Genomic DNA, 56,266 nt, shown 5'->3' on the forward strand with positions numbered 1-56,266 from the left:
TTACAAGAAAAAATCAAGTATTTAATGACAATAATAATCACTACCCTGCACATCCTGCTTAAAGGCAGGATACCCACTACACCTTATGCCTTTAACTGCTACCTTCAAATGTCAGCAATACTCCTAATGTCTAAAATATTCCAGTAACTCGACAGCTGAAATACCTTTAATTAGGGAAGTCTCGATGGGCCTGACCTCAATCCAAGTCTTTTAATTTTGGGTATATCTGGTCTCAAGTCTTGTCTGATACCTATTTCTACCTAAATCTTGACTGCAGAGACCACAGAAACAGAACAACAGGCAAGTTTTACAGTGTGACTCATGGAATTAAGGTTAACCTGCCACCGGTGACATTTGTCATTTTGAAGAAGTGACTATCAGTGCTGACTCAAATGAGAAGCTTGCTGAATGTTCTGTACACTGATCTTTTCCAATCGGAAAGACAGAGAAAGGGAGAGAGAGAGTGAAATAACACTAAGCCGCTTAGCAAATTCCGCCAACCCGGGTGTCAGAACACACTCACTCTCCGGTGTGACCAAGTAGTTTTTCATTTACACGCTGTAATTTCCAATGTCCTATGCAGTCAGATGATGGTAGTGCAAAGCCTGTATGTTATTAAGATGAGCCGCACAGCAACACCAGCAGAGGTGGACTACACACAGTACAGTGCAGTAAAGAAAGGCCTCGAGTTTGATCTGATTTAATTTAGCCAGTATTAATTAAAACACGCCTGGATCCTTGGGATTGACTCTGGACATCTCTATGCTTAATATTCAAAATTCTCAAATATCTCAGAACTCAGATCAATCAAAGATATTCCAAATACCTCAGAAGAGGTTAATATACTGTAAACCTGCACCAGTGAATGCATTTTAACCACATGCGCATTTACTCATCTGAACTCACAAAAGAAATAGATTACACTTGATTAAACTAAATCAAAAAGCAGACAATTCAGATGACAGAAAACCTCCTTGTGGTTGCGATCACGTCTAGAGTATGCGGATCATAAGTATGACGGAGAACACAGGAGAGCCAGTAAACAAAACCGAGTTACTCACCCACCAGAAGTCTGACTTCTCACAGTCGTGGTGCCTGATTGGCTGGCAAGTCCGGATTGTCACCTTCGGGCCTAATTACTGAAGCCTTACAGATTTCACTGACGCCACCCGGTAAGTGATTAAGCGCAAGATGCAGCAAGGGCTTGAAATGATATAAATAGCAAAGGGGCATTTTATTTTTATGTTATTTACTTTCTTCACATCAAGGGCACTCAAGGAAAAGTCTATTTAGAATTCATCATCATGTCACCATAGGACAAATGATCTGGCTATGAATCACCAGTAAGCTATGTTTTTATACATGTAAACCTCTTTCTTCTTGCACAGCGTGGTATCATAGAAAGGCATATGAATGACAGCTTTGTGTGTTGTCAGAACACATATATGATGTGTCACTGCACAGCATGTAATGGTGACAGGTGACTCCGACCCCCTGACCTTAACACTAATCTTTACCATGCTGTGACCATTTCATAACCCTGTGTGTGACATTACAATGCTCCGAATTGTGGGTAATTCCCTTAGGTTAAGTCTGCAGAAATACAGACTTAGGTAATGTGTGCATAAATGTCTGATTTGACAGGGGAGAGTCTTAAATTCTCACTTAGCGGAAACGCACCTCTAAGTCTGTAAGGTTTGTGATAGTGGACGTGAAGATTGGGCATTTGCATACTCCCTACCACAGCTAGCACTGTCAAATGAGTCCAGCTTCAGACACAAGCTAATTTGGTGGTAGCAGCTTAGCTGCTAAACCCATTACAAAAGTCAAAGCAGGCTGAAAACACTGGCATTCAAATTTAAAACAGCAGTGTCTACAACTCACTGTACTGTCAATTCTTTAACCCTTCTACCCAGTGTTTGTCTTTGTCCTCCACCTGTTGTGAAGACCAGCAGCCAAGTAGCCTACATAACTTGATGTGTGTATAAAAATATCTACAAAGTCAAGTTTCATGCACATAGCTAATTAGACTCAACTATAACATATGAGCCACATAGCCCATTTTCTGCAGTTTCCTCATGGAAACATTATCTTTGACAGAGAGCAAGGGAGCCACATCCAAAATCCCAAACTCATCTCTCAGAACTGTATTTTAAGTGTCATTATTATTTTGCAGCATGTTTCATGTGACTTTATTTCACATTCACTTGTTTATTATACGACATTCTCATGACAAATATGTATCAGCTTGCTCATATAGATGTAGTTATACAAAGTCATGTAAATGCATAAAACAAAAACGTTATACGGTTTCAGCTTGCGACTGCTGTTCCTCTTTGTCACTGCAGTTTGTCCATGTTGCCATATGCCATCACAATTTTTTGATACTTTTTCACTGGATATATAAAATATTTAGTTCTTTTAACCGATCCTCTTGCAGTTAGAGTACAAATGAAATGACTTCTTCAGAGCTCTGTTAAAGTAGTTGTTTCATGCTGCTTTGATAAGACATCAAACTGTTGATTACCAGGCCTCATCTAGCTGACAAAGGCTACTAATTGGCATTCCGTCTAATACAGCCCACCTCCATAGCAGTGTTTGAAGTTGTGATTAAGTTATTCCAGAGACCAATGTAATGGAGCAATTACAATATTTTGACTGCCTGGAGTTTGCATGCGCAATGAGTTTTGTAATGTCAACATATCAACACATACATGGACATATTGTATTTTTAACAAAATAAAATGGTAATTTTAAGGAATTATACTTGCAGTGTGGACTGTGATGTGTAATTATGGGTGCTTGTGTAAAGCACTTGTGGTCTTTGTTTGGTATTATAATGTAAATAACGATATAAATACTGAGTCACTGTACATACACAGCACAGCAGCAAAATGGACTTCAACCATGAAAAGTAATCCATGAAGGAAGGTGGAGTGGTTGCAGTATTGTGGAGTTGGAGTCCAACTCAGTGCCGAAGGTTCCTGTTTGCTGGTTCCATCTCCATTATATAGAGAAGAAGGTCATGCAGGATTGATCTAGTCCTTGTAGTCATTCTTCCTCCAGACAATCACTCCTACAACAGGGCTTGCTTTCTTACATCACTTACTGATCCATTTAGCTTCACCAGTCATGATGATGCCTCTTCAGCACCCTGTAAGTAAAAGTACACAAGCTCCTGAATGTAGAGCTTCGTACCTACTTCATATTGTTCCATCTGTGCTCTTTTGAGACTGCGGAGGATTATAAAATGTTGCAATCACGTGCAGAAATGGATATTTTGTTCTGCATGTAACTATTTCACAATAAATATATGTATAGCCATTAGGTTTACTCTGACTTTAACTGACAGCATTGATAAAACGTCCCATTGTCGTGGTGCTCTGTCCAAAACCGTCTTCTAAAAACGTGGCTAGAATTTAGAAATTCAAAGTATGTAGCCACAGTTCAAGGCATCTCCCATTCCTTATTGCATGTTTCCTCACTTAGAATTCTGCCTAAGCACAACCACTCCATTTTCTAATCCTGCTCCTGTAACCCCCTTTTATGTTCTTCCTTGGATGAAATATTGCTGTAAGACTGACTGCTCCTTCTATATTTTTGCAAAAAATTGCTTTCCATGTCCTCTTTTGGTTTCACAGTCATACCACACAGGCAGAAACGGTTAGGAGGGCTCAGTAATTCTGTGTAGAAGTAAACCAGTGATTTTTTTTCACGATTCGTATTTCCTCCACTCGGTCAAGAAGTACATTCTCCACCTGGCCTTTTGTAAAATTGAAGTATTCAGAGTTAACAGGAATTCAGAGGTTGTTACACCCATCACAGTTTTGAGTCTAGTGGGCATGCAGAGTTGCAAAGCTGCTTCTTGATTCGGAGAATGTTTTGCTCCACGTTGTTGAGGTTGCAAAAGCTGTTAAACTTTGCAGTATGCAAACCTCCCAGATGAGACTGCTAAAGGTTGAGTTACATTCAAGAAGTCATTAGTCCTCACGTTAATGGAACATTCTGCAGCTTCATGTTGTGGCGCCTACCAGTCAGAAAGCTGCAGATCTTGTGATAGGTGCAGGCAGGTGTAGTGACACAGGACAGCTTGGCGTGAAGCAGTTCATGGTTCAAATCTGTGAATGCTGGGCTAAGGTTCACTAGCAAACTCATCCATATACTGTTGGGCTTGTAGCTTCTGTTCTGCGTAGAAGGTGGACTGCAGTGTGTCAAGTAGATGGTGAGGGTGGGCGATACGATTCAGGTGAGTCAACGCAATACTGTTCAATGGATTTATTACCCACCAAGGTCATGGTGACAGGCTTGCAGCCACTCTGGCCTTTGCTGTGGAGTTTCCCAAGGATAGGATTACTGTGGTTGAAAGCATTGCTAAAACAACCAAATGTGTCACTGCAGTTAGTGTTGTGTTACTAAAAGGCACACCAAATCCTGGACAGAAATCCATGTTTGTGGCTCAACCAAAACATAAAGGGAGTGTGATTAATGAACAGCTAGCAAATACCACTTTATGGTGCTGTAAAAAGAAAAGGTGAAAAAATGGAAGATGTAGTGAACTTTGTACAAGCTACACCAAGGCTCTGTAGAGAATTCTGGATTGCATCAATATTGAAATAATACTGAAATCTGAGGGGAGTGGATTATAAATTGGAGTCTTTCGCTTATTCCACAACAGCCTATTTATATATTTGTCTGCAGGATACCACAAAAACATGATCCATGACACCTCACTTGAAATATTAGTTGTTGCCAAATGGTATCAAAAGCATTCCTCAAGATTCTCTTCTTTTTCCTCTGCAGTTTTTCTTGCAGACCGCGGGGACATGTGGCTTGCTTTGAGTTTGAGGTGGCACAAACAGTAGATTAGGCTTTTAGGCGGGATGTCAACACAGGCTGCGTTCCTCCAAAGAATATCCTGTCTTTAACCAGAACACACATGAGCACAGTGCGCACGCAGACAACACACTTTTCATTCAATATGCAAATTGAAACTGCAGTTCATTTGCTGATGAAAGAGGATTCATGCTCAATTATATCTTAATGGGTTGGATATAACAGCATGCTCTGGCCAGCAGATTTTTATTAGATGATTTCTATTATTATGAGGACAAATCTGACTGAAATTTTCTAAATCAATCCAAGCAAAAGTGGCCGGACTTGACCCAGAGAGCAGAACGATGCACAACAACGCGCAGGCGTCTTTTTGTTCCTCTCTCCAACTTTCTTTCTCTCCTCTCTTTTGCAGTGTGCATGCCAGTACACGCACGAAGCAGAGGGCGATTTCCGCGATTGATTTCGAGGGAAATAAAGGGGAAAAAAGCGCACGTGGGTCGAACAATAGAGGGCGTGAGTGCGCTTGGAGCGGACGCGTGCCGATGCCTCTGAAATGTTAAGGCCCATAAATACTTACACTCTCATCCGGGTGCAGTTGAGATGCAGAGAAGAGAGAGATGGAGATGGAGGGAGGGAAGGATGGTGGTGGCGGGAAGTGTGTGTGTGTGTGTGTGTGGGGTGTGTGTGTGTGTGTGGGGGGGGATCTGTGACCTCTCTCTGCAGTTTGTCAGTCTTTGTTTACTCTCTGCCAGCCATAAAGCGTTCACTAATGGCTGGAGCACAGTGCGCTCTCCGTCAATAACATTATGTTAGAGTTGGAGGGGTGAGGTGGAGGGGAGGAGACGGGGGTGTGGGTGGGGGAGATTCCCTGCTTCTTGGGGCCGGTGCTAAAGCGCTGGTTGGCTGCTCCTACCGCGGCCTAGCATGGAAATTAGAATTGCAGAGGCGGTTTTTCAAGTGAGCGCACAGCGTGGAAACCCCGGCAGTGTTCAATAGCAGCAAACCGATGCTGCATTGCGCTCCTCAACCGAGCAGGTTGGTCCGCCGAGAGACAACATCCCTCACAGCAGTGTGTGTGTGCAGGGGGGAGGATAGTGCTGACACAGAAATGGGCGAATATTCCAAAAAAAAGTCTAGAAATAGATAGTTGAACCCCAAAAAGTAGCACATTCACTACTTTTTGGTGCGTCAGAGCTATTTATATGACATGTGCAGCCTATAAATTGCTATAATGCAAGTGAGTATGACAATCCCTGCCTCTCAGAAAAAGAATGAATGAAGCCTTCAACACGCAAAAAAAGAGCTGCAGCAGCAAAAAAATATATAAATAAATAAAATAACATGACTGACTTAGAGGCAGATCACGCTCTCTCTTCCCTCTCTCTTTGTCCTCTGTATGAATATATGAATAAAGACATTTTCCCCCAGCAGGAGCTGTCAGCAACCGGGACACCGAACCCATTTAATCTTCCCTATATGACAGGAGAGGGGTCTGTCCCCGCTAACCGACAAACACACACACACAGCGACCCAACACCGCCTCTGCTGCCTCTCTAGTTACAGCTCAGCGGATCGAGTTACGCGGCCGGGGGAAAATGTTGCAGTAGAGGAGAGAGAGAGAGAGAGAGAGGACGGGAGAGAGAGAAAGAGAGAGAGAGACTGCAGCATCGCCGGAGACCGGAGGCAGCAGCAGCAGTCCCGAGCAGTGCAGGTGAGAGGGGGAAAAAAAGAAGCCAGAGGAGGAGGCGCATGTGGAGGAGAGAGAGAGAGAATGCGGGACTCTCGGAAAAAGACGCATCTCCACTCGGTCCATCAACGAGACATCCATCCCGAACACGGGCTCCGCTGGACTATGCTAAACTGATGCCGGGATCCCCAATTTAGCCCACCAAGAGAGGCTCAATTTGAGGAGGGAATTTTTTTTTTTTTAAATACGAGAAACTCTTCTCCCTCCTCATAACTTGCGTAAAGGAATCCGAGTGCTTGGCACGTTGCTCCACTGCGGGAAAAACAAGAGGGGGAAACGCAGCTGGATCTTAAAGGTAAGAAAGAAAAAAGATCCTGTAGCAGCATCCTAAAAGACTTATTTTTTTCAATTCTTCTTTGGGAGATGCGAGTTAATTTTTGTCGGGAGTCCGGAGAGCTGAGCAGTGTGTGTGTTTTTTTCTTTCTTTTGTGTAGTGGTGCTGCATTGCAGTTTTCTAACTGTGAAAAACGCGAGAAAAAGCGGCTGTCCCAAATGTGACTGGAATAAAAAAGAAGTTCCAAATGGCATTATATGAACTGATAAGAGTCCTCGTGTGACAACGGGATAGCTCTCCGGTTTAACGGGAAGAAAAGGAGTGAAGAAGAGTGGAGTGGATTTATCAAAAGGCTGAAGAATTAGGGGGTTTTGTATTTTTACGCAGCATGATGGATTTCCTAATATCTTTGCGGTTTAAACAGCCCAGCGAGACAGAAGAATTATTATCATAGAAGTTGAAAAAAACATAACCCACCGCTGAGTACAGGAGGAGAAGAAAAGAGAGGAGCCTGCAGCGCTGAAGTGAACTACAGTGAGCGCAGCTAAGCTTTTCCCCGGACCTCAGGCGGCAGTCCGCAGAGAGCGATAGCGAGAAGGAAAGAAAGAATAAATCAAACACCCACGCTGCGAGGTACACCACACCGCAAAACACCAATAAAGACGAGGCGGCTGGGAGGCAGACGGAGCTGGGAGGAGAGACGCGAGAGAGCAGGAGCCATGCAGAGGCTTGGTGCAGTGCACTCCTCCGCGGCGCAGGCTCTCAGCCTCGTGGTCTTAGTGCTGCAGCTGCTGACTCAGCTACCGGGTGCCGACTCAGCTCTCCGCTACCGGGTGGCGGAGGAGGGCCCGCCTGACGTCAAGATTGGCAACGTCGCCGCCGACCTGGGCCTGACAGCGGGCACCGGCAGCGGGGACGTCACCTTCGCCCTGGAGAGCGGCTCCGAGTACTTCAAGATTGACAACGTGACAGGTGAGCTGACAACAGGCCCGAGACGCATCGACAGGGAGAAGCTCCCACAGTGCCAGATGATCTTTGATGAGAATGAGTGCTTCTTGGACTTTGAGGTGTCAGTGATCGGGCCGCTGCAGAGCTGGGTGGACCTGTTTGAAGGCCGCGTTGTCATCACAGACATCAATGACAACACACCTTCCTTCCCCTCACCTGTGCTGCAGCTCTCAGTGGAGGAGAACCGTCCAATAGGAACCCTCTACCTGCTCCCCACAGCCACAGACAGGGATTTTGGGAGGAATGGCATCGACAGGTATGAGCTCATCCAAGATGGCGGGACTGGGTCAAGTTCAACAAGGCGCACAGCAGGAGGAAACCCCATCACTGGACTGGGGGACCGGAGGGGGAGAAGTGGAGATAGTGGTGTTGGAGCCAGGAGCAGTGTGTTTGAACTGCAAGTGGCAGACATACCAGACGGTGAAAAGCAACCACAGCTCATTGTGAAAGGCACATTAGACCGTGAGCAAAAAGACTCATATGAGCTTGTCCTCAGGGTTCGGGACGGAGGGAACCCACCACGTTCCTCCCAAGCTCTGCTTCGAGTTTCCATCACCGATGTGAATGACAACAGCCCACAGTTTGAGAGGTCAACATATGAGGCAGAAATGGCAGAAAACGCTCCCCCAGGAACACCTGTCCTCCAGGTGAGAGCCTCAGACCGCGACATTGGTGTCAATGGGCAGGTGGAGTACGTCTTTGGAGCTGCCACTGAATCTGTCAGACGACTCCTGCGGCTGGATGAGGCAACTGGGTGGCTGAGCGTTCTCCACAGAATCGATAGAGAAGAAGTGGCACAGCTGAGGTTCACAGTAACGGCCAGAGACAGGGGTCAACCTCCCCGCAGCGACAGAACCACAGTGGTTTTGGCTGTCCGGGATGAAAATGACAATGTCCCAGTCGTGGAGATCCGAAAGATTGGACGGATCCCTGTTCGAGATGGAGCAGCGTTAGTGCCAGAGAACGTCCTGGTGGACACGCCGGTAGCTCTGGTTCAGGTGTCAGACCGAGACCAGGGAGAGAATGGAGCTGTGACCTGCACAGTTGTAGGAGACGTCCCATTCACACTGAAGCCAGCTGGTGAAACAGCTCTCCCACCCCTGCCTGCAGATGAAGCCTTTGATAGGTAAGACAAACCAACTGTAACCATTCAGAGTAAGTTACACCAAAACCCCTGAGTAGTTAGAAGGAGTGTAGATGTTACTGCCTGTGAGAAGTCACTCCTGAGCAACTCTGAATCAAGGAATAACACATCATAAGGCATTTGGGCACACGCTGTTAGATTCTATAGTAATGAAGCTTTATCTAATAATCTACTTGTCGTGGGAGGGTGCAGGATGTTTCTTGAGAGAACACATAACAGTAAGTAATGTTAGGTAATTATAAAGTAATGATGCATTTCAAATAACGTTCAATGTGACGCACCGCCTAACCTGAGTGGGGACAAAACATTAACTAACAGATATTAAGCAGAAAACTATTTGGATGTGTGCCATTAAGCACCTGATGCAAAGTCACAACCAACAAATAACTCACAAAAGCTCATTATTCGTTTAGAAAATGGCCATAATTTCCATAAACTCATTCATTAACATTCCACTGTCTGTTCACAAGTAACTTAGAATGATCAACCAGTGTTTACAGGAACAGATTCAGAGTTATTCAGGAACTGTCTGTAAACTACGCATTCATTTGAATATGCATCCTGACTCATCCCTCCAGGTATGTACTGTATATACAGTTCTGTAAAGTGTGAACATTAGTCACAGATAAACAGTACAGATGAGACAAACATACTGCATGATCATTAATGTCTTCTCATCTTGAACAGCTACACATTCAGCAAGAAGATGCCATTTACCTATTTCAATGATTTCTGTTTCTCAGTGACTCAATTTCATTTAAGCTTGGAGCAAGTGGTGTCACTCATTCAAGTATTTAGACTGACAATCTTTAAACTTTCAAGCATGAATATTCATCACAGCCAAGGGTTTTGTACTTTGAAATATTATTACTGGAGCAGTGCAAATGGCATATGTCAGTGCCCTTCAGTCAGTTGTGAGAACACCTCCTGAAGCTGTTGAATGGACGGAGTGAGGGAAATAGGCATTCTTTGGATTTTACTGCTATTACATATGGCATCTGTACAATCAGGCTGGCTCTTACGTTCAGTGTAGGGCTGTCCTTGATGAAAGAAATATGTCAAATCAATAATCATGAGAGGTTTTCATGAAATCGATAAGTTGACTTCATTAAAATGTCACAGTCACAGTTTCTTGAGTATTATTGTCCCTGTGGGAAAATCTCTTCAAATCAGATGTGTTTTAAAATAAAGCATATTAGAGCTGAAGTGATTAGTTGATTAATCCAGTAATTGTTTACCAGAAAAGCAATTGCCTTGCCATTTTGACAGTCGATTAATCATTTCATTCAATTTTCATGCTGCAGCACAATTCATTCTGTGTTCCTTGCCTTTCAAACATGAACACTTGCTGCTTTTATGGATTCAAACCATTTTAATCTATGGGTTTTTAGGCTTTGTGCTGTTTTTTTGACAACACAAGACATTTGAGAATGCTGCCTTGAGATTTGTGAATTTAAAAGTGGATTTTTTCACTATTTTCTATCAATTTTTAATATGGTGGACCATTCCACATAAAAACGACATACACAGTCACTATATACTGAAGAACTTTTATTCAGTAAACATCTTGTGACTGATCAGTCAGCAAATTCGCCAGATGCTTCACTATTAGTTAGTTTGACACCATTTAACTCCACACCTTTAAAAGTTCTAGACAAGAAAGTTACTACAGTCATTCATTTTTTTCAATTGTTTTCACAGGAACAAGAAAAAGTTCTTCTTGCATACTTCTGCCTTGCTGGACTATGAGGCCACAAAAGAATACAGTGTAACAATTGTGGCAGTCGACTCTGGCAGCCCCAGTCTGTCCAGTAATAGCTCCCTGATGGTGCGAGTGGTAGATATCAATGATCATGCCCCAACCTTTGCCCAGAGTGTTGTTGAGGTCCACTTTGCTGAGAACAACTCACCTGGTGAAAGGGTAGTCACTGTTGTAGCTACTGACGCAGACAGTGGCAAGAATGCAGAAATCGCATACTCCCTGGACTCTGCTGCAAATGGGCCATTTTACATAGATGCAGACAATGGAGATATCCGGGCTACTGGGGTTCTGGACCGTGAGCAGCGAGAGAGATATGAACTACGGGTCGTTGCAAAAGACAAGGGCACCCCGTGTCTGCAGGGCTCGGCAACTGTTGTTGTTCAGGTGACTGACCGCAATGACAATGCACCAAAGTTTGTTCAGGAAATCTTTACTTTCTATGTCAAGGAGAACCTGCTCGCCAACAGCCCAGTTGGCATGGTCACTGTGACTGATGCCGACGAAGGTGAGAATGCAGAACTTAGTCTGTTTGTGGAGATGGATGGAGCTGATGAGAAGAAAACAGGAGAGAAGACGGAGGGAGAAGATGGTGAGAAAGAGCGAGAAGAGGTATTCTCCATTGAGAACAACACTGGAACTATCTTCTCTTCGGCGTCGTTCGACCGCGAAAAGCTTTCCACCTACACCTTCCGTGTCCGGGCTGTGGATGGAGGAGAACCCCGCAAAACTGCCACTGCAACGGTGTCCCTTTTTGTGACAGATGAAAACGACAACGCCCCCTCAATTACGTCTCCAGCCAACGAGTCCTACACCCTCCTGCCGCCTGCCAGCAGCGCCCGCACCATTGTCAGGACTGTAACAGCCATAGACTCAGACTCAGGCCCCAATGCAGACCTTCGCTATGCTCTAGTTGGGGGAAATCCTTTCAGACTGTTTGAGATTGGCCACACCAATGGAGTGATCACCCTGGCAGAGCCTCTGGAGCGGCGCCACAGAGGTCTGCATCGCCTGGTGGTCCGAGTCAATGACAGTGGCATCCCTTCCCTCTGTGCCACTGCGCTGGTTCACGTCTTCATTAATGAGAGCTTGGCTAATGCCACACTTGTGGATGCACAGGTAATGTATTCATATGTTTTTCTAACTGATTTGAGCTGCCAGTAAAGTACATTGAAATGCATGTCATGTAACTGAAAACAATCTTTAGTAGAAGTTGTAATGAAACTCTCCTTCCCATTTTGACGTGTGCAGACCTCTATTGTTCCACACAGCTGGTAATGATAACCAGTAATGACAGTGATGATACTGTCCAGTGATCTATTCAAATAATGGCCCCCATGATAACACATTACAGGGTGGAGGAGGGGGGTAATGACTGATTGTAGCAGTTTAAACTAAACTAAAGATTATTTTCTTGATAGAATGAGATAAATGCGCAATTTCTACAGCTGGCATGGTGTTGCAATTTTCTGACCATTTTTGGGGGAAATAATTGTGTCTATATTTGTCCCAGATAAAGAACCCCGTTTCCTGTTTGAAGACTATCAGCAATGCCAGCTTCTTTGTAGTTTGGATTATACTGGAGTGTGTTCTTTGTCCAGCATGCATTGTTATAATGACTGTGTGGTTAAAATAGCTGTTATTACTGAAGTGATTCTGCTTTTATGGTACATTGAACTCAGAGTTGAGAGCATTAGGTGTGTGTGTGTGTGAGTGTGTGTGTGTGTGTGTGAGAGAGAGACAGAGAGAGACAGAGAACATAGAGAACATTAGGGGTAAGTGTGTTAGAGAGGCAAAGAGAGAGGAAGAGAGAGGGAGAGAGAGAGGGAGATGGGCCTGTCCCAGTTTTGGCCTTGCAATACAGAGCAGGTTGAAGTATGTTTGAACATTTGAATAGAAGTTGTACTTGAGCAGTGTCTGTTCAGTACAGGCCTGAATATTGATGAGGTTCAGGAGTTTGCATTGTGTTATGCAGCACATTCTGCGCCGAACAGAAGTGGTAAGAGTTTGGGGAAAGGCAACTTAAAACCACTCTAAATGAATAATGTTTACAGGGGGAATGAAGGGAAATGTGAACATATAATAACTGATGCATCTGCTATTATTGAATAAATCTGTGTGGTCTTCTGGAACACAGGATGTCACAGCAAGATTAGAGCTGGCTTGAAAGATTCACGCTGAGCTGCAGAGGTAATTGACTCGGCTCAAAGACATTACTGAGATACCAGAAATAACTACAACAGTATGAGTTCAAATTTAGCTTATGCTATGCTGGTGGAAATCTTTCTTTCTTTTCTGCTCCACCCCTATTAATCAAATGAACTTTCCATTATGCTTCAAAAATGTTCAGTTAAGCTGTAAATGCGGGCTGATCATAATTACTAAAACTTAATCTCTGGTGTGAAGAACGTAATTTGTATTGACTAGTAATTAAATCGGCTCAGTGGCCTTGTGGTTGCAATGTTTGTTCTGAGACTAACAGCTTGTGGTTTCAACTCATTGCTTGGAACTTGGTTTGGAACATTTTTGCATACTTTCTCGGAGGAGATGGTCTCCACTTGTCAGGTCTGAGCATGTAAAGTGATGTACAAAGTTGAACCCTAACACAACTCTGAGACATTAAAGAGGAACAAAACACACAAATGAGAGGCACTCAAACTATTTGAAAAGCACTGATGGCATCCTTTAATATCTTGATAGAGTCACTTTATTGTACACTTAGAAAAAGATTTTATTTTGTAAGGCAACACCTCAGATGACCCTCTCTCAAACTCTACTGCCAACTATGCATGTTATCTTTTTCTGTTGTCTCCCTGGATTAGAAGAGGATAAAATAGAGGTACTTGGGGAATATGAGAGTGTCCAAGTGGGTAATGCAAACTTTAGCTATTTTCTCTTTTTCAGTTATATCAGTATAGCTATTCTAGACAGTCGCATAGCAACCACAGTAACATTTTGCATTTTGTGCCCTCTGAGTAGTCTGTACCCTTGTTATAAATGACACTTAAAGCTAAATGTTGTGTTTCAGCAGGAAAAAGAAACATCCTGTATAATCACAGCCTGAGAGTTTTGACTCACTTCATGTGGAGACAAGTTGGCATCTAAAAATGCTGTGTGTCATGGCACCGTTATTTTTGAACAAAGACAAACAGCTGAGTACAGGTGGAAGGTGTCAGATTTGACCACTAGCCAGTAAGTAGAACACCTCATGAATGAGGCACTGAAAAATACAAATTGAAAAATCAAGGAGGTGAGGATTAGAACAGAAGACTTTGTAAGTAATGAAACAATAGTGTTGACAGGTAGAATAAACTGCAGTGTGCCTAAACGACCAGGGCTATTCTATCAAACAATGGGGTGTAATATGTCCAAGCTGGTATAAAAGCCGTCCTTGATTACAATATGCATAGTTTAGTTTGATTGTTGGGAGGAACTTGGCGGGGTAATTGAGTAGAAGTCATTGAAGAGAGAATACCTCCAACTCATAATGAAGTCAAACTGAGTGGTGGATGGGTGCCAGATGCAATTAGGGAATGAAAACGGCTGCTACTGCTGCAGCACCGCGGCAGAAAATTACTCCAGTCTTTTCTATCCAACAGTACTGGGTGAACCACATGTTGGGTAATTATCTGTAATAATATGCTGCGGAGTTTGAGCTCAAGGAAGAAGAAATTTAGCTGTGGCGTCTTAGACACGGTTGTCATTTGAGAATCTTTAAGGTACATCAGAAGTACACTGTTTTGTGAGGCTGATTAAAGCTTTTAGTGATACCAATTTTAGTGATTACCATTTGTATTTTATCTCAGATTAGAAGTTTCTTATCTTAAAATGTAGTACTTTCTCATTCACACTCAGCCTTCTGTTCATATAATAGCTTGATTAATGTAACAACCAACAATCACCAAACTGCAGCTCTCTGTTGTTATACTGAACTGTGACTGCACTAAGCCGCAGTTAAGGTCAAGTACTTTGTAAGCTTGGGCCAATAATAGGGTGGTGAGGGGAGGACTTCTTCGATTGGTCACATCAGCAGCATCTGAAGTGACTTGCTGTTAACTGAATCCTTGGAGAGTGGAACAGATAGATGGCGAGGTTACGTCCAGCCAGGACAAAGCTTATGCAGCAGAATGGAAGATTCCATGGGGATTCTGGGATGCGTCAGAGGGATGTACGCAAATGCAGTGGTAGAACTGACTGCTTATCCTGCAGGACATTTGGGCCGTCCCACGTGTGCCCATACAACATGCATGCCTGCACTGAGATGACAATACAAGGGCTTCTCACATGCACGCTCACATAGGAGTTGACTCCTAACTATACACCCTTGACACTGTTCTCTGCCACATAAGCCTGCACAGACACTCAAGCACACACAAAGTTGCCCGTTGCACTGTCACACAGTATGCGTACTTAAGACACTGCATCGCTATTTTCTCTGTTTTGCACACACAACACAACAGACAGTGCAGGGATGCGCTATGCCAGAGCTTCCCAGCAGAATGAGAATGGAAAGGAATACTGCAGGCAAAAGAACAGTGGTGCTGATGGGAGAGCAGAGCCTGGCAGAGAGGCCCTCTGCAGTGGAAGCAGAACAATGGAACAGAACCAACACAACTCGCTGAAAAACAATGAAAGTTAACCCAAAGATAGATGGTGATGAAACAATGAAATATAACACACTCTCATTCTTAGCTTGGGGGTAACAAGAGGGAGAGTGAATAATGTGGCTCTATATGAGTAAGCCTAATATGCCTTGGATAATGTAATAAGCAAGTTACACAGTGCAGTTGTATGAGCAGAATTCTCTGCAGTATTACCAATACTGGCGGTTGTACTGTAGTTATTTTGTTTGGCTATTTCAAACCATGGGGACTCAAATTTAACTTCTCTGTCTCATTTATTCCTGCAAGCCTTATTACCTGCCGTTCTTAAGGCACCGGGGATTACAGGAGTCTGTAATTTGTAGCCTTGACAGGGCAAAGAAATTGTCGTATGAGCTCTGAGACAAGGTGTCCAGGCTGCAGAATGAGCTGTCTCACTAACAGACAGCCTACACTTGGTGTGGGCTTGTGTTGGTGCTTGTGCTTGTCTCTGTCTGATTTTGTGTTGCGCCTGCATAATGATTCCCCCAACAAAGTTGCTATGTATTGATTAGCTATATTCAGATTCATGACCCTACCCCGTATTACCAGCAGGGCCCTGCAGACCAGAACACCACAGCCTCATTGTCTCCTGTCGAGCAAAGCTTTACAACCAGTAATGGCTGTGTTTGTGTTTCAGCACAACCCACTTTCTTATAATGATTCTTTTATTAGTGTACAAGCTCAGAGCATATGTGTGTGTGGTTGTGTGTATGAGATCCCCTTAGTCCTTTATACAGTTAAGGCCAAAAGTATTCGTACCCAATTGCATTTGACCACTAGGTTTCTTCTTGTTGCAAATTACATTATCAAATGACAACAGATGTTAAGACATTATAAATAAAGGAATAAAGGTGGAGCCTGTGAGTGCGGCAGCCTGCTTGAATCTTGAATCTTGAATAATGTTATAGATTCCAGCGGTATATTTTAACAATTTATAAGTTTTTAATATAGATTTCTACAAAAAAAATACAATGTCTAAACTCATTTACACCTCAGTAATCAACAGCTAAACATTTTTTGCCACCATGTCAGTCAAACAGTTCTTATAATAGGCTTTTAGCATGTCTCCACTGGGATTCTGGATTACTCCACTTTTGCAAAAATTTTCAGGTTTATGAGATTGGAATGCTTCCTTGCCATCACTCTGGTCTTCAGTTCCCTCCTCAGATACTCTGGGGGATTCAGGTCTTGGACTCTGGCTGGATCGCTCCAAATTAACAGATAATTGTCTCGTTGGACAATCCAATGCTGCCCAAGGCCGAGTTTTTCTACAGGCTGCTTGATGTTTTCCTGCAGAATCTTAATGCAGCTCTCTTTTCTCACGATGCTGATTACTTTGAAGAGGTTGCCTGGCTCATTGGCTGAAAAACAGCCCCAAAGCATTACATTACCAATGCCACATTTAACTGTGGGGAATGGTGTTCTTGGAGCAGAAGCCACGTCCCTGTTTGCTCATCCTGACACAGAATTGGGAACCAGGTGAGCTTTTACAAAGGCTAGGACAGCTTTTGTGTGCCCATCTGTGTCCATGGAGACAAGATTTTTGCAGTGTCTGTTCAAGTGTCCTCTTCAAGATGTCACCATAACTGCTCAGATTCATCAGGATGACGTTGGTGGTGATCCTAGGATTCTTCTTAGCCTCCCACTTACAGTTTTACCAGTGCAGTGCTCACTTTTTGGCTTCTTATCATGCTCTTTGAGATTTTCGACAGTGTGAAACCCATGTACTTTTAATTATGCTTTGCATTTTGGCCACTGCGCTTGAAAAAACTTGAATATGGCTTTATAGACTTTTTTTGTCTTGTGAGCACCTACAATGAGCACCTGGAGGTCCTCATTAAGCTCTTTGGTTTTAGCCATCACTTGTAATTGGCTAGTAACTGACCAGAGAAATAGTGTACTGTATGAGCTATTCTCAATTCAAACTGTAACAGAATGCTTTGGAATGTAGTAGGAATGAGGACTAATGTAGAAGCTTGCATTTTCTAAAAACAGTTGTGACGATTTTAAAGGATATGGACAGTGTTGGACATGGCATTTTTAGTAATCATTCAAAAAGAAAAAAAACACAAAAATAGTTCAGATTTATAGTTAACATCTTCAACTCAATGTGTTTTGCCAATTCAAGCGAGCAGAAACCTATTGGTCAAATAAGAATTTGCTACAAATCAGAATTTGGGCTTAGCTCTATGTGCTTGTGAAGGGAGATCCTGGTTAGTTCTACCTTAAACCCAAATGCATAGCATTTTAATATTAAGTATAATATAAATATATGATATATCGAAATGGATATATATGTATATATATCAATACATATATATAAACTATTATGCTTAACAGAATAAACTCAAAAGGATTGCAAAGAGCACCCATGTTTACAGTAGTCCTCTATTTGACTATCCATCCAATTCTCTGTGCAGAAATTGGGATAGCAAATCCTTAACAAATCCACGCCTACACTATCATTCACAATAGATACATTGTGCACTGATGAGACAGTAGATGTGTTTGTGTTCTGAAGATGTAGTCATAGTATGTCTCTTGCCTTTATTTTCACATTTATTGACTGTTTTTCTTCTTCTCCTCTTCTAACTGACCTCAGTGTCTGAAGTTTCTTTTCATTCTTCTAATCAGCTTTATGCAGCCTAATCTCAGGTATTTCCTGTAACACTGCAAATGATGCGAGATCACAAGTGGAGAATTACAGGCACAACTTGAAATGCTGCAACTGGGAAGCAAGAGCAATTATATATTTAGTGACACTCTATGTGTCTGGGAATAATGGTGAAGCTCCCACACTAAAACATAGTGTTGAGTGTAATTAAGATGAAGATGCTGTTTGATGTTTCTCCATGGCTCATGCCCACTGTGTCTTCCTTTACAGTAGTTGTTGTGGACTATTTTCTCATTGATGGTTTGTCTCTTTTTGTTCCTTTTCCTCTTTCACTCTGTATCTTCTCTCTCTTATCTTTCTTCTCTCTTCCTCCCATCCCAGGTGGCCCGAAGCCTGATGGCTCCACTGTCACTGGACATTGCAGGGGATCCAGACAGTGAACGTGCCTTAGGGAAGCAGCGTCTCAGTGTTGCTATCGGTGTCCTGGCAGGAGCCGCAGCGGTGATTCTAGTTATTCTCCTTGTAGTCACAGCTCGACAGTGTGGCGCTCAGGGTAAGAATGGCTATGAGGCCGGCAAGAAGGAGCCAGAGGAAGACTTCTTCAGTCCTTCAGGAGCTCAACCACAGGCCGGCCGTGGTGGAGGATCAGACCGTGGACGGAAACCTCGACGGGACAAGCGCAATGGAAGTGGCGGCAGTGCAGTTGGAGGAGGAGGGAAGTCAGACAGATCGCTCTACAGCGGTATTGTCACAGTCAACGGGCTGCGTCGCCATGCCAATGATGATGATGAGGAGGATCTGAGCAGTGCTAGTGAGCGCCTAGCAGCCCGTTACTGTGCCATGGACGGCGACCCTGGCAGCCCACGGATGGGCGGCGGCAGGCGGCACCAATCGAGCCCAGATCTGGCCAGGCACTACAAATCCAGCTCCCCTCTCCCTGCCGTGAACCTACAGCCCCATTCCCCCCCAGCAGAAGGAAAGAAACATCAGGCGGTCCAGGAGCTGCCTCCCTCCAACACCTTTGTGGGCAGTGGTGGATGTGTGGGGAGTGCCGGTTCCAGCAGCAGCAGTAGTGGGGGCAGTGGCAATGCAGATGCCATGTCCCTGGGATCTGACCAGTGCTCAGAGTATGGCTGCCAGACTGGGAACAAGTACAACAAACAGGTAGGTGCCCTAGAAATGAACTGGGAAGCTATTAGGCCCTTTAGTATTGGTTTGCCTCTGTTATCTCTTTATTTAAATCTATCCTAAAAGACTCATCTCTTTCTGTTTCTCTGTCTCTTTGTCCGCTCTGTGGTTTCTGATCTCTTTCTAGTCCTCCGCCTCCTTGACTTCATCACTTCTTCTTCACGCATCTCCTGACATACTGTACTGCACACTCTGTCGCTAATGTCTAAACACTATTTTATCTCCACAAAATAGCTGTCAGTATCTGTGCATGCATGCACACCCAGTTGTGCGTCTGTGTCAGCATCCTAAGCCTATCAGCAGTGTGACTGTACCCTGCTGTCACTGTGTGTGTGTGTGTGTGTGTGTGTGTGTGTGTGTGTGTGTGTGTGTGTGTGTGTGTGTGTGTGTGTGTGTGTGTGTGTGTGTGTGTGTGTGTGTGCGCGTGTGTGCGTGCGTGTGCGTGCGTGTGTGTTTGTGCAACCCTCTGCAGGGCACATAAGTCAAGCTCATACTGTAGCTCAACAACATGTAAATTTGCATTTCTGTGTGCATGCATGACTGCTTGTGTGTCTGTGTGAGACCACGTGCATGAACCCCTGATGAGTAAAGATAGAAAAGAAAGAGAAGGCGAGCAGTTGCTTCCAACAGGGTAATTGGTCATTTTGTGTTTCTGTTTCCCTTATCAAGCTGTTATCTTTTTTCCATTTAGCATATATGTTTATTCGATAAACAGTGTCAGTTGCATAGATAATGGATACGCTGGCTTTGGTATTGATTTAGAAAGCTGCAGTTAAAAGCTGAAGTCCTGCTGACAAAAACTACTGCATAGAGACGGTCACTCACCCCGCTACCCACACACACACACTAACACACAGACACGAGCAGCATCTATCACCGTAGACACACTGACACAGCAGGGTCTCCGTAGTCCAGGGGGAGTGCTCCCAAGAGTGATATTTGAGTGACAGCGAACCCTTCTTAAAGGGGAGGCGACTCATTTCCTTGACAGACAGCTCAACATTTATCCTCCCCGTGGTGAAAAAGTGCTGATGTGGTCATTAAAAGGGAAAGAGAGGAGCTTCTTAGGCTAATCAATTCATACACGCACTCTCTGATCCTGCTCAACGCACACGGAGGAACACGCACGCATACAAACTCCAGAGGTTAATCCATTACAGAGTCAATCCTCTTAATCTGCCATTCCCAGGGAAAGAAAATGCTTACTGGGAGAGTTTTGGTGTTCATGCTTACGTGCACTCAAAACATGCCAGCACACATAGAGTCATGCAGACATATAAACTGACACTGTAATGAATTATTGATTGTACGGGGTAATTAGCTGCTCTGCTGCAGTGGGGTGTGCCCCCTCCCAATCTGAGTCCACCCTCAAAATATCCAACCGCCCGTGGTTTCATGCACAGCCGTGTCTTAGTGTGTGTGTGTGTGCTGGCGTCTAAGACTGTGGGTACTCATGCGTGACTGCGTTCGCGTACATGTCAGAATTTGTTAAGTTGAACAGTTTGGCGACATGAGCAGGTTTGTGTTGGTGGCTGCCTGTCACTGTGCTTGAGGGACGGCTTTTTTCATGAAGGCATATGCATTTTATAAGTGAGTGCAAGTGAGAGATAGACTCAGGGAGTAATAGGTGGTTTGTATGTGCCAAATGTAGGAATTGGGACGCCAACAGAAATTGGAATAGCATTAGATCAGGAGTGGGAGAGAATTACGGAGGGTTAGGAGGGAAGAAAGATGGAGTAAATGAGATGGGGTGGGGGGGAAGAACTTCTGAATTTCAAAGCTACTTTACTGGGTCAGTGCAAACATTAAAACTGTTCATCTGAAGTCAGCACATCATCAGACCAACTAGGGTAACTCCAAGTTGCGGGGAAAAAAATGGGCGTCACAGAAGAAGTAAAAGATTGCATCAGAGAGGCAACAAGAAGACAAGACAGCTCAGTTAATGGTTTTGATCTGTTTTGCAAAGTAAACTCTTCACTGTGGAGAAGGAAAGGAAATCTGCATCAGTGGGAGTTTTTCTTAACCTTTATTTAACCAAGTGAGTCCCATTGAGATTACATGATCTCTTTTTCAAGGCAGCCCTGGCCCAAATGGCAGCAGTTACATACAGAAAACACATACAGTACATTATAAAACATACAGCAAGAACTCGTAAGAAGTAAACAAGTACTAAAAAGTTAACATTAGAAAAGGGGAAAAGAGTGTGATAGTCTATTTAATGGGTATATATGGAATTAATGAAGGAGAAAACAAGATAAAGCCAGACATTCTGGACCAGCCTCGCCACAGACACGTCAGTCAGTGGCAGGAAAGTTCGATAGCAAGCTCTAATGGAGAGAGTGTTAGGAAGAAGGTTAGAGTACGTGCTCCCAAGTAGGGGAGAGGCAGGGAGAGAGAATGAGTGAGTGAGAGAGAGGTCTGGTTTGGGTGCCAGCCAGAGAGTGAGAGTGGACTGCTGAGATGTGGGTCATCAGGATACCCGTTGGCATCAGGACACATTAATGATCACAGCAGTCACATGGCTCTGCAGTCAATATGGGCAAAGTGGCCTCGTTCTACCCTCTTAACTACCACCACACATACACACACACAACACACACTCAACCACAAAACAGTTTTTCCTGTCTGCCGTCCTCTTTCAACTACAGCAAAGGTCATAGAGCTTAACATTTATGGTCCAGTTTCATTAGATTTCTATCTTTTACTCTTTTTTTTAGAAGTAAACTGCATCCAATTGAGCACTTTTCACCTTCCTTTTCTCTCCTTACACCTTTGACTTAAACCCTTTTGTTCCTTTCCATCCATCTCCAGTTTCTTTGCCATATTCCCAGCCATAAATCTAAAAATCCCACCGCTGTTACCTTTGCGTCTTCCATGCGCCACACTGACCTCTCAGAATGGATCGACTCAGCGTTTTCACTAGTGCGACTTCTTTCCCTGTAGTGTGCACTTTCTCTCTCTCTGGACCCAGCGGGTGTGTGGGGGCGGTCGAGAGCGAGGTGCCACAAAGGCTGAATCGAACCAGACACACACACACCCACTTCAACACACACACACACACACACACACATTCAGTCCAATCAATGCCCTGTTAACAAGGCCAAGACTGCAGTGGAAACAGGTGGGTTGACGGCGCAGTTTTTGGCGCATTGCACAGTTCTGCAACACTTGGTGAAGGTCAGCGCTGGGCTCTCATGACACGGGGGCACCTCGGTGTTTTGACACAGCACAGACAGACTGTGGAGAGTTTTGCGGTGGACACATCCGGCCAGCCCTTGTTCGTCTAATTGGACTGTGTGGACGAGTGCGGGTAGAGAGATTAGGTCTACTGGATTATAAAATTGAAAAGCAGCTTTTCATTTCAACAAAATCCCTCCAGGATTAAATATGATGAGCGTCTGTCATTGACTCGCATTCACCCCTCAACGCGCTCCGGCCCACTGCATGAATGCGTCCACACATACGCCTTCTATGATGACATGTGGTGTCCATTTAGGTCAAAGAGGTGAAGGCACTGTCAACCAGAAGCAAACGCAAGCACACGAATGCACACTCCCCCCTCCCCCTTTCTCTCCGTTGCACGCTGTAACCAACCCATGACCCCTTTCGTGATGATACCGGCGCACTGATGTATTTATTAAAGCCACGACGAGTTCAGGCCACGCAGCCAGCCATATGGTCGAGGGGTGAGGAGGTGGGGGTAAGTGAGAAGGACGAGGTAACCAAAGCGGGGATCACCCATCGAGCCAGACTGAAAACTGATCTACTGACCCGGCGACAAAGAGCGAGGGGAGGGGACAGGGACAAAGTGAGAGTCGGTGGACATCAGAGAGGGAACATGAGACAGACGGAACGAAGTGAGACAGAGTCAGAGAGAGAGAGGTATTAATGATAAGAGGATGATAAGAGGAGATGAAGAAGGCTCAAACATTACAGGGAAATGGAGACAGATGTTTTGTTTTCGTTAGATGCTCGGTTGTGGAGGTGGAATACACGCTTACCCTGTAAACATTGATTTTTCACTTGACCGGGATCATATGGATACAAATACGTTGTGTTTCAAGGGGCTTTTACATCTGCAGTGCAGCTCCATCAGTTCAGACCAAAGGAAAACAATGAACATTTGTGCCTTTCAGTTCAAACAACAAACCAAGATTTTTGAGTGTTAAGTCACACAGATTGACTCTTTATTGACAGATTTAAGATTAATGTCATCAGTCAGAGCTATTAAACAACTTTTATTCTGGACCACAAGTCATGTTGCTTTGTTAGGAAAAGTTATTCCTCCACTCATGTGGTCACAAAGAGCTCTTTAAAGTAATAGCTGGTTGTGTGTTATTGTGCCACTAGTCCTCACCTGTCATAAACCATCATTTCAGTAAATCAAGTTTTCAATTAAAAGCATTCATTTTTGTTACTGTGGTTACTTTGATAGCTGTGTAGGAGGAGAATCATTTGTGAACTTCACCAGACAAATGAATCCTGTAATTTTTTTTATTATGCTTTATAATTTTCTACTAGTGCATACAGTTAAGTATATAGTAGATATATCCGCAGGCACAGAAGTGATGACTAAACCGTGTGTCATTTCATCTGTGGTTAAAATTCACTTCAAAGCTGCTCTAGAATTTGATTGGCAGCAATTATGGATACAAAACAAACTTAATACACAAACTTAGGAAGGCTTGACAAAAGAAGAAATCTTAACTCAAGGTCTCCCCAGAAGTTTTGTTCAGCTGCATTGTTTATTCCTCATACTGACTTTGTTTAGCTGTAATGGAGATCAGTTGTCACCATCAGACCTACAGTAATATGGAACTTTAGCTAAGTGATAAGCAGTGGTCATTTCACAAGAAAGGACCATGCCATGATGTGAGTTTTAATGAGAATAGCTAGTGTAGGAAGACGGTGGATGTTGGGGTCATCTGGTTGGCTGATCTGGGATCCTGTGATGTTGGAGGGATGAGCAAAGGACTCTCAGGTTCCATCTGAGGTGGTGATTTTTGCCCTGCAATGGACCCAGATGGTGTCTGAAAGAGGAAAAAATGGATAATTGTGGGAGGGTGGAGTCAAGAGAATGAGACAAACAGTGCCGGATGAGTTAACCGGGTATTAATAAGCCTGCCAGATAATTAGACAAATACATCCAATGTGGTAGACATGAAAGCACTCTACTATCTGCTCCAGAGCCAGTTTACTCCTGAAGCAGCCACTTTAGACCTTTTTTCTCTTGACGTAGTGTAGTGTTAAACTATAGTGTTTATGTGTTTGGCTCTGAAAGCTGTCGAAACATTTCAGATTGCACAGCAGTGCTGTGGCTGGAAAAACCAAATGACGTAGGACTGCAGCTCCTGCAGCTGTGCTGACGTGCTGCTTTCACAATGTAGCCAAAGTAGACAAGGTGTAAGTTCAAATGTCCTCAGAGGAATGAAGATGACACCTCAAAAGCGACGTTTTGGTCATCATTACTCCTCGGAAGGTTTTGGATCAAGGTGAAAGCAAAGATAAACGGAGGCATGTAGCGGTTGAGACTGAGGTTTGTTGCAGAAGTCGGGAAATGAAAGTCAGTTGAACATCCTCACAGATTTATCAAATAGAAGATGTATGTGTGTGTTTCAGTGTGTGGGAGCCGAGCACAGCGAGACAAAGCCAGCGAGACAAAGCGAGGAGACAATCGGAGGGAGATTGCGGGAGGCAAAAGGAGAGAAATTGTCTGTTTCCGTACACATCAAGGTCACCGAGAGCCACAATGTGATTGGAAGTCCCCTGTCTGTCTTGGCTGTTTACCACACGAGATAATACCGACAGGCTGTTCAGCTGATAATGTTACTGTGTTAACAACTCCTCCCTTCAGCATTTGTTTCAACTTCTCTGCGAAATGGCAGGAATGTGAGAATGTCATTCCCACTCACTCACTCACTCACACACAGGCAAGCCGAGGCAGGGACACACGCAGCAGACGCCGTCAGACTTATGACTTTAACTCACACAGACGTGCCCACTGAAACACACTCATGTGTGTACATAATAGCACATAATTACACACCCTCCCAGATCCTTATGCATATACACTTTCCACTGCAAGCAAACGAAGTCTGATAAGAATATGATGACACACAAGCGGATAGGAAAGTTTTCCATCTCTTACATCAGTTTCTTCTTCCATTCCCTCTGGATCGAATCACATGCACAAGCCCCGGCACGCTCTGTCTCCTAGAATCACACACACATCCGTGGAGGCTCGCAAACACACTCTCTTCTTAACTCTGACACAGACACACACTCGAGCACACACAAAGACCTACATAGCAAGCCCCTCACTGCGATGCTTCCTTTTATTTGCTTCTTGAAGACTCCACTCTGTATTATACAGCTCTGCATTCAGCTCATCTGCCTTCCAGCATTACCTTAATGGCTGTCTGTGAGTTGCGCAATTTTACCCAATATTGCTAAACAAAAGCGCTCTTTCTCACACTAGACAGGGATTGTAGACAGCTTAGTAGCCCTGTGACTGGTTTTATCCACCTACACAAAAGGATGTTCAGTGCAATAAGTGGTACTGAGTGGGGCTGAATTAAATTGGCTTGAATGGATTTTTGAATTGAACTGAATTGGACTCAGCTAAATTGAATAATTCAGCCTATATGGAATAAAGTTGGGTGAAGTCAACTCAAACTGAAGTGAGCTGATGTGATTTCAATTTTGTTTACCTCCCTGGTGGATGTTGCAGGTGACAGCTCAGTGTGCAGTTGGTGAATCGGTGATTTTAATATATCAAGTAGACTGATATGATCTCAGCATCATTTTGCTAAAATATAATGGAAATAGTTCCAGAAACTTACATTTAAGTTTCTGGCTATAAGCTGTGGGGCCCTATGATATCTTTAGAACAAATCATAGCAACCTCAGCTGCTTTTAAATCTATCAGAAGTCTGTGAGCACACGTGCAGACATGTTTTTTTTTTTAGCTCACAGCTTGTAAAATTAAGCTCAAAGCAATGGAAGTGAAAACAGAGACAGACAATACAGACAGAATGCAAGTGGTTAGACTTCAAAAAATTAAACCCACTAACAAAGACGTGCACATACAGACTCTGTAAACAGAATTTACAGATGCAAACTGAAATGTGCAAACTTCCAAAACAAAGGTGACAAGTATAAATCTATTCTTGAGTATGCCATTATGAGTGATTATTATTACAGAGTGATTGCCTGCGCTGTCTGCTTTGGAACTCAGTGCTGGGTAACTCATCCAATAAAATAGCGTTTCTTTCCATCCCCAATGTCTGACTACCCCCCTACACACACACACACACACACACACACACACACACACACACACACACACACACACACACACACACACACACACACACACACACACACACACACACAATCACATCCTCCTCCGTCTGTCTTCTCCTGATTGATCTCTCTGTTCTCCCTAAGTGGTTTCATCTCTTTTCATCACTCTCCATCTGGATCCATCTTTTCAAAACGTGCTTTTAATGGCTCCAAACTTTTTCTCTTTTTTTTTTATAACGCTTAATAGTTTCTTTAAATTTTACAAATGGCTCTTAACAACCCTCTCCATATCCCTCTCCCGCCTATTTCTTCGATTTTTAGACAGTGGTTAAAGTCAGTTTTATTCTTTGGTGTTTTTTTTTCTTTTTCTTTTTTTTGATTGGATAAAATTAAGCATGCTACCAAGGAACAAGCCTAAGGTGTGAATATCTGCACTGTGCAATATGGTTTATGCATTTTTGCTACTGGCAAATCAGAGCACATTTCTCGCCGGATATCAGCTTATTAGATCTTGCGTGAGTGCAAAAGACTGGCCCTGGTAGCGCTGTAGTCCAAAGCCAATGTTTTTGCTCCAGGCTAAGTGTAGCCATCTGTTTTAGAATTGTTGGTGGAAGATAGATAAATCAGCAGATCAAGATGAAGATAGAAGAAGAGAAAAGAGTGGAGGAGGAGACAGAAAATGAGTGGAAGAGGAGAAAAGAATATTCCTGGTCTATACCCATGGCTTAGAAAGAAGGGGATGATGGTGGTGGTGTGGGAGGAGGGGTAGGAGCTGGGAGATTTGGGTAGGTAGATGAAAAGAAATAAGGTGACTGGGAGACCAGGCAGTGCTTCAGCGAGTGGTGGGGGGGATGTGAAGCTATGAAATGGGAATGCGTTCTTAGGTATTGCCTCGGGGTGGAAAGCTGATGGGGGGAGTGTAGGAAAGGAGGAGATGGAATGAAAAAGATAGAAATGAGGTATATGGGTCTGGGGTTAGGAGGAGACGGGAGAGGAGAAGAGTGGAAGGAACTTCACTTTGAGAGTAAAGCCAGCTCAGACTCTTCAGGCTATTTTGGTGGGAGTGTGTGTGTGTGTGTGAGAGAGAGAGAAAATCAGAGCTTTCTACCTGCCCTATTGAAGAAGTTACATAAATCTGAGTGGGCAGGCCTCTGCCTGCAGCGATGCTCCATATTATGCCACTGACCCAAACCTCTCCCAATGTATGTGTGCACGTATGTGTGAGTGTATGTATGTGTGTGCATGTGTGTTTGATCCTTGCTCAGTCCCACTTTCCTTTCAGAAATAGACCAGATAAGAGACTCCCACCTAAATGCGCACACACATAGCAGAACTAAGAAGTAGCCGGTGCCTTCAAACAGAGACATTAAAATAGTTTGACCTGTTTGACATGAACACATAAACCCACAAAGTCTAGTAATCACACACTCACACCACACACCACTTTTAACTCGCTCCCATAAACATTTCAAATGAATAACTACAACCATGCAAGCGAATTACTTTTTTTTTTTTTTTACCCATCCACATACAGACACTCTCCGAATAAACTCATCTTTGATGAATCAAACAACATGTTAAATCAATGGCTTGCTCCCAGTACAGCACAGTAATTGCACAGCATTACCGTAAACTGGTCCTTAATGGGTCAGCACTGCACAGGTACAAATCACACATACATTATTTAAGGAGCTCTCTTCTCTTGTTTCAGGAACACACAGATAATATAAAGAAAGCAGCTAACAGTACTTGAGGAAAAAGCGAAAACAAAACAACTCACTTTAATGGAACATTACTCAAACCCACAGAAACTTGAAGCACACACACACACACACACACACACAAAAATTGTAATCAAAGTCATGCAAATATTTCTGCCAATTAGTGCCACAAACAGGTTTCCATGGGGATGAAATGGCAACCTCTAATTGGTTGGATAAAAGAATGCTCACATCTGAGCCGACAACCTCAGATGGCTTTGGAAAATATACACATCCTTGCGTGCATGCATACATGCACTCAATCACACAGGTGTGCACAGTGTAAGTGGGGATCACAGACAATTATTCATGGTTAGGGGAGTCACACACAGTATCACCGGTAAGATGAGAAGCAAGGATAGAGTGTGTTGACACAGATATGGTGTATTGTCAGGTGCAGACACACACAAACGCTCGGTGACTGGTCAGTCTCTTTTAAAAGCGTGAATAAAGCTTTGGTCGCGGTGTCGTGTTAACATGAAAGCTTTCACGGCTGTTAAAAAGAGCAGGCTTTGATTAGAATTTGATGTGTGAGAGTGTTTCTTAATGCCGGCCTTTGCTGACAACGGCCCTTTTAAATCCAGCAGAGCCGTTGCAGGGAGCCTTCCGTCAAAAATATGTTGAATCGACGACTTCACCTCCACATGATCTGCGTGGTTTTTTTTTCTTTTTCTTCTTCTTCTTCTTTTCCCTGTTTTTTTTTCTCTCCAGAATTTGCTAAAAGACAGAAGTCAAGCGTGCTCACCACGCTTGGCCACATTTTAAGTAGCTCTCAACCACAAAGTAACAGCAGCAGTGGTGTAATTTTGAGGGAGATCAAACATTAAATTTAAAATATTGACTAAAATACTAATTGAATATCAAAAAAAACAGAAACAGCTGGTGTTATTTTTAATGCGAGAATCGAGTTGCTGCAGCAGGAAAATGGCTCTGCATGACTTTTACAAAGCGATGTTACTCTCACATGGCGTGATCATTATGAATGGTTTAATAATTCATTCCCTACTCCCATATGGGGATTTAAGAATGTGCATCTGAGATCTGGACTGTAAGGAGACCAATTTACACACAACACGCCGTAACTTTTGTTGGCATTAACCAGTGTGCTTGCATCTACAAAGTGCTTGACTCACAGTTTGATCTTCTTAGTAGATATTAGTTAAACAGTGCAAATATTGTATAAATTAGAGGCCTTGTTGCTGTCTTGTGAAAACCATATACCATGTGTACTGGTAATTTTTTAACTTTTCAGATAAAGTGGAGGATTAAATTCTCTTTAGTGAGATGAAAAATTTTCCTCTTTCATGAATTAGCTTTAAAAGTTAATTGGGTTGTTGTCTCAAGGCTTAAAACAAGCTTTTTTGACTTAGTTCATAAAACATCTGTGCTTTGGAGATGCGTAGTTTTTCATAGCAGAGTTACACTTTGCAAAACGCAGCAATCTACAACCATTAATAAGTAAATAATCATTTGAGTAATTTTATTTATTGCAAAAAAGTTAAAATAGTTTCGATTTTCTGTGTCCTGTGACAGTAAACTGAATATAGGTGTTGGACTGCTGGTTAGATACAACAGGAAATTTTTGTCACCCCATTGGGCCAGTAAGTCTAAATTATTTATCAGTCAAGACTGAAAAGAAACTGCAGATAAACCAATCATGAAAACCATTTATAGTTGTTGTTTTACTTTTTTTTTTTACATTTTACCCTAACAAAGGACTAAACACAAAGAAAATGTACAAAAGAATGTATAAATGGTTGTCAATCCTTATATTCTCACATGAACCACTGAGAGGCTCTGTTATCAGCAGAAGTACATAGATGTAAGAGAATAGACATTGACGCATGATAAGTAATTAGTGCTGTATATACCTGAAATCTCAGTGTGCAACAAACATTTTGCTTTCAGTGGCAGCTTAGCTCTTTTACTGAAGTAGCTGTGGAATAATTTGCATTTTTAAACATTTTTTTAATGCCAAGAGCCGCATAATAATCAGGCAGACTCCTGAGCAAAGACTCAGCTCTCTGAAACTCTGCTGAATATGACTCCACTGAAGTAATTTCTTAACCCTAATGGTGAACTATAATTTTCAAAGGGGATTGCAAAATTGAGCCAATGTACATATATACGCTTGAAGTGTTCTGCGAGGTTATCGATGGGAACGGCTTGGATTCTCCCCTGCTCTCTCATTAACTCTCCTCCTTCCTTCTCCTTCCGCTCAATGGCCCAACTTTGCACTCCGTCTCTGGTGTATTGAACACACACACACACACACACACACACACATGCTGAATCACACACACACTTACGCACACTCACATGCAAGAAGTCTGTTTGCATACCAAAAGCATACTTCATAGCTCAAAGAAAATGAAAGCCGTATTAATTATACAGTCCGCGTTTGTGCGCGCACACACATACAAACAGCGAACAGGGGAGGGAGAGTGAGGGAGCAGTTATTTTATGTTTTTCCTCTGCGTCAAAGGAGACAGAGTGTGAGAATGATTGAGTCTCTCTGCGTCAGGGAGAGAGGGAATGAGTAATAGCGCAGAGGGAGAGAAAGAGTGCACTGTCTTCCCTCTTTAATGTGTGTGTGTGTGTGTTGTGTGTTTATGTGTATCTGCGTGCGTGCCGTCTACCCAGTATAACGCCCCCTCTGTGTCCCCGAGCCACTCTCTGTCACTCACACACACTGAGACTATTGTCAAGACATTGGGCGAGGCGCCCCAAGACATTTCTGTGGCACTGTGTCTGTCACGGGGTTGATAGGGCTGAGATGGGGTTCACACACACACACGCACAGTTGTGTTTCCATCACTTCGGAGGACAGTACATCGACCCATATTGATTTTCTGGAGACTCACCGTAACCACAGCGACCACTTGCCTTGCCATAACCCTTGACCTTAAACCAAGTCTTCACCCTTAACTATAAGAAATTCTGCTTTTTGTCCCCGAAAAGGGAGCCTGGTTCCCACAATGTGACAAATTTGTGTCCCTACTGTGTGAGTAACACAAGTACACACACACACACACACACACACACTCCGAAATATCCAATACACAAATATGCTGTCTTACCATTTTAGGTCAGATTTAGATGAAGGTAGGTGAGTTAATGCGACGCTCTCCTGCAGTGCGACGCATGTCTGAGTATATGTGTGTGTGTTTGCTCCAGTGTACTTCTGTGTGTGTTTGTAATTGTGTATGTGTCGCAAGGCCTACGTGGTGTTTGTTTGTATCTGACAGCACATTAGGCAAAGCTATCTTTAACCTTGTAAAATGACTGACACTGATTCTAAACTGACAGGATGGATTTCAGTTTGCCATAGCGCTCTGTCGTGTCAGCCTCTGTCAGCTCAGCCCGTCCACCCATTTTACAAAAGACAGGAGCGCCACAAAGGAGACGGGGTGTAAGTGAGAGAGAGGACGAGAAAACAAGAAGAAAACGAGAGCGATGCGGAGAAATATGCCAATTTTGATGAGTAAAATAGTTTGAAAAGTGGAGGAGAAAGAGGGAAAAAGGAACGGGATGCAGGAAGAGGAGCACGGGATGCTGAGAAAGAGAAAAAAATGAACAGAGGTGGCAGTGGAGGAGGGAGTCGGGGGGATAGAGACCTTGCTCTTGTATCCGGATGTCTCTGAGGTCCTTTATTGACTGTCTATTGTTCACAGCAGCACTCCTAATCACTCTCTACAGGGAGGTTGTGTGTGTGTGTGTGAGCCTGCTTTGGCCTTGTGTGTACAGCTACGTATCTTTAGCCTCATCCTCACTTTTACTCTTTCATACACTGGCCCCCACAGAGAGACTATTGTTCGCTCTTCGTCTGGTCAACCTTAATGGACAATAGCAGTGGGTGGGAAAAGCCTGTTCCTAACACGCATACTATTAGTCTAATGGTCCCCAACACACACACACACACAGACCGGGCAGTAAATTCCATCTAAATAACAGCCATACATATGTATGGTCTCTCTTACTCACGCATGCACACAGAAGGACAGTTGTACGCCACCATCCTGTTTGCATCTTTCTCAACAATGGCTGCTGTCATGGATATTATAAGAGATTACTGTTTTAAGGACTGGCAGTGGAAAGTGGCGAACATCACCAGCACACACAAACACACCAACAAAGGAGCTAATCTGAATCATGGGCATTTGTCCGGTAAGCCTCATTTTACATCTCACTCCATGAGCTTTTGTTTCTGTTTTGTTTTTTTTCCCCCTATAGACAGCCACGGCTGCACAAAAGGATAAACATTTCAAAGGCCAGACACTGTGAATAGAGTCAGTGATTTTCAATGTGTATCTGCAGGGTGGAGAGCCCAGATGGAGACAGGGAGAAGGGAGAAAGCACAATGCCAGAGTGGACAGCTTGATGATAACAAAGCTGGGGTGGATGGCGATGCAGTGGATCCGCACGCTCTCTGCGCCCGTCTCGCTTCTTCTGCTCATACCTACCAACTAAATACACACACCCACACACTTGCAGCAACTAGTTAGGGCTGTGATAGTGGATGCTTACCGCAGGGTTTGGCTTTAAATGCTCCCTATTTTATAAAAAAAAAAAAAAAAAAAAAAAAAGTGATTTGTGTCCGAGAAGCTTCAAGAATTTACATGCATGGCTTGCACGATGCATGAACTGTTTACTGGGGACAAGCATGCCAAGAGGCAGCAAAGGCTGGCAGTTCTAGCTTTGGCCACAGGGGGTCTCACAGCAGACTGCTGCAGTCTGAAGAGGAGTAAAGAGAGAGAGAGAGAGAGAGAGAGAGAGAGAGAGAGGGTCCGCATAGTGCCGATCAGATGACCTCGCTGCTGCAGTTAATGTTCTCTGGCGCTCCGACACAAGGCTAAGGCTCTCCCTCATACCGCGGGGCTGCTGTACTACAAGCTATTGTGGTAGTAGAGGTGGATTGTTGTTAGAGGTGTGTATGCAGGAGGCGAAAGATGAGGGGAGTGGAATAGGAGAGGGTTTTCTTGTTAGGGGAAAGAGGGAGCATGACACCAAGAAGGGATATGTTGCTAGAGTCAATTTCTGCAATCCTGTCACCCTTTTCCCAACATTCCTCTTTGTCTTCTTCCCCCTTTTTTCTCCTCTTTGTTCCCCTCTCTTGCCCTCCTCGTCTCCACCCCCCCTTCACTTTACTTTGCTTCTACTGCCGCACTTGCCCCCCTTTTTCCCTCTACCTCATGCCCCCTTTCCCTCCCTCTCCTCTCTCCCCGTCTCTCCCTCACTCCCTCTCTTCTTTCTCTCTCTGCAGTGCAGCACAGTGATTATCATTCCTCTCACAGAGTCAGGCCTGATAGTCAGATACTGCTGAGCACCCTTCTACATCACCTGCTTCTGGAGGGAGCAGTGGGGGAGCGATAGAACTGAGAGACAGAGGGAAAAGAGAGAAAGGGCAAGGGAGGGAAGAGAGTGATGAACTGCAGAAGAAGAAGAAAGGAGAGAGAAGAGAGAGGGGGGAGGGAAAAAATAGGGGGGGGAAACAGAAGCATGGAGAAGGGAGGATTGCTCTTACTGCAGAGGTGGTCCCACTGCAACATACATGCTGCATAGTTATAAATGTGTGAGCGTGCACACCTTCAAGTGCGAGCGCCAGAAAGCAGGTGTGTCTAATGTGTGCATTTACGATATCTGCATGGAAGCTCAGTGTGTGTGTGTGTGTGTGTGTGTGTGTGTGTTGTAGGTGTGTAATACGGCACCTTGGCTCATCAACATCTGCGAGTCAGACAGCTGAGGAAATGCTGTTCATATTGCTTCATCCCTCCCTGAGCTGAGTTTCAACCTGCTCCAAACCATTTTCTGCATTCTCCAAATGCCACAACAGTCCACGGTCTCACCCCCAAAGCATTCTTTATCTCTTCATTTCTACTTCAGACAGCCCCGTGGTCTGCAGTCTGTTTTTTCTTTGTCTGTTCCTTTTCTTTTGTCTGATTAACACTCTTCTGGTCGTCTGTGTTTTTTTTTCCTTTTGCTCATTCAACCATTTATCAGTGGCGTTATTCATCATCCATCTCCCACTTTGGTCTCTCAACACGTGTCTTTACCTGTCTGCTTGACCTCATGGCTTCACTGTGTGAGCTCAGCACAGCCTCAGAAAAGCCGCATTCCAGCACTGCACACGTCACTCGATAACAGCACCGAGGGCCTGAACACAGTTTTAGATCAGTTCTATATTTAAATAACCAGCGTAAATATATCATCGTGAAATGAATTGTTAACCCATCTGTCCTGTTCACGCAGCAACCACGAGATGCTTTCTGTCAGCATATTTTACCGTTTCTCCCCCTCGCTGCCTTTGATGCATAACTTAGCAGCTGACAGCAAAAAGGTTTTCAAAAGATTTTACAGCAATCTCTCAGAGATTTTATTAGCAAATATAGCAGCAGAGAAATTTTGACCGGTCGACTCAGTCGCTTAGTCAAAGTTTGGTTTGGTTTAGTTTCATTTACTGACCTCAGAGGTACAGTGTTAAAACACAGAGGAAAAGCAAGAAAAGTGTTAAAACAAAATGCGGGAGAAAGTTTTTTTGGGCAGATATTCGTGTGATTTTTCACCAGTACATTTCACACTTCAGGTACTTGTGGGAAAATCCCTCAACAGTATGAAACAAGACATCTGGAGTGGGTGAGAGAATGTTATTGTCAGTTAAAATGGCAGAGAACAATAGCAAAGAATGGCAACCTTTTAATTCAATGCGAGTAATGAAACATGTCATCAACGGAGTTGTCTAGTGTGAATCGATAGTGAAACAGTGTCTCCACACCAAGACCTTTACATGGCAGTTTAATCATGAAAAGTGGCAGCATCCCTGCTTTAACAGTCAATACAAGCTCATTATTTATCTATAATATCTGAACTGTAGCACACTCACAGTTATTGACTTCGCTTATTCATTCCAACATCCACTCCGCTTCCAAAGTATGAGCATATTCACATTTGCTGGCTGCATTAACGCAACACGATTTCTAAACGGAGGCAAAACAAGAGAACAGCCAAAGGTCATTTTGACTGATCAGCATTCCAGATATGAAGTCTGGACCGTACCCATGTGGTGTCAACACAAGCATATTAGTTTTCACTGTGTGCTGTGGTGGCATAGTGCAGTATCACCTTACTCATTTTGCACAGTTATAACTGTAATATGCATAAGACTGACATTTTATCAGCTCAGTTATTTTTAGGTAGTAAATAAGCCATCGCATTATGAGGAGCAGGAAGACGTGACACAGTTTGATGATATAAATGTGATGTTAGACGTCCATATTGATCTGACATCTGAATATCACATTTCTGCTCATCCGGAGCTGTTCGAAAGCTACATCAAAATATTCTCTAAACACTTATTTACTAATTTAATTGTGTTCTTTGCAAACTAATTATTCGGCTATTACACATATTACGTTTAAATGCCATGGTTATTCTAGCCATTCAATAGGTCATTCTGCCCACTCGAGCTGCTAAGCCTCTTAAAGAATTCCATAAATCGAGCCTTTAATTGAGACTTTCACTATCCCATGAGGGTCACACAATCCAATTTCTGGCAGGGAAAAAAATAATCATATTTAAAAAATATTGACGCTTGGCATCAAACATAATGTGTTCTCGGGCTTAAAATGACCAGTCAAGGACAACTGGCAGGGAAATTACAAAGCTGCACCCCCTCAGTCAGCGTTAGGAATATTTCAGGTGTCTGCAGGGAGCGATTACAAACAGCATGTCAGTTGTCTGCTTGATTGACGTTTGGCTCATGAAATTGTCTGACTTCTGCTTGATGCAACACAAATACATAACCATCATGGAGGGAAAAATATATATATTTTACCTCCAGTTGCTTATTTTCTAAGCACACTAACAAATGCAAACACGCAGCAATACATTAGGTGAAGAAATATGAATAAACAGTCACATACTATGTAGTATAAGACCAGCTAACGGCAATTTCAATGATGAACATCTGTGAAAAAACTCTCAATCTTTTCTCCTTCTGAGCTATCAAATGTTTGAATCAGTTCTGCCACAGTCTTTTACATTTACTGACTTGTTTTCTAGTTTTATCTTCAATTCTAGAAAACAAGTGGTATAAAGCAAGAAAAAAAGCATCTTTTATGTAATTAAGCCCAAAAGTAATTATTGAATCTCCTTGATGAGATCCACACTTATCAAATATCAATTCAAGAGCAAAAAGCTTTGATATGCTGTCAGTAGATAATAATTTTTTTAAAAATGTTGGTATCAGCCCCTAACAAGCCATATCAGGCAAACTCCAATAAAATTTGCTGCAAAAAATGAATTATTTTAAGTTTGTTTGTTCTGTATTTAGTATTCTAAATGTGGCCTTAAAAGCATAACGTGGTGGTAAAGGTTAAATAAGACATACAGTAGGTTTGAGCATTTGGTCCCCTATAAAGTATTTATGAGTCTGTTTGCATGCAACGTGACTTGGAGTTGAGTGAACGGATGAACAAATTAGTGTCCATAGAGAGAATCTGGCTTCCAGTCTAAACATAGTTACAATCAACATACCGAGAGAGCGACTAAACAATATAATGTACAGGTAACAAACTAATAAATAATAAAACCAGCCATAAAGTGGTGGCTCCCACACTGTACACAGGTGATGTTAAACATGAATGAGAATGGGAGCCAAAGGGAAAAGTGGCTCTAGTCCTACAACCGTATTTGTAGTTTTGGTTTATGCATAAGCCGCATCCTGTCAATTCATTATGCAGACCAGAGTGTAGCAGGGCATAGGCAAACACAAACAGACACCGGTGTCTAAACGTGCTCTCACACACATCAGCAGTCAGATGTGCAGACACACACACATGTGTTGAATATGCAGACACATGTAACGAGAAGAGAGGGAGACTGTTAATTAACTAGAGCTCGTTAATTCTCTTTGAACCGACAGCGAGGAGGTTTACACACTAATTACCTTGATGACTGAGCCAACCTGTGCACGTACACACACACACACACGCCATGTCCTCACATGACAAACACACACGACTGTACTCTCACAGGCTGACATAACACATCCAGCAAGCTTTGGGAGTCTCACACTCATACACAGCTGTAGAACACAAACATAAAGGTGTGAAGTCTCACTCATAAGCATAAGCATATGAAGACACACGTGCACTGCAACACACTCTTGCCCTGAAATGAAAGCTATATTAGGAGCTCTTTTTTTTTTTTTTTTTTTTTTTTTTTTTGTTGCTCCAGAGCTGTTAGATTCAGATGGATAAGTTTATTCTTAGTTCAGACCCATCATGCTTCTGTTTGATTCATACTGATCTGCCAGAAATAACTTCACAATAACTCCCATACTGTATCACAGTACTCGTAGCCTTGTACAATATGGTTGCGCTACATGCACGCACATGCAAAAAACGCGCACACACCCACTCGTATACACTCGCTGTGCCGTGTGGATGAGTGAAGCTCCCATGTCAGTATTGAACTGTAATGGCCCGTGTCAGATTAAGGGGAAGGTTTTTTTTATGTCCTCTGTCAAACTCAATTAATATTCCATCAGGCATGAATTCATAGGCCACACTGGACCTTAGCCAGTTCATCCGAATGTGTGTGCGTTCTCATTTCTAAATGTGTGTCAGCATCCAGTAGATATTTGGGATGTATAGTATCCAGCCTTTATTGCAATTCCTCGTTCAAATGCTAGAAAGCACACATATATACACGCAAACATTCTTTCTGAGTCAGGTTGGGAAACGTCAAGGAATGCTTCCAGAGATATTTTTTCAATACAAAGCTAGAAGCTGATAAAGCAAAGAGGAAATAATCAGAGATCCGTTTAGGAAAAGAAGCCAGACATGTATAAACCTTTTTTTTTTAAATCCATACTGATAGATATAGGTAGCAGAAGTATGAGAGTTAAAAGCCAAATTTGGAAGAAAAGTGAGGCTCCAGTGATAAGAAGCAAGAGTCCAAAAGATGTGAAAATGTAGGATTTGGCAAAAGAAAAGATAAGAAGTTTGTCAATGAGGGAAGGACTTTGAGACAGAGAAGATGGAAGATGAGAGAAAACGAGGGAAAAAAAGGGGGTTAGAGAGTGTAGAGGAGTTATGGGTCAATAAAGCCTGCTGTGGGGGAGTGAAGAGGGACTCATAACGAGGTCAAGGACACATCATCGATCGCCACATCATAAAGCTGACTGGCAAGGAGAAGAACGGATGGAGGAGGAGGAAGCGAGCGGGAAGAGAAAAGAGGGAGAGTTACAGCTGTGAAAAGGAGAGTTGACTCCAGCATCGGCCGAAAGAAAAGAAGGACAGAGGGAGAGAAAGAGAAAATAAAATTATCAGGATGAAGGAATGAAAGGGGGCAGCTCTGGCCAGAGAGAGGGTTGGAGGGAAATTGAATTAGATGGAATCATAGCTGAACAGATGAATTCTGTAATAGAACACACACAGAGAGCAAACCAGCAGCAGACCTCCAATACGAGTAACTCACTCTTTGTCAATCAAGAGCTGCCCTGTGGCACAGGCCTGGATTTCTGCATTCAGCCAGTAATCCTAGCCCCAGTTTGTGCCTCTCGTGTGTTACATTCAAGTCACAGAGCTAAACGTTCAGTTTCCAAAAGTATACATAAATGGCCATCTTTGAAAAGCCCACCGGGTTTTTAGCCATGCTAGCAGAATAGCTAATGGGTTAGCTTTGATTGAAATATCACAAGAGCTGCTTTTTTTTTTGCAGACATTCGTGCTCCACAGAGGATGAAACCCACAAACCTTTCTGATTGTCTGACTTTCTAAACATATTTGTGTAACTTCACAACTATTGAATCGATTTTTATGAAATTTGGTGCACGCTTGTCGGCTACATTGTAAATGAGGGCCTTTATACCTCAGTGAGTTTGAATAAAGGTTTGACAAGCAAATTATCCTCTGACTTTTCATAAAGTTCCATCATCAAGTCAATATTTGAATCCTTCTAAGACTAAATATCTGAAAATCTATTGACTATCCCCTAAGTGTCAGCTATGCTTTATGTTTAGTGCTAAATTAACAATATTCACAGCATTCAAATAGGTTAAAAATTTAAGATAAAATACTACTCCACCAAGGGACCTGGTGGAATTATGTGACAGTCGGCATACGTTTGTCTGTTTGTCTGTCTGTGCGCAACATTACTCAAAAACGGACTAACAGATTTGGATGAAATTTTCAGGGAATGTCATAAATGACACAAGGACCACTGATTAGATTTTGGCAGTGGTGGGGCTTATTGTCTGGATCCACGGATTTGTTAAAGATTTCTATATCATTATGAGATAGCGGCACGGCCTCACTGTAACTATGACAACAAGTGGACGATACATCAGCGTCCTGCTGACGATCACATGATTGCGATCCTACTACAAATCCACGGACTTATCGGGACTTATCTGTCGGAAATCATACAACAACTGAGAAGCCTTGGCGGAGTACTGCTCTCTCTGAGTGCTTTTCTTGTTGTTACTGTGATTAATATACAATTAATGTACAAAAGTTAGCATTTAACTCCTCTGTGTACAGCCTCACAGGGCTGCATGCTTGTAGACTAAGTGTTTCTTCTTGAACATCATTAGTGTTCTGAAGATATTTCAAGAAGACTCTTTTAGCCTCCTGGATTTAAAAAAAAATCAATATGTTCTACAAAGAAAAGATTTTTAGCTAGTTTCTCAGGTTGTTTATTTCCAAGTCTTTGTAGCTATTATAGACACTGACCTTGATGTTGTTTTACAGAAATTTTCTCAATTTCTGGTTCACATTTTACAAAATGAGCAATGAGCAATGCCAAGTAAGGGTTAGAACATTTTCTGTTGTGGGAAATATTTAACATTTTTCCTTTCAGATGGCCAGAAAATGTTTAATGATAAACTACCTACTGTGTGTTTTTCAAGGATTTGTGACTATTTTTTGGTATCTTTAACTCATGAGAAGCACAAAATGTTGCTAACAATGTTCCCACCCTCTCTAATTTTCTTTCCTTCTTTCACTGTCTGCTGTTCTCTGAACAGAAGGCTGGAGGAGAGCTGTGTGTTGGGATATTGTTTTTGCTTGTTGTCTTGTGATCAAAAGTAATTAGAATTTTACATCATTATCATGAAATGAATATTCTGTGATGATGAAAAAAAGACATCCTGCCATGATGTTGAGTTATTATTATTCTGTGATCCTGAGAAAACAGCTTTGACAGGCTGTTAAGTCAAGAAGGAATTATTTGTGATGCTGACACCTCTGATCTCAGAGAACAAACTTATGGTGAGATCACAAATTAACTTTTTTCATAGCAAGAAAAATAAATGATCCTACCCATAGTCTTCACACTCTTTCGCCCTCTCCACCCTCTCTGCCCCTTGTCTAAATAAGTGGAAACGAGGTTGGTCTGCTTCATCTCAGCTCTAAAAATACATGGCCGTCTGTGGAGAGTTAGGATGAAGCCACTGAGATTCCAAGAACTGCTGGTTTTCCACTAGACTAACATTTCTTCTTGTTCCTCAGCCTTGCTTGAGCTCGCCGTCCCTGCTGTCTGAGTCACTTTCTCTCATCCCCCCTTTCATGTGAACATTGCTAAGAAGTGGCAGAAGAAACAAGTGCTCCGTTAATTTCCCCCCATCTGCTTAATTAATTTCGCTGTGTTCGTCTCTTCACTTGTCCTGCGCCTTCATTAGGTGCTTCTTTTCATTCTGTGCTTGGAAGAAAAAGGAGAATTGGTACAGTTTGGGCTTTTTCTACCAGCCCTCCATCCATTTCCCTCCAGATTATCCTGAGATGACATTCTGAGCTGAAGTTTTTCCGCCCTAATCTGCTTCTTCCCTCTGTTCCATCACTTCCTCTCTATACGCTACATGTTTCAAAGCAGATCTAGATTGAAAGGGTTGTAATTTTGTGAGCAGATAAATGAGTATGAGAGGAGATAGGAGGGATGTTGTATAGAAATGGGCTTCCTGGTGCAGTGTGATCCCTCCAGGCCAGACGGAGTCATTTAACTCTCTCTGATATTCTCTCAGCATGGACTTATTGCAGTCTTTTCTTTACCCTTCTCCATAGTGAAAACTTCTCTGCTAACGAGACTGGGTTGATTTTTGTATCAGAATCGTAGCAGGTGCGATACTTTGTGTGAGTTATGTCTTTTATTAGTCAGGATCCACACATATGTGTTTCATTAACGCCTGACGGGGGGCGTGAGTGACGTTTTGGGGAACTGTCTGACATTATTATAATATAAACAGGATTTGATTGGCTGGATCCTGTACTTCCGCTTACAAAGTTGAACTTTTCTCAGTTTTCCACCGCAAGCAAAGCAAAATAACAGATTCCTAATCTGATTTGATCACATCTCTTCCTTCAAAGTGAAGGAGAAATAAGACAGCTGAAACTTGAAACTTTTATGTGGGGGTCCTGCCATTTTCACAAAAGCAGTTTTGGACACAATGGATCACGCTGCTCCCCAGCATTGGATGTTTGAGGACTGTAATGCTAGTTGGTGTCACGATAGCCGATTGACAAGAGTTTCCCTTCCTTGAATCAGGAAACTAATACAGACTACATTGGTTTTTTTTAACTGCACAAACTCTGATTGGATGAATATTTGAATAATATAGGGATATTTCCTCCCGGATTTCAAATCTGATCCAATATGGCAGCTCATTTTGAAGCTTTCTCTGATATTACAAAAATAGTTCAGCATTAGTGGCAAGAAATAATCTATGCAGTTGCTGAATCTGGCTTCACTTTAGATTGGCAACAGTTAGTTTAAACAAGTTTTTCTGGAGTTCCCAGAGGCACCAAGTCATTCTGGATGCCCCTGATTTGCTTAAAGTAGCTAAGACCTCAAATATAGGCAAATAAGTTGCCAGCATGATGCTTCCTCCTTCCACAAGGTAGTGATACCAGAATGCATTGCATGGCTGCTGACATAGACAGTGAATGGGAAGTGTGGAAATGACGGATGTGTGAACATTATTGAAAATACTTTTAGGGCAGGATGGTTATCAGTGGTGGTTGATGGTTCTCTGGTTCTGATTCAAGAAAAGACAGAACATACCAAATACTAATATCAGAATGGAAATTCAATTACTTGTAAGCGAAAATAACTGTAAAAAAAAAACTGCACAAAATGAGGCCGATAGTATTCATTACTGTCAAGAAATCACTCAGCCCAAAGCCCATTAGTTGATTCTGAAGATGTAAATAGAAAAAAGTAGTTCACAAATATACAGTCTATGGTATGTAGTTATGTTTTTAAAAGGCTCTTTAAACAGCTAGGAGCCATACTTTTGGCACTGCAGTGAATTGTTCAGTTTTGTTGGCTATTTTAGCCATCCAATAATACACATTTGGTTCTACAGATAAATCTCCTATATAGAGCATGCTGGTCTAGTGGGATTGACTTCACTGCACAGTGGAAATATATTAGGCTTTGGACACACCAAGACTTTTTTACTAAGCTCAGTATATAACAGGCATTTGTTCACTATAGAAGAAATGTAGAATATCATCAGATTTATCGCTTAACATCCTCCACTTATTTCAATAGAGGATCAGCTAAGTGTTTTTGTGAGTGGACTCTGTATTACCCAGCTGCTACTATTAGGCACCATTCCAGATGAGAAGTGAGTGTCTTCAGGCAGCCCAGAGGTTTGTAAACATCATTCATGTCCAGCAGCCTTAATCTAGACTGGGATTAAAAGCCAACGAAAAACTTTGAAAGACCGCCGTGATTGGTTGATGATTATTGCCCTGCATTGTAGCAGCTAAGCCTATAATCAAGGCGAACACTATCAGATAATCCCAAAATGTCTTTGCAGACCCCTGCCCAGCAGCCTAATCCTCCGATTTAGAATCTCAGATTAGGAGTCCTGGATGATTAATCCCATATTGTGTGTTTATGTTCTCTACAGGGGACCCTCCGCCGGGTGACCTTCTCCGTGGTGAGCCAGGCCCAGGACGGTGGTTGCTATGACAGCGGCCTGGAGGACTCGGAGACGCCGAGCAGCAAGAGTTCATCAGGGCCACGGCTGGGAGCTCTGCCGCTTCCCGAGGAAGGCTACGAGCGAACCACTCCAGAGGGCAGCGTTGGGGAAGAGGAGCATGTGGAGAATGGTACACAAACACCCACTCAAATCATACAGCAAATCACACAGCCCACAGAAGTTGACGAATTCAATGGGCTGCCAGATGCATTCACTTATATTTCTTGTTTCTCAAGGCTGTGAGCACCACATACTGTGAAAAGGCTTAGACATGTTTTAATTATACATATATCCTCTTTATAACACACACACACACACACACACACACACACACACTTTCACTGTGGCCTTCACTTGCATTCAAGGTCTAAATATTGTGTATTATGTGAAGAAGTTTTTTTTTTAGAAAAGCTATTGTGTAGCAGTGTGCTATGGCAGTGGCTCAACCTTGGCCTCGCCCTAAGCCTCCCTTTCACCGACAAAATTGTGCTTTCACCACTTTTTTCCCCGACTCTTTGTCAAAGATATTGAGAAGTAAGAGAATTTTTTTAGTTTTATTTTAATCTTTCCTGTCCTTTCTCCTCTGTGTGCCACGCCAGAGCCAGAGCAACGGTGACAAAACACCGAGGTCACCGAGACCTTGGCGACTGGCAACTTCTCGTGTTGCAGTTAAATGCTGCTTTTCAACCAGTGTGTGAAATCAAGAGTTGTTGTTTTTTTTTGTGCGGATTTTTTTTCTTTGCGGAGTTTAATAAGTTTTCGTCATGGTCAGATGGAGAGAGGAATGGAACAGAGAACTCATTGTGTTGGTTATAATTATACTGCATAATTATGTGCTTGTTTGGTTTCACATGAATTTGCTTTCACTGCTGCTGCTGTTGCTGCTGTACGTATTCAGCAGAAATTAGTTTTGAGAGCACAACGGAAATATTTAATTTCCTGTGGTAAATTCAAATAAAGTAGAATTTAGAAAATCAGCCTGTAAATGAATGTGCTGCTTTCACATGGTCATTAAATGTGAAGGAATGTACAATTTTACAACTGTACTGTTGGCAGGAAGGTCATGTTTACCTCATCCATCATCTTTAGAATTCCAGTCTCCATTTAAAATGTTGTCGGCATTGACTCAGAAATGATCGGTTTACTTATATAATAACCTTTGACCCAGCAGGACATCAGCCTTCAGTCTCTGGTGGCCTCACTAACCTCCTGAACTGGCCCTCATGGGACATACATAGAAAATATAGAACTTTATCTTTTCCAAGCGTGTGAGGAAATTTAGATATGTCATTCAGATTTGAGATAATCATCTTCTCTTTGGCCTTAATAGTTGTTTTCTTTTACCTAAACTTTCACCTTTCTTGTAATGCTGAGCACGGCTTTGGTTTTTTTAAACGTTCTTTGTAAGTCAGCAGTTTTCATTTTGCTCCAGCAGCATTTTTTTTTCCTGCCTTTCTCGTTTCCTTCGAATTCCCCCTCACTTATAACCCCAGTCTCTCTCTCTCTTTTTTTTTTTTAAACTATTTTTATTTCTCCCTCACCCAATCTTCAACTCATCCCATGTGAGGTGCAGGTACTTTTTATTTAATTGTCTCCTCATTGTGGCCCATTGTGCACAATATAATTGTAGCTTCCCCAGTTCAGTTCTGATTGGGGACCTTTGCTGCGTGACATTCCCCTTCTCTTTTTCTCCTCCCAATTCCTGTGTGGGTCTCTATTAAGTAAGGGCACCACAACAAAACAACAGAAAAACAACATTTATCTCTTCTTTTTACCCTTTTTTTTGGTCTCTTTCTTGTATCCAGATGCCAGACAGCTGCCAGATGTAGCTCTGACAGGGAAGTGTACCAGAGAGTGTGATGAGTTTGGCCACTCTGACACTTGTTGGATGCCTGTCCGCCCTTCGCCTCGGCTGCGTCAGCGCCACGGCAGCGACCCCCCACGACTCTCCACCTTCGCCCCGGGAGATGACAACAACAATCTCCGTGGTAACGACCATGAGAGTGACAGCGAGAGCGCCGGCAGCGCGGGGAGCTCGGAGCCCGGAGTGGTCGTCAGCGGAGAAGGTCAGCGATTACCGTTAGCCAACGGGGATCCTCTCGGCACCCTGGGCAGCGGAGATCGCAACAGGAACATGGGTGATCACAACCGCAACCTTCTAAACCGCAAGATGACTTCGGCATCCTATGACACGTTCAGCAGCGCGGGCTTCGGCAGGCGCCAACCAGAGGAGGAAGGAGGAGAAGGCCAGAACCCACCCGAGGTCATACCACTGACGCGGACAGGAGGGGACTACAAGACCACATCCTGCCTCACGTTGTCGCGCCGTGAGGTCTACCTGTGACAGGCCTGTAATGGAGCAGAACCCTCACCATGCTACTCCCTGTTTGGACAAAGAGGGAGGCTTAAAGACTTTACTGGCAAGTGATCATTCTGGAGGGCCTTTTAACCTGTGAAGATGTGAAAATGTCAGAAAAGAGATTTTCCAAAGGCCATTATCAAATTGGAACTTTTGGATTCTGACTAATATTTATAGGCATTTAAACTCTAGCAAGCGATGGATCAACTCCTTGGAGAGCTCTAACCAGGAGTGCTTTCTAAAAAAAAAATTTTACTGAAAAGTTACCTACAGGCAAAGATCCTACTATATCTGTCTGGAGAAGGACAACTTCATCTTCTCTTCTTTTTACTTGAACCCAATGCATGTCTGACCCTTTGCCACAGAGGGGTTTGTGTGAAGAAGAGGGAGAGATTGAATCAGTGTAAAATCCTGATGCTATAAATGCCTGGGCGCATATAAAACTGAGGCTGCAGCAGTTCAGAATGGACTCAGCTGGTGAACCATCTGCTGAAAACACTGCTGAGGTTTCATCTAATCAAAATAGATAAAAAGAAGTAACGGGTCTTTGATTGAGTTATTTGGATCTAATTCAAACCAATCAAACTTTTCTAATGCCTAATCAAGTCTATCGTAACACAAGAGGGGGATCTTAACCAACCAAACTGCTAATCCTGGGAGAATCTTAGGACATAAACAGAGTTTAAAGTACACACAAGTGTGGTCGCTGTACAGTTCAACAACAGAAAAAACGGTCCTGATCTGAGAAATCAGGCGGTGTTCTTTCAAAACACAAATGATTCAGAACAAACAGCAACAATATGAAAACAGAGACTTTTTTTTTTTTACGTTGATCATACGTAACTATTAAAAATACAAGGTTCTCATAGAGTGTCAGTAGTGCCACAGTATTCTGGCGTGTGACAATATGTTTATTATTTTTGCCTTTACACCCAGTCTGTATGTATATATTGTATGTGTGTATTTGATAAAAACGGCGGCGTTATCTCTTCATGCTGCTGTCCTCCGTTTCATAGTAGACTGAGGTGCTGAATTCATCCACAGACAGTGTTCATGTATGATAACTGTTCTATCGCATACACATGCACACACACATGCGTGCATGCAAGCACTGACACACACACACACACACACACACACACACACAGACCTTCGCATGTAGACACAAACTCATACGGTGCATTTACAGAATGTGAACATGCATAGAGCCACAGTTTGTGACATGATTCAGTGGCTGTGTAACATAAAGTGTATAATAACTTGCATTAACTTTCATACAGAAACATCGAGCCAACATATACACACACATGAAATATACTGAAACATAAGTAAACACACAAACACAACACACAGTTCATGTGCACCAAGTGTGTATGTGATTTTTAATCATGTTTTTTTTTTTTTAACATATTGTCTCATTGAACTAGCTGTAGCATTTTGCCTGCTCCCCTCCAGCCAGTATTTAAACATGATATGTATTTAAATAATTACTCATCTCTCAGACTGATGTGTGAGGCTGCATTAAAGGGAATTTCAATAACATCTTCTGTAAGTAACAATAGAAAAATGTGGGAATAGGAGATATTCTGCATACTGTAAGTAGGACTCATAGAAAAAACAAATTTCCGTAAGTTCAAAAAAGGAAAGGAAAAAGAGACTCTGCATGAAAGAAAGATAACTTTTTTCTCTTTATTAAAGTACATTCTTTTTTGAGTACCACGCCTATTTGGATACGTCTGTAATAAATGTGTGTGCTTAGGGGGAAATGGAGATAATGATGACAGCGAGGGAGTTAGCGTCAGTCTGTTACTTCTTTATCGTGAAGCGAGTTTGGGGTAACCTTGGGCACCTTTTGCTCAGTTTCCACGGCCTGAAGTTGGCACAAAGGGTGCCGGAGGCTATAAGAAAGAAAATAAAGAAAGAACAAAAATGTGTGGTGGAAGCGAGGAGCTTTGCAGCGACCCGTTTCACCGCACAGTACTGACCTGAACACGCCCATACTGCTGTGCTGAACTGCGCAGATAACAGACTCCTTCACGTTCGTCCTTCCCATCAGCCACCGCACGACTTCCGACACACTCTGCTGCATCGGGTTGAGGAGTGGGTGTGGATCGAGGCCAACACATCTTAATTCCCATCATCAGTGTGTGGCTCAGTGGTGTGATAGGGATAATAGGGTTAGGTCGTCCCTGTGGTCTTAATGAGTTTCCTTTCTCCTCTCTTCTCCTCCCTTGATCTGCGCTGAGCTCATTAATGTCTGGATAGGCGAACGTAACACGGCTGCAAATTGCCAGTAAGCGTGTCTCTTAATTTTTCTGATTGTTTCGGTCGAGATGAGGCGGGAAAAAAAAAAACAGAACCAACTCAGGTGTGCAACAGTGTTTAACCTCCTCGCACTGCTGCTGCTTGACTGAAAAATAACTCAACGTCTGAAAACGGTAGCAGTTGTCATGATGCCTACTTACATTTTACAGAGGTAATTAGGATGAGAAATGCTCTATGCGTGTAATTACACTTTGTAGACCTGTATATACGTTACAACTCTGTGAACAGCAGCCTTCACCGCTGAACCCACTGATGTATCTACTCCCTAAGCCTTCATTACCCCTAAATCCAACCACATGGCTGTTTACTGAGCTCTGGTATCGACGAACTGTGCCGAGGATGTAACAACATAACGTTTGGAATTTCTCTGTTCATGGAGACTTTATGTTGATTGGTGGAAACAATCACGATATCCTGCATGTACTGAGAGACAAAAGGACACATGCTCATTCTCTGGGAGAAGGAGTTGAGATAAATGTGTCTCAGTACCTCGGATATCAGAAAGCGAGTTTGGGAAAGAGACTCCTAACGCAGCCCTGCCTCTTCAAAGCGGCAGATATTTCTTCAAAACTGCTGTTTTATGGCAGTTCCATGATGGCACCTTTCAAAAACCCTCAAATCTGGATTTTAGGTGGAACTTGCTCTACATGATTCTGTGTGGGTGTGTCCTTTTTTATACTGCACGTTTAAACATGAATACGTTTCAGTCTACTGCATAACACAAGAGGGGAGACAGACAGAGAAGAGCATCGTGTCTGAGATCTATCATCCGCTAATCGAGACATTTTTTAAAAAAACAGACACTTCAGTGGACATCATGTACCTGTCATCCCCCCTCGTGCTGTTACTCCTAGCCATGTACAGATAAAACTACACTGTAGAAACAGACAACTGAAAACCATAACAGACAATGGCATGCTTAAGGTTCAAATCTGCACTTGAGAAAAAAAAATAAGGAAAAATAACTATTTTTATTTTCCTCTTCTTTGTTTTCTTTTCTTAAGGGACTGGCTCTGTTTTTTCGCTGCTCCCTTCCTGTAATTACTTAATGAACTAATTGCATTTGCTATGATGAGGAAGAAGAGGAGCTGTCAACGAATGGTTTGGTATGAAGATGAATCATGTAAAAGTTTGACTTTGACATTAAAAACTTCAAACACTCTTGTGTGGCTGTTAACTTGAAATATTCGCCTCAAGAATATGAGATGCCCAATTATTGATAGCGAGACGACACATAAAAGTAGAAAAACTTTCAGGGAAGTGATATTAGACACTTTTAAGCCTTTATTCATTCATGCCCACAGGAACCGGCTGCACCTGCAGACATGATGTTCTCATTAACAGCTTTTAACTGATTAGTAAGTGACATATTAATTAGTAATGGAGCTTTTATTTGAAAGTGGTGCACGAAGAAATCTTCAATCAGTGGCGGCTTGCTCATATGGTTTCCATTGGAGACATCAAAATTCACCGTTCCATAAAACCTGACCAAATTTCTGCTGATGAAGACCATTTGAAGCAGTCAATAGTCCAGAACAAACTGCTGAGCAGACCTTGAGTGAAGATTGTAAAGGTTGTTCTGTCACCTGTGTTTTCCAAGGTCAAAAATGAATCGAGAAGTAAAATTTTTAAACCGTTTTCATGCAGAACCAACAGCAGCATTTAATATATGATGTCAATTTACAGCTGGCTGACGTCAATCTGTTTTGAGTATTTAGCCACTAAAGTGTGGCACAATCCATCAATTTTATCTTTGAAAAGTGAACATTCTGAACTGGATCCTGCTACAAGAAAAGTTTTCAAATGGAGAAGCAATTTGGACTTATCTGACAATGTTTCACAGGTGTTAACTGCTGTGAAGATTAGTGTGAAGGACTCTAAAAGTCACAAAAAAAAAAACAAAACTCCCGCAATCTGTAATTTGTTTTGTCAAGTATGCAACACTGGCACCAGGTGGTCATGCATCAGAATTACTTCCTCTCTGTTTCAGATTTTAAATATGCAGGAGAGAAGAATCAGTAAAAGCAAAGCGGAAGAAAGACAACACATTTTAGTGTTGCAGATCTATAGAGACATCATTTCCAGTCAAACGACGCATCTGCTGGTTTAATTTATAGGTAGAATGTAGCGTCACATGCTTGTTCTGTTGTAATAAAACACAGACATTCAATGTGACACAATCTGGAAAATGATCATCCATGAGTAGAAGGCTCTTCATGTTTCACATTTGATGTCATATCAGGGATAAAAATGACAAATAGGAACATAATAAATTTACTGCAGGTGTAATTCAGGACAGTAAATCTGAGAAAAAACTAAACTGATGGAACTATAATTTTGTGAATGGGTTGTTTGTTATGCACATCAACCATTCACAGATAAGAAAGATTTCAAACCTTGTTTTCATGGAGAAAAACCGCAGATAATACCAACAAACCAAACAGATTTAAATATGTGATTATTCATCTTTAGTATCATAACAACCAACAATCAAACATTGCTCTATGCTCTTTTCCCCATTTTCCCCGGCCTTGCTGCAGGTCTGCACTCCGGCCACAAGCCCATCATTTAAAGTATATCCACTCCTGCCTCTTAATTCGATTTTTCAAACAATTACAAGTTAATATTCATATCACAGACCGACTTGATTATGCTATTTGAGACAAGAACTGTGACAAATTTTTTGAAAATTTGTATTTTTCTACGCTGATGGTTGATTTAAAAAAAAAAAAAAAATCTCACATTTGATTTGGGGTTTAGTTAAAATTTCAATTCATGCATTCCAAAGCCATATAATTGTGAGACCTCATTATCTTCAATTAGTATAATCACTTGGATTAAACTGCCAGCATGTGTCACATCCTATAAAAGTCTGTTTTCGACCAAAAATAAATCCAGGAATTACTGAAAGCAGTTTTAATTCTTCAGGAAAGAGCAGCCCAGACATTATCATCCCCAAAGGACCAATTGTCCTACAGCCTGCAATAAAGTCATAAAAACACACATAAAAGAAAAATCATTAAACCACATAGTAAAAGATATTAGTAACCTTGTTGGAACATCAAAACATCAGGGATCATATCAATCACCTTCTATTTGTGAGTCATCTCTTACAAGCAGTCGCCTTAAAAGCTGTGTAAATAAATCACATTGTTTCACCAGGTGGACAAGGAATCGTCTACACTGCAGAAAAACAGATGTCAGTTTCTTTGAACTCTTAATTAAATTCAGGGAATAGGCCCAGTGGATGTGCAGTTTATTGATTTTATAAAGATAGAGGAAAATGTTGCGAGGGAGGCGCCTGGAGTAAATCCCAGAATGTTAACCTCCTCACACCCTGTCCAGTATATCAAATGCTCTTTGGAGTTGTCAGATGCTTTCAGGGGCTTAAGCAGATTCTTTTTCTGAGTGACAGCAAGCTGGAGTGAACTGATTTTGAATCGCCTTTTGCAAGCACAGGGAACCTTATGCTTGTGGCTTCAAAGTCAAAAAGACACATTCATGTGGTTCTTACTCATTTGTGCTATCCGATAAGAGGGAAATATTTTCCGATGTCCAGTCACTTAACATCTACAGTGGTGTGCTGCAAACCTTTCAGCACTCAAAGAAGCATCCGGCGTCACTACAAGCGAGCATAAAGCGTCGCAGATGTGATAACTTCTGTCAGTGCCGTGCTCCTCTGTTCAGGAAAGCCTTACAGCAGAGCTGTAAACAGTCTTTCTCACTGATATGGCAAACAGATGATGTGAGATTTGATCCTCCTGTGTTCCTCCATAGGCTGTCATTTATGTCTTTTCATCTTTTCATGGTCACATCAGCCTCAACTCATCAAAGCTGTGCCATCAGCATTCTTAGCAGAAAGCAGGAAATAACAGGTAGACAGCATGAGCTTATATGAAAACCCATCCTTCAGGAGGATGGGATCCACCTATAACTAGGCAAAGGAAGAAAGTTTTCAATTAAAAGTGGGTCATCCACACATTCTTAAATGTTTACAAAGCAAAATTGTATCTTCTAGCTTGCAAAATTGTACCATTAATTCATATATAGTATTTGTTTGCCTGCTGGAGACTGAATACTCACTTAATAGTCAAGACTTTATAGCTACCTTATGCAGTTGTGGTTTTTTTTCTGACATTATTGATGTCAGAAAAGACTTATATGCATAAAGATGTGTTCATTCAAAATGTAATTACAAATCCACAACACAATATCTCAAAATATTCATGTTGATTTAGATATTTTTCTTGTGCAGATCTGGATAAGACTTTATAGCTAGCTTATGCAGTTGTGATTTTTTTTCTGACATTATTGAGAAGTTGGTCTATATGCATTCCATCTGAAGAAAATGTTCTATACTCTGGTTTCAGTGGCTGTGGGAGGGTGATAGGCTACGTTAGGGATTCTTGTGATTGTGACTGTTTTTGCAGTAATTCATTTTGATGGTAATCTGGGGGAAAAAGATGAAAAAACTGCTCTTTTGAAGCTTGATTTAAGTGGTTTGTCCTTTTAGCAGCTGGCGAGTCTCACAATCTTATCAAGGTTCACTTAGGCTGGGGCGAAGGGGCCTGTAAATTTTATGAAGTTCAAATGAATCTACACCCATAAAAGACTGCCTGAAGAGCAGGTTTGACCTTTCAGCAAAGCTCAACATGGACACCAACTGGACAAAAAGGAGTGTTGCAACCTAAAAAAAAAATAAAAACAAGCAGAATGTTTGACTAACCTTGGCTGACTTTAGTTACTTCATTTACTGAGCTCACAGGATTGTAGATTTAAATTTGAATTTGACAAAATATAGAAATGTGCAATCCTGTGGATAATGAATAATAATAATAATAATAATTATTATTATTATTATTATTAATATTAATAAATAAACTACAATGTAATGTAAAATGAATGCCAGGACAGAGAAATCCTAAGCAGATACAGAGCATCTATCTACAGTCGATAATATGGTGATATCATTATGAAGGAATTATCAGTATTATCTTAGCGCTAACTGTAATCAGCATCATCTTTGTGCTCTAGATAAATTTGTTCTACGTTTAATGTTTCTTTCCAATCCTGAAACTAATTGGTACTCTGCTGATTTCAGCACAAAATAGTGCTTGTTAGTATATTTATCCAAAGACAGACAAAGTACTGATTCATTACCACTAATTTTCATTTTTTCTGGGACAGACTCACAATGTGGCTACATTCAGAAGAGAACCACAGTATATTTTTGTTGTTTATTGCATAGTGCCAGGATGCGACTGGGATATGCACAGCAGGGGGCTGTGGGACCATCAGTGGTAGAAGAACGGCACAGCTGGCTCAGTAATTTGCCTGGATGCAGTCGATCCTCTGTTATTCCCAAAAATCAGCCTGTACCCTTTCAAGGGGATGGGAAGTCGCTGCATTGTTATGGCACCTGTTCAGACTTGCGTACATCCCACATACACACAGTCACTGTTTTCTATTACTGTGATTTCATGACCTGCTGCAACAAAATAGAAATACATGCATAATTTCAGCCTCAAAAGCTCAATATTACATCCCTTTGGTTTGCTCCCAGAGCAGATGGCAACGGCAGCATGCAGGTCTCTGTTGGTCTCTGTGAGGGTGATGTTGTCTGGATGCAGTTCATCTGTAATAGAAGCCAGGAAATATTCTTTTTTACACATTCAGTCTGTATCTGTACATGGAAAACATTTACATCTCTGAGAGTTTCACGTAAAGATTACATAACTATGTGCTATTACTGAACTACTCTGTCTAAGGGACTTTTCTGCATTTGGGAGTTGAGCATTTCACCATATTTACAGAACTTTCCTACATGATAAAGAGCTTCTAAATCATTTAAAACTCTTTCATCTTTCTGATTGGGTATGATATGTATTTTTTTCTACCTTTGGGCGTTTTTATCATCACAGAAAAGGAAACCTGCTCTAAGGCAAAGTCCTGCATCGTATCTCAGGATAATGTTCAAACACTGAAAATTACTACGTGGTGTATCAAGAGTTAGAGGTTGGAATAGAAATGACACACTTAATCACATGCAATGTGTCTGTATTCATCTTCTTATTCATAATTGTTCTGCCTGGTCTCACAAAAATAATGTGGAGAGTCTTAGTAGGAAGCTGCGTTAATAAACCTTCAATCGTGTCACAGTTTAATAACACTGACGGGATTCTCTTAATATGTATGCAGTTGTTGCATGAGGAGTAAAATGAAATAAATAAATAAATAAATAAAATGAAATTTACAACAAACTCATCTAACAATAAGAGAAATAATCACTTCAAATCAAGTTTTGTCAATCTCCAGCAGATGAAGCATGAAAATTAAGGAAAGTAAATTTGCTGTCATTGTCAAGGACTGCAATAAAAGCGAATGTCCCTCTGGGACCACAGATGGGTGCAGATCTACTCCAAATACAACATATTTATTTATATATGAGGCTGTCAAATGATGGAAATGAAACCATCAAGCTGATAACAAGCCGACAGCTACATAGAACAAGAAAAAAGTTCCATTGTGTACAATAGCAAGTAAAAAATACATGAACTCTCTAGAATTATCTGTATTCAGTCAAAATTTGGTTTTAAGTATAGTCAAATCTTTATTTAAGCTGAAAAAGCACAACATGTTTAAAATAATAACACATAAATAGATAGATAGATAGATAGATAGATAGATAGATAGATAGATAGATAGACAGACAGACAGACAGACAGACAGACAGACAGACAGATAGATAGATAGATAGCCTGCTCATACATATATATGTATATATATATATATGTGTATGTATGTATATGCATAAATATGTCATGTCCCTATGTAGTAGTATGGAATGTGCAAAGTGTGCATGTGCAAACAATGTACAAACACAATGTACAGAACATGCAATTTACATGCAATTTGTGCTGATTGAAGAAATAGGATGCCAAAAATGCAAGTAATTACAATAAAATCGAGTATTAAAAAATAAAGTGTAAAAATCGAACAAATTTAGGAGGGTTGCTTGGGTCCTGCTTGATCAGGATCATTGGTTTAGACTGGAGTCACCCGATAACAAGCTCAAAATTCATTTGAGATGAGGTTTGGGTGAGAGCTTCTTTGAGAAAAACACATTTTGAATTTGCTATCCACATTGATCAAAAACTGCTAATTGGTTTAAATATGGAAAAGGTTGCAAAGTGTTTCATCTGTCCATAATTAGACAAACTGTCAATAAATGGAGATGAGTTAGAGAGTCCAGAGGCAGAATCATTGGAGCTGGTTAGCATCTCTGTTCAAGAGGCTGTCATACACAAATCACTGAACAGGTGGCATAAAAAAACACAAAAAGACACATTACTGCACATGTGAACTTTGATTGATACAATTAAGGTTGAATTGTTTGGAAAGAATGCGCAGCTCCACATATGGTGTAAAAGGGCCACATAAAAACATCATCCCACCTGTGAAATACAGTGGAGGGAACATCCTGATTTCATTCTTTTCATTCAGTTTTATTCACATCACTGAAATGTTTTTGTAAACACAATCTACGCACAATCAGTTACCTGGTTGTGCATAAGCTTTAAAAATCTCAGTCCATGAGCTTCATCTCCATCCCCACTGAAATGTCCTTTAACCCTTTAAGATCCACCATAGTGCAAGTCCGCCAGGACATATTTTTACATTTTTACATGCTGTAGTGCCATTTTTTGGAGTATTTTTATTTGCTTTACATCAAAATAACCCGGATATCCCAAATTTTAATAATATGTATTGACTTATGTCTTAACTACTACAAAAAATTGCATAAAAGTGCAATAAACCTTTAAAAAATGAAAATCGTTTTTGTTTTTTTCACATATATTTCAAAATACAGAAATTGCATAGCTGTATCCCTCAAATTTGTAAATGTAAAAAAGTTGCACAATATCCTTTGGAACCACAGGAAATTTATTTGGAGTCTATACATAATTTGCTTTTTGAGATATGGTCAATTTTGTAACCTGTAAAAAAACGAAAATAAACAAAACTGCAAAATTTGCAAAGAGACATCAAAACAAATTATTTACAATAGTGCAATCAAATTTCTAGGTGTGCCAGATACTTATGAACACACATATTTTATGTACAAAACCATGGTCAGACCATAAAAAGTGCATTTGAAAATAAAAGAAAATCGTTATTACTGAGTTGAATCAGAAACAGTATTTTGATGGCCAGATGTAAAATAGTTTGGCGCGACCAGGTTTTCTGCTCCACAACTAATGTGTGGAAGTGTGTCAAAGGTGTATGTGGTGGGTCCGTGTACGGATCTGGTAATTGGATTT

The 56,266-nt window shown here is 42.0% G+C and overlaps 1 protein-coding gene and 1 long non-coding RNA gene across 2 annotated transcripts; one reads left to right on the forward strand and one right to left on the reverse strand.

Annotated features, from left to right (window-relative positions):
- The first annotated feature begins 6,409 nt into the window (after positions 1–6,409).
- On the forward strand, positions 6,410–49,106 carry pcdh7a (protocadherin 7a). The gene is made up of 6 exons (XM_023267991.3): positions 6,410–6,875; positions 7,015–8,988; positions 10,708–11,884; positions 18,404–19,186; positions 43,190–43,391; positions 45,067–49,106. Exons 2-6 carry the CDS (start codon positions 7,574–7,576, stop codon positions 45,603–45,605), a joined length of 4,116 nt encoding a protein of 1,371 aa, XP_023123759.2. The 5' UTR covers positions 6,410–6,875; positions 7,015–7,573; the 3' UTR covers positions 45,606–49,106.
- LOC129348752 (uncharacterized) lies at positions 23,691–25,599 on the reverse strand. Its single transcript, XR_008601432.1, has 2 exons — positions 25,359–25,599; positions 23,691–24,240 (listed from the first exon to the last, which is right to left on the reverse strand). It is a non-coding gene; the product is annotated as an uncharacterized LOC129348752 (long non-coding RNA).
- Positions 49,107–56,266: the final 7,160 nt, after the last annotated feature.

This window comes from Amphiprion ocellaris, chromosome 4 (genome assembly GCF_022539595.1).
Source record: "Amphiprion ocellaris isolate individual 3 ecotype Okinawa chromosome 4, ASM2253959v1, whole genome shotgun sequence".
Taxonomy (NCBI): Eukaryota; Metazoa; Chordata; class Actinopteri; family Pomacentridae; genus Amphiprion; species Amphiprion ocellaris.

What these genes read in the sequence shown, in the direction of transcription:
- pcdh7a (XM_023267991.3), top strand. Translation starts at nt 7,574, where the DNA reads ATGCAGAGGCTTGGTGCAGTGCACTCCTCCGCGGCGCAGGCTCTCAGC. An exon ending in GGAACAAGTACAACAAACAG is followed by an intron (nt 19,187 to 43,189) that starts GTAGGTGCCCTA and finishes TGTTCTCTACAG; the next exon opens with GGGACCCTCCGCCGGGTGAC. An exon ending in AGAGGAGCATGTGGAGAATG is followed by an intron (nt 43,392 to 45,066) that starts GTACACAAACAC and finishes TCTTGTATCCAG; the next exon opens with ATGCCAGACAGCTGCCAGAT.